General features: G+C 37.9%; 5 protein-coding genes across 8 annotated transcripts; 2 read left to right on the forward strand and 3 right to left on the reverse strand.

Annotated features, from left to right (window-relative positions):
* Positions 1–829: 829 nt before the first annotated feature.
* RB195_012936 (uncharacterized protein) lies at positions 830–10,140 on the reverse strand (the record flags this gene model as incomplete). Of its 2 annotated transcripts, XM_064202542.1 has the most annotated exons (17): positions 830–917; positions 995–1,072; positions 1,360–1,434; positions 1,502–1,586; positions 1,649–1,750; positions 1,844–1,921; positions 1,977–2,094; positions 2,795–2,921; positions 3,994–4,115; positions 4,171–4,255; positions 5,169–5,237; positions 5,296–5,426; positions 5,481–5,601; positions 7,160–7,288; positions 7,360–7,515; positions 8,811–8,883; positions 10,032–10,140. In XM_064202542.1, the coding sequence occupies 17 exons, from the start codon at positions 10,138–10,140 to the stop codon at positions 830–832; spliced, it is 1,746 nt and encodes a 581-aa protein (XP_064058423.1). The 2 variants fall into 2 exon arrangements, with proteins under 2 accessions (XP_064058423.1, XP_013297749.2); XM_013442295.2 differs by lacking the exon at positions 7,160–7,288.
* A 2,128-nt stretch (positions 10,141–12,268) lies between these two features.
* Positions 12,269–18,579, forward strand: RB195_012937 (uncharacterized protein; the record flags this gene model as incomplete). The annotated part of the gene is made up of 14 exons (XM_064202543.1): positions 12,269–12,343; positions 12,412–12,506; positions 13,727–13,814; positions 13,891–14,037; positions 14,090–14,163; positions 14,989–15,142; positions 15,219–15,313; positions 15,684–15,768; positions 16,063–16,139; positions 17,279–17,383; positions 17,490–17,641; positions 17,711–17,884; positions 17,958–18,024; positions 18,420–18,579. The coding sequence occupies 14 exons, from the start codon at positions 12,269–12,271 to the stop codon at positions 18,577–18,579; spliced, it is 1,548 nt and encodes a 515-aa protein (XP_064058424.1).
* A 6,129-nt stretch (positions 18,580–24,708) lies between these two features.
* On the forward strand, positions 24,709–41,676 carry RB195_012938 (uncharacterized protein; the record flags this gene model as incomplete). Its single annotated transcript, XM_064202544.1, has 16 exons — positions 24,709–24,793; positions 29,245–29,372; positions 30,662–30,828; positions 31,148–31,272; positions 31,626–31,735; positions 31,976–32,062; positions 33,355–33,468; positions 33,524–33,625; positions 35,083–35,166; positions 35,229–35,324; positions 35,436–35,566; positions 36,859–36,979; positions 38,017–38,095; positions 39,718–39,862; positions 41,384–41,488; positions 41,556–41,676. The coding sequence occupies 16 exons, from the start codon at positions 24,709–24,711 to the stop codon at positions 41,674–41,676; spliced, it is 1,800 nt and encodes a 599-aa protein (XP_064058425.1).
* A 635-nt stretch (positions 41,677–42,311) lies between these two features.
* On the reverse strand, positions 42,312–52,838 carry RB195_012939 (uncharacterized protein; the record flags this gene model as incomplete). Its single annotated transcript, XM_064202545.1, has 23 exons — positions 42,312–42,317; positions 43,175–43,242; positions 43,669–44,149; positions 44,776–44,843; positions 44,940–45,042; positions 45,096–45,236; positions 45,592–45,779; positions 45,861–45,962; positions 46,044–46,179; positions 47,803–47,871; positions 47,971–48,058; positions 48,135–48,224; positions 48,289–48,434; positions 48,706–48,783; positions 48,863–48,915; positions 48,971–49,094; positions 49,171–49,222; positions 49,846–50,011; positions 50,626–50,773; positions 51,370–51,492; positions 51,585–51,697; positions 52,647–52,698; positions 52,782–52,838. 23 exons carry the CDS (start codon positions 52,836–52,838, stop codon positions 42,312–42,314), a joined length of 2,652 nt encoding a protein of 883 aa, XP_064058426.1.
* A 1,340-nt stretch (positions 52,839–54,178) lies between these two features.
* RB195_012940 (uncharacterized protein) lies at positions 54,179–58,269 on the reverse strand (the record flags this gene model as incomplete). Of its 3 annotated transcripts, none has more annotated exons than XM_064202546.1 (9): positions 54,179–54,307; positions 54,394–54,514; positions 54,584–54,672; positions 55,384–55,533; positions 55,596–55,679; positions 56,456–56,536; positions 56,726–56,893; positions 56,949–57,077; positions 58,210–58,269. In XM_064202546.1, the coding sequence occupies 9 exons, from the start codon at positions 58,267–58,269 to the stop codon at positions 54,179–54,181; spliced, it is 1,011 nt and encodes a 336-aa protein (XP_064058427.1). The 3 variants fall into 3 exon arrangements, with proteins under 3 accessions (XP_064058427.1, XP_064058428.1, XP_064058429.1); XM_064202548.1 differs by lacking the exon at positions 58,210–58,269 and adding an exon at positions 58,027–58,029 and having other exon boundaries at positions 56,726–56,884; XM_064202547.1 differs by lacking the exon at positions 58,210–58,269 and adding an exon at positions 58,027–58,029.
* Positions 58,270–59,320: the final 1,051 nt, after the last annotated feature.

A 59,320-nucleotide genomic window follows, 5' to 3' on the forward strand; every position in this document is an offset into this window, starting at 1 on the left:
TCCAAAATGAAGGAGGTCCTTTATCCAACTGTTCAAAAGTGAAGGGAGTCGGAGAACAAGTTCCGACTATCGAATCTATGGATGCAGCGAAGATGTAGAAAAGATCAAGAACATCCGGCTCACCTATTCAACACCGTTCTTCCCGCTTTGACCCCATGGGAAAATAGGTAAGAGAGATTCGAAGTTCAATTCTACGCCAATGAAACCTTTGTATTCCTGATAGATTTAGGTTACTTCCTGTGACTAGTGGAAAGTTCGTCCATTTCGGATAGTGTTAAGGTTAGGAAGAAACATTGATCGTCACAATAAATCATTGGTAGGCGTGCCAAAATAAATGGATGTGATGCAATATTCAAAATGTCATTGTAATTGTCCGTCTAACTCTTAAGCGAAATGTAGATCGCCTTAATCCTAACCATTATCTAAGGCAGTGATAACATTGATACATTCGCACTGCAAGAAGCAGTCATCACAGATATTTCACACAAAACTGGAGCAACTGCACGGTTGCGTCTGCATTAATTCCCCATGAATTGTCTTGAATTGTCATTTGTTAAAATCTGCTATTATCGACAGACTAGCCAAGATGGATGTGATATTTTGTTGTTCAAATCGCAAGCACAACAACACATCCAGACTTGCGAAGAAGATACTGATGCCGAAATAGGGGCCAAAAGGCATAAATTTCTCACCGTAACAATCTGTAAAGCAGAGGTTGTTCTTGCTATTATACAAACGATCTCCATATTCAAGAACCGTAGAATGTGGATGTTACGAATCACAATATTTTTTTTTGTGCACGAAATTCCTTAGGGCAGTAATTATGTCGTCACTTCCACAAGCAAACCATTTTTTGCCTGTCGCAACTAAGAAGTCCAACACCAGAGGGATTCCAACTTACTGACAGCACCGAATGCCTAAACAGAGAAAAATAGACTATTCATTGTTACTTTTGCGTCAAACATTTCAGCAAGTAAACGTGAATAAATCTCACTCATGTCCTCCTTTATGCAGAACTTTTTCAAGTTTTGTTGACTGAATGTTCCATACAAATACGCTACCGTCTGATGCTCTTAAAACAGTACCGAATTGTACATCATCGCAATTAAACATTTAGAAATAGTTGATACAGCTGGGTCAAATAAACATGAATCGTGGTGTAACATTGCGTAAGCGGCAGCGCTCGGGATAGTTGCTACAATCAAAGCCACAGGCATAGTAGACGGTAGCGCTAAGTATGCGATCTGCACCGGAGGCATTTACACCGCCCAACGCAGAACGGACGATAACGGAACGACGCACTGAGATCAAGGATTTTTGACCCGACTGTAACACCATTTGTAATGTGACTTGACAAACCCAGCAGCGCAATATTCCATTCCTGGCGAAAGAACACAACGTGACAGGTCACTTGAGGTACGATACTGCTCCGCGCTGGAAAAATGCTACTCACTCTTAATCTGAGGAAAAAAACCGGAAAGTTAGTATCATTTGAGCGCACCTATATATGTGTACTGTTTGATATTTTCGAACATCCATCAGCGACAGGGTATCATCTCTGGTGGAACAGAGAACGTACATGCCGTCTCAAAAAAAAAAAACGAATTAGCAACTCGAACTACTAGGTACAAAAATCGAGTGCACGCACCTGACGACACATCCAAAGAAGTCACTTTTCCCGCCATCTCTATAACATGAATAGGTTCTTGAGATCTCGAATCCCAAAATCGTAACTTCCTGTCGAAATGACCTATAACTCTTTTTTTTCTAAAAAGTTACAAAACGTCGTTGTGCAAAGCATTTCATTGTTCACAAAAAGAATAGAAAAAAAGGACGATCAAACCTGAAATAAATGAGGCAGATGCTCTATCAATACCAACCAGATCGAGAATTGTAGACCCAGGAAAGACGGATCGTAAACCTGAGTATTTGACCGTCACCAGCGTCGGATAGATGTAAAAAATGAGAAACATTACATCGTTGGCTCCTCACATCCCATAACTTGATAAGGCGATCATTAGAACCAGAAACAACTTGAAGTGAAGACAAAAATCGAGCCGACGATACTTTGTCCGCATGGCCCATGAATGAACACTAAAACAGAGAACTTTCACGGTCTAGCATTTAATATATACTAATCCGATCTTCTTCCAGATTCTAAGCAGGAATAAATAGGAGCATATGTCCTATGATTGAAAGCATAGTAAATACCTCGCCAAAATTACATGCGTTTTCGAAAAAAAATGGAAGGTTGCCATTATTTCATTGTACTCCCGGCTGTCATATAAAGAAAGAAGAAAAGAAGGAAAAAAGGATATCTGGCTTTAATCAATCTGCTTGGGACGCTCCACCGCGTTCATATCAATTCAGAATCGTTTGATGGTTAAGACCGCGTGAGTCGCCTGCAGAATGACTCGTGGGGGCTAGCCTATGTAGGTGGCGAGCGGAGAAGAATCAATGAGACTTCTACAGTCAAGTGAAACCAATGAAAATGTTGTTGAGAAAACCGGAAAATGGAGGTAGGGCGTTCTAACGTGCCTCGTAAAAACTAAAGTGTTCTCACGCCATTTTTCAGGACGATTAAGGGGAATTGAGCGGGACCACGTTCATACCTCGTAATCTACACCCCATACTCTATGTTTTCCATCAGGTTTCCACACTACGTCAATGTCATACGCTGCCTTTAAAGCAATTTTCTTTTGATTAAAAAAACCAGACAGTGTAAAATACTGAAACATAATTAGATAAACATAGTAAAGGAATAAAACCATAAGAGCGAAAACATTGTGATTACCATAAGTCGTTGATTATCCACATTCCACAATCTAACACCATGATCATTACTAGCACCAAGAAGAAGACGCGATTCGGGATCAAAATCAAGACGGGTTACTGCATTATTGCAGCCAACAAGAGTGCTCCTAAACAGAAAACTAATGAAGGCTGGTTTAAAACTGAACCCCCAACGCCACGAGCAGATTATGTAAACTCAAAGATGTAAATGTGTTAAGTAGCTTTACGCACACGTTTCCACCATCATGTTTCACTCAATTCAATGGTCATTATATCCACAAACACGTCAGGATCATGAAATTTTCGTTCAAAATCCAGACAAACAAGAGTCTGTTTCTTGGGATTAATCGTTTTCAAATCTTCGTCACACCAATTGCCTTCGACATGGCTTCCTGGGATTATAAGCGTAAAGGGGAAACTATTTCGTGAGTAAAAATGAGTTTTATCTATTCTCTTGAGAAAAACTTCCTGCACTAAATAACGTTGCGGTAAGAATTTTTCAACTTCTAAATACTGATATTTGTTGAAGGTAATGGTAATAAAATCTTTACTTTCGAGACTAATTATAAGGGAAAGATTTGGTGAGGGAAAAAAAAACCCTTTTGTCTCTCCAACACGGATTCTGTCTCAGTACCCCGCACACTGGGCTTTGTCGCCTCTGACGCAGAACGTCACAGTAATGGGTGAGAGGCAATCAAACCGCAGGTTGTGTTGGGTATCTTTGATTTTGGGCTGATTTTGGATTCTTGACACGACTTTTGGATTAAAATGGCAAGATGATTAATAAGACACAGCTCGTCAAGAGAACTTTTTCAGACCTTCGCGCCTCTTTGGGATCCATTAGGTAGTTTTCCATGGTGGAGAGTTATTTAGAGTGTTTTAGAGAGAAAAAAGTGATTCAAATAGTAAATATGACCAAGATGAATTTATTGTAGCACCCATTCCTGCAGATTTCTGATAGAGATTTCAAAAGAAAAAGAAAAAAACTAGGCACATTCGTATCCAGAAAGCGTACCATCAGGATAGGAAAAAAAAACACTACAGAAAATGTTACAACGTCAGAGTTCTCTGCGGAAATATTAGAACCCATTTATTTTAGTTTATTATTATGAAAGATAACATCCTGACGGAGCAGAAAATGAATTGTGCCCCGCATTTTTAAAAGATTACGTTGGGGATAACAGTGAGTGAAGAACATACATTTTTGACGGTCTCATTCTTTGATCCACCTTCCACAATCGCACCCTTTTATCACTTCCGCCGCTGGCATACATATCAATTGAAAGCCATAGAACATCGTAGACTTCACCGTCATTCACTTCCTGAGAATAAACAATGCGCACAGTATTAACATTGCAAAATAAATCACAAACTTACAGCTTTGAACAAAACTTCGTGAGGAACAGCATCACCTAATGCGATATCGCTTGTTGTCAGATGAGATAGTTGCAAAGCTGCAGCTCTAAAAAAAGAGTTTCAGTGGAAAAAGCAGCGATTCACAGCCATCCGAAATTGATCTGCAAAAAAATGCGCTACGTAGATGATGTTCTCTGAAACTAAGACTAACTCAGCTCAGCCCAGAAGCATTAGCCAGAATAAAAAAACAATAACAATCTTGGTTCTGCTCAAGAAAAGTAATATAGTATTTATCTCAGCATAATGAACGGCTCATTCGATGAAACCGTTGAAAATAAACCAGAAATGTATTGAAGGAAAACGGACATAACTTGAGAAAGACTGGATATCTTGAAAAGTTAGCCTATATTTACACAGGAAGGGATTCGAAGCAGAACACTCCTAACAAATCAGTCCTTGTACCTATGAAAAGGGATAATCGAAGACATCATCGAGAAGGCGGAGAAACTGGGGAAGACCCGAATTTTAGCCAAAAAGTAGGAAAAGAGAGTTTGAGGATAAACAGTTGTCAAGAGGAAACAGATTTAATAAACAGAGCATACATTTGTGTACGTTAGTTTAAAAAGTAACCTTTCATGACGCGTAGCCTTGTTTCAAGTAAGAACAAAGGAAATGTTTGGCGTCGAGCAGTCTGCTAGGAATGCTCCAATGCCTCGATTGAAGCATCAGTTCAGTTGCTGAGGCCATAAACATCCAATACATATGGTCAGCCAATACATATCAAGACAGTTTCCTCACTTTCGCAAACAATTCTACTACCAAGATATGGATTCCGGAGGGATAGGAGACCTAGTTGGGTTAGGGGCATTTCGAAACATTGAGAGTTGAGAGAATTCGAAATATCGGATTCGAAACCATAAGACGGTTGCCCTGTTTCAACATGCGCATCTCCAATCCAACTCAAGAGCATTCGTACACCATCACAATTACAACCGAGGTCGACAATTAAAATAGCTTACACTTTCTCGTCTTTAGAAGTATCCTCGCAAGCCTTTGCAATTTCTTCGCGTATTTTGCGTTGCCGTCGTCTTGAAAAAATATAAATACACGACAAAGACATCTAACTAGAGCAGTCATTACACTTACTCTTGCTGTTGGTCCACTTCAGTGTTGAATAGGTTCGCATGTTGCTCGTTAAGATCCCGAATTTTATTGATGAGCACTAGCCGTTCCTGCTGTAGTTGCATTAGTTCGTTAGTTTTCGTCTCAAGCAGGGCCTAAAAGAAATAGGGAGAGAATAACCCCTACTAACTGGATCTGAGATTCCGCACTGATAGAGCAATCCATTCGTCGAAGAGAGATTGCCTGTCATCTGTAGATTTCTTGAGGCTACATTCCAATTCACTGATTCGTGCGTATAATTTCTTGTTTTCCAATGCCAAGCTGTCTCTTCTGAAGAAAAAATAATTTCTACTAAGAAAAAAAAGAGGAAAAAAGAATTTCTATAGAATACGGTTGAATTTCGCACTTATCGTACCACTAAATGGGAATTATTTTGCATCCGAATTACGTCGCAATCTCAGACATTTTTTTTACTGTGCAGTGTGCAGAACAACGCCACATAACTGTGCAATTTCTAAATTTTTTAAATTTTTAGTTTTGTAGTTTCGTAGCGGTTGCAGGGAGAGATAGAACTACAGGGTCGTGTCCCGCAATTGCTAGCTTCACCGCGCCACTAGCACAGCTACCTACACAAATGCATCAGTTCGATTTGACCCGACTGTTAAAAAATTCGACTTACAATGAACCTCGGCACAGTAAGATGTCGTATTGATTTTTAATAAGCAGTACAATTGAGGTTGTTAAATAATTTTACTGTCTAACTTGTCGGCAAAATCGCCTTCTTCAGAGCTTAAACCCTGAATCGGAGACGCCTAGCATGGATCACCGACTGATCGATCACAAGAGCGAATGATTCGAACGTCTCATTAGGATCAGAGGACCCATCCGAGATCTGGTGTGAGTTTCACCGTTATCGAGAGACGCGCCTTTGCGGTTCATTTTAGAGTTTTTGGATTAAATTCAAAATGCCTCCAGAACTTTTCAAGCCAACGTTTACGATTCGTGCAACTAAAATTTGAATTTCAACGTTTTGAACTGTAATTTTTTTTCTAGATTTGTAACTTAAAACGTCAGCCAGTTCAGAATCGCTTGCGCGATGGTTTCGACAAATTGGTACCAAGCTTGTCTGGGAGGATAAAAATACTGACTTGCCACATCGGCTAGCCTCTTTCTTCAATCTAATAAGCAAGAACAAGATTTTTTCGCCATTAGGGGCACGTCGTAAATATATGTTCAAGCCATGGTTGTTACATAACGATTTGAATAAAATTAAATAAATTGCATAAGTTCACATAACAGGCGCGGAGAAATGTTGACAGAAGGTTTCACAGTCTACAGGTGGCATCAAGTTTTGTTCATGAAAAGCTTTAAATTACCACGTAGATCACATTATGAAGAAGAATTAGGTTGAAAAATCTATCAAAAAATAAATCTAAAACTTTTTGTTGAAGTTGAAGACATAAGTCTCTTTGTAGGTGCTCGCCGAGCTTAGAAGTAAGGAAAAGGATGCCAAAGTGTTGTCGAATCTAGCCCATATGACAACTTATTCAGTCTGATGCAGTTATTCACATCTGTTGCATCGTGACAATTTCAACTCAAATTCCTTATCCAAATCAGTGAAAATCGGTACTACCACTACCATAAACGTAACTGGTACCATACAACTACTATAAAATATTTATAGCCGGCCACCATTCCGCAAATGTGTTCAATTTCAAATATAAAAGTGTGTCGCGGATGAGCCTTCATTAAGAAAACTCCTGCACTTCATAAGCAGTGCAGTCTACGATAGACCACGACTATACTACGACTTATCCACGACTGTTGCTCCATTCATCCAGCAGAGATGTATCGTCTTAGCAAATAGGAAAAACTCGCTCGCTTTTACCCGTGCTGTCGTTGATCTTCAGCCCACAGGTTTCGCACTCGACAATCTGAGTCGCTGAGGAGCAAAATCTCGATGTAATACACATTCTTTTGCGTTACCAATGAGATCGAGCTCCAGCCGAGATAGTAACTTTAAGTATCTCGCTGAGTTAATGCCTTACTATGAAAGAAAATAGTTTCTAAAATATTAATAAAACATACTCCTTTGTTACGGCGTTGAGAATTGCATCATGCTCATCCAATCTCCTGTTAGCTTCGATAAGTGACTGGTCGTTACGACTTTTCTGTTTATAGACTTCTGCAAGCTCTTCCCGCAATTGTTTCAATTCCAAGGCTGACGTTTCCACTCCAGAAAAACTGAAAAGAAGTTTAGAAACAAAAATGATTATATTATATTATATACGTGTACAAATATCCGATTATATAATGGAATGATTTGCGGAGCAACGCTTGCAAGAAACTGCTATGTTTTCATTAATTTTTTCGCATAACGGTGCATGAATACGTTCGTTTAAGGTTTCGACCCAGCTAAACTCTTTTAGTCCTTTCTCACTTTGTAATTCGCCAATAAGTGCAATTCAACAAATCATTTCCTTCTACCTTTTTTTTACTACAGTTCCAATACTTACAGAAACTGAAAGAGGTAAGAAGGAAGAGAGAAAAAAGGACGCGAGTGAAAATGACCGGGCAGAGAGGAAAAGCGTAGAATAGGGGGACTTGGACGATCCGGCATAACTCAGGCTGAGGTAGAACATGCTCCTAATACTGAACAGCAACAGAGATCTTTGAAGCTAGTAAAAGAGTTGAGTAAGGCCCCTGCTAATGTCCAGAGAAAAGACGAATGCCCATGCACATATGACTCCAAACAGCCATCATTCTCCAATCAAAAAAAAACCTAGGTAAAATGTCGTTGGAGGGGGAGGGGGGAGCACTCAGTGGCGCCTTTATTTCTCAAAGTAAATAATTGAACATCGGGTCTTTAAAACCAAAGCATTAGTCTTAGAGTATCTATGACATGTAAGCTGAAGTTACTAAGAGAAAAAAGTGAGTTAGAGCGTCGAGAAACAAGAGTACAACTGGGTGCTCCTCCCAACTATATTTTTCCCAAATCCTCTTGGTTCTATCACGTGTTAGTGTCAAAGGAAGAGATGGAGGGTACAGATACAGAATCTCCGAGGTAGTTTTCCAGACCAATCGACCAGACTCAACTAGAGCAAAGGAGATAGCAATGTCTGTGTGGTTGGGTCAGTATGGCATGAAGCACTGAGTTGTTGCGTAAGCTGTTGCGTTAAAAGCGGCGTAGTGAAAATATAAGAAGAAACAAGAAACCGGTCAGAAAAATGATTGATCGAAGTATTGTGGAAAGCGTATTAGTTTTACTTGCTTCTTCCTTCCAACAGCAACCAAATCAGGGGCCTATCACTATTTTATAAGAAGCTGAAAAGGAAGCAACGCAAAAAAAATGCAAATTCTTTCTTAATCCCCACAATTTATAACTCAGTCCGAAAAAGCAAGGGTGTAGATGTTCATGTTTCATTTCAGCCGCAATGAACAGAAATGAGAGAAAAAAGTGCAAAACAGAAGTAGCAAGGGCGAGTTCCACTAGAGCTTCTCATTTGCAACAAAAGGATATTGAAAGATTTGAAGCTTACTCTACGCCATCCACTCTTTCACGATGACCAAATCGTCTTCTCAATCTCGTCAGGTCATCCGACATGAGACTGTCTGCAAAAAAAAACCTTCTTTAAATTTACTTATGATTAATATTTACATATGATTAAAATAAATTTCTGTCTGTGACAAGTATTTCTAAATGGCAACACGATCGGCGTAGAATGAGCCGCATATGTATGACATTCGCGTCCTCGAGGAAGGCACATAGGTACTGCAGCAAATTCCTCGCTGCCCTTTTCTCCCTCTCCTCGCAGTTTTTCGTTATTCTTCGGTAGTACAACGCATAAATAGGATAACGTCGTCTTGCCAAAGTCCTTTCCCATTAGTTCTAATGTTTATTTTCCTGCGATGGTGCCTCTACGATCTTAGTTTGTACGGAACTAACATACGCCCACTTTTTTGTGTAACTGTGCATTGTTAGCGTTCTTACAATCGTGGAAATTTACTGCAATTGCAAAAAATGTCTAACCATGCACAGTTACACAATGAAATGGAGGAGAAACTCAATGCCGGCGGATTAAAATCTTTGAGGCGCCTTAAGAGCAAAAAAAAAGGAAAAAAACGATAAATCCAATGGAAAGGAACTTTGCTAAGACTACGTCAACCTTTTCAAACACTATCAGAAGGAAAATTTCAAAAAAAAAAAATGAAAAAAAGAAGAAAAGAGCTCCTAGAAGTTTTTCACGCTTTGCAGGTGTGGATCTTAGCACGCATTAAATGAGTACGCAACGCGTCGATCGGACACAACACGTTTTACGCAACCTGGATGTTGGAAAAAACTTATAAAGGGTGCAAAGCATTTCTTATTATGTCTAAATGGTGCGGAATGTGTCCGACTATGTTAGCCCGATAAGTGAAGCACACAAACTAAAAAACTTCTCACCAATGTATTTGAAAGCTTCATCGATGTGTATAGAACATAAACAGGTCTTGAAGGAAAAAAAAAAACCCCTAAAGGGTGGGACCTTAGTCATGTTCTGCAGTTCGAGTGGAGCTCACTTTGGTCTAACCCCGATCGCAACCGCTGGTTCTACCGCGTCGCTCCAAGCGCAACCGCTTACGCAATTGCACCATGGTTCAGATCGTTTCAACTAGTAAATATGGACCTATACAAGATAGAAGTGCTTATTGTTGAAACTTCAACTGCAAATTATAAAAGAAAGTGAATCCGCTTAATAAGGACATTAAATAAGTCTTACAATTTTTGAAGATTGATGCCCATGGTCGAATTGCACTGTTTCTTGCTTCAAGCCTCGATAAAATCTCCTCTCTAAAACTAGCTCCCGACGTAGAAGGACGGTGTTCCATTGAAACTAAAGACGTAAATATGACAACCGCTTCTGAATTCACCGGACTAAGTTGAGCAAAAGCACAATACTCAGAACGCTTCAAAATAAATGGATGAGCAATGTTTAAGTAGATTAAGTAGTTTAATTAGATCCTGGATATGTCAATAGAGTTTGTCAAAGAATTGCTTCACGTAAAAACAAGAGGTTCAATTTTGGAGACTGCTCACTCATATTTGTTACCACCTAGATTTTCTACGACTATTTTTCGTCTAAAATAAATGTAACTGCATTCAATAGATCAAAAATGTAAGCATGAGAAAAAACCAGACAATAGAAGTGAGTACGAAGACCTTCATCACGACCATCCAAACCACAAACTAGTAAACATTTAAACCAAAGAAATCACAAGGAAGAAAAGTATCTGACATGTGATGAAAGACGAAAAACACGCAGGAAACAAAGTCAGGAAATATTATTTCAGAATGTCGTTAGCGCTTGCGTTGTGTGTGTAGACCACAGCCACAGCAAGCTATGCGACGCCCAACTTCTGGAAAATCTTAGCGGGTGCAAATTCCTTTCTCTCTAAGTAACTTTGACCAAAGGTGAAAAGATGTTAGCAAAATTTCTGGAAAAAAAGGACATTAAATAGACGCGAAGTGTAGGATTCTACAATGAAGCTCTGTCGCGTAAATGGGAAGGCACTACACACAAGCTCACACACCACAACCAAATTCACGAAGAAGAATCTCTGGAACTATCATCAAATTCGTGGTTCTGGTATTATATGTTGTCTCATACCATTGGACTGTTATTGATTGACATCATTAGCAATGAGTCGTGACTGCTTGTATTCTTTCATTCAAATAGTTCGTTTGCAGTATTATCAGATGTTAAATACAACAATCCTGTGGGAAAAGTAGGTTCTCATCTTGTAGATTGGTATCCTAAGAAATCTTTTCCTCGTAGCTGAGAAAGTGCAATGGCTATCCCCGTGTACTGTCAAGGAACAGAGCTGTTGTTTGTCTGTGCTTATCTTTGATGTCTTCCTTGGAATATGCTAGGTCTTTGGTACTTCCTTACGGCAGCTGTCAATTTCTAATCACCCATTACCTTCAGAGAAGGGACCCATTCTGACAGTCTTGTTCCAATCCCAAAGTTTGAAAGAAGGAGAACCGGTCGATGTGTTGGTTTTGTGAATATAAATGAGTGACGGGAGAAACGTAGCTGACAGGGAAAGGAAAGGAGCACATTTAATCATAATCCTTAATTTTTTAAATAATTTCTAACCACATCCTTTTCCTAGGGTAGGCGGGGGCTAATTATTCCCATAGGTGACATTGAAATGTACTTAACAGCATGCTCTCTAACCAGTGATTACTTATTCTGATTATGTATAAAAAATATAGTCGGGTCGAAAGATCTAAGTTGCGTAAGTTGCTGCGGTCAAAGCGGCGCACTGAAGCGAGCAGCTGTGATTGAGATGGGACCTCCGCTAGCTTCACTCTTTTCTGCACTCTGAATGGGGCAGCGATGTCCTCATGGCGTTCCAAGTATCCTAGTTCGAAAAGCAGTCTAGATGTCTTTATGGTCTGCAATGTTACCTAATTCTCACACATTTTTTTTAATATTTAAAATAGTAACACAATAGTTATGGAAATACACGAACCTAATCAACGAGATGATTGCCTCTCGAGATTTCGCTCCATAGTAAGTAAAGTTCCGATTTTGTTTTGTTGTATATTGCTATTTCCAAACTGATTTCAAGAAGATCACCCCACAGTGCTCCTTTTAGTATGTTCTTCTTTTTAACTGTTCGATTGATTATGAGATTATGTACTTTTAATCCTCTGTGTGTGAACATCGTACGGATCGGTTACATTTTGTGTGTAACATTGCGCACCTACCGTAATCCGACTGTGCCACATTGAAGCAATGCCCTCAACTGAGACCACCTCGACCGCAACTGCTGGTTCCTTCGCGCAGCTTCGAGCGCAACCGCTTACGCAATTGCACCGAACTTCAGGGCGTTTCGATCCGGCCATATATGATTAATGATCTGTGCACGGACACTTTTTGTCTATTGTCTTTTGGAAGTTTTTTTTCAGGTATAACTCAGTAAGTAATAACACCATACTAGGGGTCTAACCATGAGCGTCACAGTGCTTTGCCCAAATGCTAGGAGATGCCCTGTAAAAGTGACTCCTGGTACGCTTTTGAAACAGGTACATGTGTTTCTGCAGTTTTTATTTTTCCCATTTCGGGGGAGTTTTAACAAGTTGTATCTCCTCAGGTGTTGGAAGAAGCATGCTTGAAACACGGATTCGATGTGGAAGCATATCAACTTGTTGGTCAGAAGGGTCGAGTGGATCTTTCACTGCCATTCAGGTATAATGTAAATTCATTGCTGTCCAATTCTTACTAGTTCGTTTTGTTATCAAAGTGGGGTGTCAGTTCCCCGCTATAATGCACGCATGTTCGGGTCTACTGCGATGATCTGACTACGGTGACAGATGACTGCACATCAAATCGATTTCTAAATTCAGGTCACAGTCCGGCGAAAACATCCTTTTTTTTTACAATGGTAGTGGCGTAGTTAGCTGCCCTCGGAGTAACACATTTTTCAACCTTTCGATGGTGACTTGTCACTGCAGCGCATATGGTTAATGGCTTGCAGCTCCGGTGCTAAAGTCCCCCTCCATCTCACTGGGCACATGTCTATCATATATTCGCAAAGGCACGATGGAAAAACTCCTCCATAAGCTACCGCTGAGTTACAACGCATTGAAGTAGCTCGTTTGAGCATTACTCTTACGGGATTTTCCTGTTCTTTTCGTGACTTCAGTACGGCAAAAGTACACCATCATTGTGTGGCAGAGACGGGTCCAAATGAGCTGAAGTTTGGTTGTAGATGCGTTGGAACCGGTGCTGTGGAGCGTGCGATTGGAATCTAGATGGGACCCTCGCTCGCTCCACCGTGCAGCTCCCTGCGCAAGTGCACTAAGCTTCAGGTCATGATGACCCGAGTTCAAATATGATCTGTGTGCGTGGGAATCCTAACGGACGAACGGAGAAATCGTTGCTTTGTAGAAAATAGGGCATCATTGCGTTTCAGCCTACGCTGTTGGTGGCATATGTGGAAAAACTGACTTATCGATACTCGACGAAAGACGGCTGCCGCTGCATGCTTAAAGGCATCACGAATCTGAGGTGGCACGGATTTCAGGTGGAGTACTCGTAAACAGGATAGTAGATTATGGAGAGAAGGGTGGTTCCGTACATTTCTTTTTAATTGTCATAAAAAACGACCCGGAAGATACGGCTTCGGGGCACTATTTTCTACAAAGAGTTCGATTGGAGCGCGCCAGCCTTGCGCATGCGCCGCATCTTTCGTACCGTTTTTTACAGCAATCAGGAAGAAATGGACGGAAGCACCCCCCTCTCCATAGTCTACTATCCGGTATACGAATACTCCACCTGAAATCCGTACCGCCTCAGATTCGTGGGGCGATGTCTTCAACTAGTCCTGATCATAGGCATTTAATACTTTGCGAAATGTGTCAAACTTTGTCATAGTCAAAATTACTTGGTATAATCTCATAATTCAGGCTTAGCGGACTACCAAATAATGCAACTCTTGAAATGGTCCCATCTTCCTCAATCACTTCAGAAGCGGTAGCTACAATTGCCTTGGAGGTTGTAAATTTATTGTATTAATCGGACGTTTACTATAAAATCCATTATTGAGCGCAATTTCGAACCAAAGTTGCAGGTTCCAGAACGCACAAGAATGGAACTTAAATTTCCAGCGACTGCATCTCTGTTATTGATATTGGAGAGGTTTTCCCCGCTCTATGGAGAAGATCTGACAAGGTTACAAAATGACTTTGTTCCATGTTGTATTTACATGAATCGGCAGGTATAGGTTGCTTTTCGTTTTCCTGTATCGACATTACGATGCTAAATTGCAGTACATAGGCCAAAAAGAACTGGAACGAACTACACTTTCTTCCATCGGTATCACATCTGGGCGGTACTTGATCAGGTAGAGTTCTAGTTTCTTAGACCAAGAAAAAAAAATACTAAGCTTCCGTTTTTCATTTGACTTTCCATGAGCTGCTCTTTTCATTTTATTTCGATATGACGGCGTGATTACTCTTTTGTCTCCATGTCTGTCTACGTTATCATCACTCCAACCGGCTTGCTGGGTTCGCGCGCGGATAATCAGTCTATGTGCAAATATACCAACTTCTTAATTACTGGGTATAGTTCGAGGTTTGATAGTTTTTGAAAGAAGTCAACAAGTCGTCACCGAACTACCGAATTCCAACACTGCCCCTCTGAAGTTTTGATAGAGAACAGCAAAAATGTTGGCATAATAAAATTCTAGATTTTGTAAATTTCAAAATATCGAAGTAACTAGTAAATCTCGTCACTTTCTGATTTTTGACGGCGTCCTAAAGAACTATTTATCAATGTTGGAAGCTTTCCGAAACCTTTTATTATATAACTGGGAGCATTTTTGTCATAAACACGTATCCTAAAGTTGTTAAAGTTTTCCTTTCGTTCGCGAATAAGTTTTAGACGATGACAAGACAGTAGTTCCAAGAACAGCAAAAAACATGACCGGTCTAAGTCCACACAAGACAACTATCCTATTCCTATATTAATTCCATTTACTCTTTTCTTTCTTATTTGTATGTGATAGAGCACATACCGACAAAACACAGTATACAAACTGGAACAAAACGTATCCGTAAGGAAATATTACCGTAGTCACATGTGCTTGGCACTTCAATTCACTTGAAAACTGGAATCAAAACACTCTAAAATAAGGAAAACTGTTTTTTAATTAGTTGCTACCTTTCAGATACCAGCGTCTACCTCTTACAGAGGAGCTAAAAGCGAAGATCAGTATAAGACTGGCTGACGATACTGCGAGAAAAGACGCACTGCTTCTGACTTACAGCCAGAAAATTGCAGAAAACGAGAATAGAGCGACGTTTGAATATAGTGGCGCCCCGGTAAGGTCAAAGCCAAATTTACATTTCACTAAAATTAGGTTATGGTTATGGTTATTGTATCACTTTTCTCTTATAGCAATTCAAGAAAGATCTAAGATTTCAATCCGAGAGCGAAGAAAGAGAGCCGAGAGCCACTAAGGAAATTCCTCAGACGCAGAATGTAGCGACAAGGTAGTGCGCACATTATTTATTTTCTTTGTGTCGAAGCAAAAACAGCTTTTTTCAAAGAATCTAGTTCAAAGTTCCTTTTCTTCAAGGTTTTTAGAGCAGTAAGTTCCGCATTCTTTAGTATCTAGATGTTCACTGTTTTCGGTTCAGATGTGTTATCATTTGTATGTTAAATGAGACCTTTTCTTCACATATTTTTTGATGCCAGGTCACGAAATTTAAGAAAAAAAAAGCCCTGTCTAGTAACCTCTAAAATATAATGTCCGTTTAGGATTTGGAGTAATCCCTTCCGGTACTGGTAAATGCTAATGTTTGCGACTTTATTTCACTTCTTTACTCCGAGGATTTATTCTCTATGAGCTTCATTTTTTAGGTCTTTCGATGCTCCTTCGTTCTCTTTGCCGAATCAGCGGGTTGACGGTGGTGGTCAGCCCAGTTTGAGCCGACATCCTCAACAGGTTTAGTTATATTTGCTAGGTGCACGACATGTACCACATTCCTCATTCATTTTTACGTGTGTGGTTTTTTCGCATATGTGCCAGCACGTTTTTTTTTTGTGTTTGTTTGGCTCATAATCAAAGATATGCTGCTTCAGTGAAGGTAAAAACTTCACAAGGGCTATACTCGGATCAAAACGATCTGACGCTCGGACCAGTTGCATGTAACTGTGACAAACGTTTCTTTCCTCTATTTCTGCAAATGTTTTTGACATGAGAGAAAGCACATATGCTCACAATTTATATACTGTTAAGGGCTCTTCGACGACTGCACTGCTAACCAATCCACTTGTTGTTCCATCTGATCGTCAGACAGTGATATTTCGTCGGCAGTAGGTTTTAATTTTCAGTTTTTTGTTTTCAATTTTGCTGTTGATTTCTTTTTTTCTCCTAGGTAAATCTTCCAGGAAGAATTCCCATGTAAATTTTTGCTCTAGAATGTAAACATCTCAACTTTTGCATTGTAAACATGAGTGCGCACCGAGTCGTATGGTTTTATGTGTTGCAACATATGCAGAAGGGTTATGAGCGCAGATAATGTTGCGCAGCCCCTGTCAGCATAGTTATTGCCACTATAGCCTCCTCTCTGTCTTTGCGAAGTTTCTACCGGACGTCCTGCACTGTTCGCTCATTGTCTTATGTTATTCTGTTTGAAGCAGACAATTGGCAAGTGCCAGAGTCTTGATAGTGGATCATTCACCTCCAAATTTTGTGAATTCTGTAGGTGGTAAGGAAGTGTCATGGAATTGTGGATAAGATCGTCTTTTTTCTGCGTCTTATTGCTTATTGTTTGCATTTTTCAGAAAACGTATAACAAAAAATCAAACTAGTAGTGATAATTTAAAATATAGATTACTGAAAAAGAAACTTTTCGTTAGTTGTTCTTTTTTTGTTGGTCTCGCTATTTGAATGTTCTTTTGTTGTTCGTGCAGTCTACAGGTAGCAACCTAGATCTAACATGAACGTGGAAATTCAACCAAGACTACCATCTGTGCCCGATTTTAATTTTAGGAAAAAAATTTATCACTCTTTGTAGCAGTCCTCAAAGCATTTAAATTAGCAATTTTTTTACAAAAAAAAAGAGTGGGTTGGAAGTTCCTAAAGTGCTCTTTCAACGAAGTTATAAATGTTTTTTCCTTAGATTTGACGAGATTCGCAGTATTTGAGCAATATTGGCTGTTAATTTCAAACATTAAATGTGTATTGTTGGAAAGAAGACTACTGCATTAATTACATGTTATGAACAAATCCCAATTGTATTTTCAATTTTGCAAAAATTTCGGTTCCAGCAGCTGTCGAGCCATATATTGTCGCTGCCGCATAAATTCCATGTGCATGAATTATTGCTATGACGTCATCCACCATATCAGCTATTCTCTTCCTAGCTTATTCTTTTAGCCAATTGTTTATAATATAAAGAAAAAAAAAAGTGACGCAATATCGTTGAAATGACTGAATATCAATTGTTGAGGTCTTCTACGGAATCTAGTGCACTTGAGTCAGAATTAAGTGATGAATTCTTCGAGATCGGATTAGATGACTTAAAAAGTCTACAAAAAGAACTACACGAAGAAGTGTGAGTTTCTTTTAATCAACATATTTCAAATTTTTGCTTTATTTTGTGCTTATGCAAAGTTTGCCGTCTATTTTTCTCTATTTCGAATCCCTATTTGTTTGTTCAGCCAAGTACACACCCAACGAGCACTTCTTCCAAAGAAATACGTCATCGAAAAAAATCGGGAGAACAAATTGAAAGCTTACTGCCATACAGTTATTCGAGTTCCTGTCGGAACAGAGCAAATAATCCAAGCGCAGTTCCTTAGCGCAGAGCCAGGTAACTGGGTTTTTAGATCCTATTGTTTGTTCCCCGTGCACAACACTGACATCACTACTGTTCTTTCAGTTTCGCACCTCTATGACTGGGTTCGCAGTATTTCGTCACGGAATGTTGTCTGCTCGCTCCACCTCGCCCCTAATGAAAAGATTGAGGAATCAGAGTCAAAGAATTTTGTTGATGTAGGGATAGCACCAAAATCCACCGTATTTGTAAAGTGTAAAGGCAGTAACACTAATTTTGGTAAGGAATTCTGCCTTTAATAAATAAATAAATTTGTTTGATTTTTTGTTAATTACTAATGCAAATTTTCCAGAATCCTTGATTTGTAGCGACCTGATGAAGTGCACTAAGGAAGAGGCGGACAAATTGAGTGCCGATTGGTTCGTTATTGTTTTTGTCGCTAAAACTTGTATGCTTGCTGACAGATCGCATGAGCAATTGGGGGAATGTTTCCTAAACATTTTCAATAGGAGAGGAAAGAATATGTGTTTTTCGATGGCCAGAGATCGTTTGCAGTGTACACTGGTACAGATCCTCTTCATTTTCTTATCTTCTCCCTTTCCTATATTCATGTAGTACTCATTTCTAAAATTAGTTAATCTATGATCATTACTGAAAATTACGACTAAATAAGAATTCGCGAAGTATTTCAGATAAACCGTTCGCGATGTTTTTTATTAGGTGTTTCGAAAATGAGAATGGTTGGTCACTGAAGATATTACAGTTCTCTTTTGAACACGTTTCTTAAAGTAAATGTGTGATAGTTTGTCTTCAGGTTATCTCATAATTCGAAGTTCGTTCCGTTTTTGGGAGTACTTGCTGAAAACGATCGCAATGGGAAAAGACCTGCGAGCAGTTTGAATCCCATGTCCCCTGAACCTGCACATCCACCACAGAAGACAGGCACAGCCCCGAAATGGTTTAAGAAAAAATGAAATTGTTGCACATTTTATTTTATCCATCCATATTTGCGTGTACCTTAAGCATATGTACCTTAACACTTAACACTATGAGTATTAAAGTTATTGAATAAATTATTATTTTCCTGAAGGCTATGCATCTTATTCGATATTTATTTGACAATTCATGTTTTGGAAGCGCAATTAGTTCCAATATGTGCAAATGGAAAACTGTAATAGTGCTAAAGATACACTTAAAGGGTTGGACTAGATTTGAGAGAGAGTCTCTGGAAGTTCCGGAAGTCCTTCGTCTCCTATAGGGTTAGTAGTAACGAATAAATAAGTTTGTCAACGGCCAGCACAAAAAAAAAAACAGGACCGTTGCAACAACTCGTACGTACTGTTCCACACTTTGATATCCTTCCTCTTGACATTTTTTTTAAAGACATCGTTTCTAATATTCTTGGTTGCGTCACCCTGTCTTCAATACAAGGCTCCATTGCTATCACGTGTTTTGAATGTTCCACAGAAACACAAAATGACCTCCTTAGCTGCCTGGGTTCATGAGAATAGACGAATCGGTGGATAAATTCAGTTTATCAGTTTTGTTGTGAAGAGTTTTGGTTGTTTAAAGCATCACCCCACGAATCTGGGGTGGTACGGATTTCAGGTGAAGTGTTCGTATACGGGATGGTAGATTATGAAGAGGGGGTGATTCCGTCCATTTCTTCCTAATTGCCGTAAAAAACGGCTCGGAAGATGCGGCGCGTGCACACGGCTGGCGTGCTCCAGTCGAACTCCCTGTAGAAAACAGTGTGCCAGAACGCCTGAAGCCGCATCTTCCGGGCCGTTTTTTGGGCAATTAGGAGGAAAGGGAGGAAACCCCCCCCCCTCCCCCCTCCCCCCCCCCCCCAAAAAAAAAACCCCCCACCAAACCCCCCCCCCCTTTTTTTGGGGGGGGGAAAAATTTAAAAAAAAAAAAAAAAAAAAAAAAAAAAAAAAAAAATTTTTTTTTTTTTTGGGTTTTAAAAATTACACACAATATCCTATAAAGGACCTACCTTGCTGTATAAAAGTAAGGTAAAATTGGGCTTTTTTTCTTGTTTCTGTTTTATGACACACCTGCGGATGTTTTCAAATAAACAAAAAAAAATAAATGTTGCTCCGTACTCTTCTTCAAATGCTGACTTGTAATTGTAGTCGAATACCCTGGGGGGAAAAAATTGTCGAGACGTGAAGCAGCGGTCCTAATGCGATCAATCCGAGTGCGTTTTGCTGCTTATGTAACCATAATGAAACAGGAAATACACCACTAACATATATTTTTCGAAGAAAAAAAATATTTCCAAATTTTGAGTCAGGAATTCCTCTGATTGTTCATAGCGCTTCATTCATTTGTTTATAGTTTATTGATGTTTTCTTTTCAAACAAATGTATGTTCCAAGTTGAAATGAGAATTTGATAGTTTCATAGAATTTCATACAATTCGAATTTTACCAGCTTTTTTTTATACTACATGGTGAAAAAACATGGCGAAAAATTCTGCACTGCATACTGTAAATTAATGGAAAAGGAAAAAACTCATAGAAATAATCGCATGCTGAGAACGGAACTGGATACTGGATCAACCGTTCACTGATCTTCTGTGACTTCGAATCGATTGCGAACTTACACGAATTTTCGTCCCTCAACTTCTCTCCTTCGCGATTTTCTCGAATATTCGTGGTAGTTTTTCTTCTAAAGTGGGATTTTTTTAAATGGTTTTGTAAGGACTACAGTAAAAAGATTCCTTTATATATTTCTGTCATAAATTATCCTTATGGATTCAGTGCTTTTCGCCAATAGATTATTTCTGGCTCATGATTTTTAGCCGTGCATTTTCTTTCGGCGGACCTATACCATATATTTTCTGTTCATTTATGTTGCTCATCAATTTATTTATTATTTATTTATTATATCGAACTTATTCTCGATTGGTTTTACTGGTGTCGCATGCGGTAGACGCATGTTCCCCCTAATGACCTCCTCAAGTTGGGTACTTAACGACAAAACCAGTCGTTTTATGGATTTTTTCCCCCTTGTAGCGTTATTGCAACGATTCCGTTGAAGCGTGAATGTGATTGTGATTGAACTACGGGTCGTCCCTCTTTGTTCTAGGACACCTCCTATGAGATCTGCAAACTTTTATGTCGAAAACATTGCTAATTCCTGTAGGTCATGCGCGGTCCCACTCACTACGCAATTGATTCGCTTACCCCCTTTTCACTCGAATCTGTCAACAGTTTGGTAGTGGTAGCCATGAATTGAGCGCTAATTAATAATAATTTGTGAATTTTATTTTGTTTCGTTACTTTTTATTCACTTTTTATTTTAGTTTGTAATTTTATTAAGTTATTTTTTATTTTATTCATCATTTTTTTAAATCTATTTTTACTTTTGTTTTATTTTGTGATTTTATGAAGTTATAGAAATGGATATTGTTTGGATGTTGTGTTGTTAGTTGTTTAATAACTTTTTTTTTATTTTTCATTTTTCCTACAGTACCTGACAAACAGTTTAGTTGCAAGTCAACTGCTGTTGCATGCATAGGACCTGTTTGAAACCTTATCTTATTTTGCACTTGAGAAAAAAAAAGAGGAAATTTCACAAACAACATCAGACCAACTCTTGGATTCTTTTATTCTTAAAATACAGGTTCAAGATAGTCTTGGACAACTTCTTGGAAGATTTTTCCCCTTCAGATATCGTTTCGGAACAATCATTTCGATTATACTTTGATTTTTTTTTCTCTGGGAAAACAAGTTGATACCTCTATCATAAACATCTGAACTTGATTTTCCTTGGATTTTTTTTTCAGATCTCTTCCATCTATAATACATATATTCCCATCACTTTTCTTTTTCCTGTTGTTTTCTGATGGCAATGAACTCACCACGTTATTCTAACGTTCTCGTGTCTTGGAACCACGGCACACTCCTGCTTACGTTTTCTGTTAGTGTGTCTACAAGATTTTTTTTAAGATGGGACTCTGATTAGCGTGACGTTTCGATTTTTTACCCGTCTTCAGAATTCGAAATTAAGACGTTGTGAAGTCAAAGAAAAGATTGGAAGCAGAAAAGGAAAATTGAAATAGTAAAAAAAATCGTAGAAATAGAAATTTAAAAAATATTGATAAATTAATATAAAAATAGCAAAATATAGATAAGTAGTTAATAGATATAAAAATTCAAAAAAATATCAAATGTAGGCACACTAATAGATACGTATATCATGTTAGATTTACCTGATTATGTGTGTACCTGTACATATTTTTCAGTTGGCGACCATTCAGGATATTTTTCCACTGCTTTAATCTAAGTTTTCAAATTTATCACTAGCTACTACAGTGTAGTAGATCGAGAAGACCAACAAGATGATAACAAGAACCACGTAAACAAATTCTGACCCCTTTCACTCCGTTCGTACACAGTATGACACCGCATCCTTTTTGATAAGCGATACATTCTTGCGCGCTTGTACTTTGGATGCTGATTTGTTCTTTGTTCAACCAGTCTCTACCACTTCTTCTTTATTTAAAAAAAAAACTATTCTTATACTCCATGTGCGACTTTCGATAAACCTCGGCATGTTGATGTTTCAAAAATTGTTTTCTTTAAAGGTATCACCCCACGAATCTGAGGTGGTGCAGATTTCAGGTGGAGTATTCATATACGGGATGGGAGACTACGGAGAGGGAGGTGATTCCGTCCATTTCTTGCTAATTGCCGTAAAAAATGGCCCTGAAGATGCGGCGCCGCACAAGACTGGCGCGCTCCAGTCGAACTCCTAGAAAGTAGTGCGCCAAAACGAATGAAGCCGTATCTTCCGGGCCGTTTTTTACGGCAATTAGGAAGAAATGGACGGAATCACCCCCCTCTCCGTAGTCTCCCATCCTATATACGAATACTCCACCTGAAATCTGCACCACCTCAGATTCGTGGGCTGATGCCTTTAATTGAGCCGAACACGAGGTTGTTACAATCCTTTATTCGTGGATAACGTTTCGGCAATATCGCCTTCTTCAGAGTCTGAAAGGGTGAAATCGAACGTGATTAATCCGATCAAACGCCTTATCCGCCCAACAAAGAAACTTCTATGTTTAGGACTCGGATCGGACTCGGATCTGATCGGATTAATCAAATTTTTAAACAAAGATTTGCAAAAAAAAAACTGCCAGCATTCTGGTACTGATCGCTTGTTACGTTCGACTTCAACCTTTCAGGCTCTGAAGAAGGCGATATTGCTGAAATGTTAGCCACGAATAAAGGATTGTAACTACCTCGTGTCTGGTTCAATTAAAGAAAACAATTATTCTTATACTTTCATCCGTGTAAGGCATACATTTCACATGAGTATGGATGAAAGTGGAAGAAAGTTCTCCTACGAATTTTTCATTTCTACAAAAGAAAAGAATGAAACGCAATAACTTGTGTTCATAGCCTAAAGGTGGCATCTTCTTCCAGTTTTAGTAGATCCAAGAAAATCCACTTGATTCGATCCGCAAAACGCTGCTTAAATTTAGATGTTCCGCTTTAAAATGGTAGCAAAAAAACCTACATTCAAGTAGATCCGAAGTCCATCGTGGTTTTTGACGATAGATTGAACTACCGAAATATTTGATTGAGGAATAGAAGTAATGAGGGTTTTGCAAACCAAGATTTGCAAAAATAAATAAATAAATAAATAAAAAGTACCAGCATATTGGTATTGATCCCTTGTTAGAGAATTTTATTGTTTTATGCGACACGACACTGTACAGCTGAGTTTTTTTTTCTAATTTTTGCAAATTTATCCTTTTTATCACTATAATTAGGTGTCAAATGAACAAAAACAAACATTCATTTGTTTTCTAAATTCTATATCGAGGCGATAAAGCCACTACACCTGTGACTTGTGTAGTATATGCAGAAGCGAGAGGGAATTTTCCTAAAAGACGTATCAACCAGCCCATAGGTTATATCTTAAGGAAAAATCCATTCTTTTTCAGCTATTTTTAGAACGGACAACTTACAATAAATTTGTCCTTAATATTCTCTTCATTATTATTCCTACCTTCGATCAGCAATTTTTTCAACACCTCATTTTAGCTTTTTCCTTTTGTTTTCCGTTTGTTTGTTTTTGTGTTTTCGAAATTTTTTTTGGTTTTTTATTTAAATTTTAATGCCTCTTTCGAAACCTTCTACATACGCGACCTCTCACGAGTACCCACCTAAGCTCGACGAAATCAAAAACGTGCCACAAACGCTCCATTTTTTCCATTCTTTTCTCTACTTTATTTTTTACTATATTATTTATTATATTATATTATTTATAATATATTGTTTATTTACTTTATACTTTATTTTTTATTACTTATTTTATTATTTACTTTTTATTTTAATGTTCTGAGAGAAAAAAAGAATCAGCACATGTTTTTAAGTTTTTTTTTGTTTTTAAGTGCATTTTTAGTCTAAAAACCTCTCACGACTTATTTACCAACTCAATAATTAGGGTTTATTGTAATGCGTCTGTTCGCGCCAGCATTTTGTGCTTGAATTTTGTGGTGAAGGTGTAGTAGATGGATTTCGACGTGACATAAATGCGTGTTTGCGTTGGGTTTCTCTTTTTTTTTTATTAATTACTCTATAATATTTTCCAGTATTCATAGCAAATAAATGAATTTTTCGATATGATATTTCGATATTTCGATTTTTCTTGACTGAAACAGACTTTTCATCGCCGTTTCTCATTGTTCACAGGAGATGTGCTCCAAAATACCCAAAGACACGCATCCGCATCTGTCGCTTTTTTTTCCTCTGTCAAAGAATTATTGTATTGCTGTATACCAAATGATATTACTGTATATCCAAAGAAGAGAATTTCACTTGCAAATTCCACGATCTATTCATTTGCATGGATAAAGGCTTCGGAAAAATCTTGGAAAAAGAGAAATGTTTCCTAAAATTCACATCGTGTTTTCAATAATTTGTAAACGGTGTTATACTTAGCGATACTCTTCTCTTCAAAACCAACAATAAGTACCCAGAGGCGAAAAACCTTCACATACATATGCAATTGCAATATGCTGTGCTCATATTTTCATCTTTTATCCGAATTTTCCAACTTTTACCAATTTTTCTTTCAAGTATGGCCACGTTTTCGAAACAGGACGAACTTCCCAGTTTACCTGTTCCGAATCTCAATGAAACACTCGACAAATACCTACGATCAGGCAAGTTACACTAAAGTTTTTTTCGAAATTTTCCGCTTAAGTGTTCTCTGTACAGTCTGTATTGTCTGGATGATGAGAACTTCATTTATCTGATTCTGCACCGAGTGCTTCGTTATAAAAATAACGCGTAGTTGAGGTAGTAGACGTAGAAAATTATTACTTGTTATCTTTGAGAATTGTGGAAATTTTGGAGAAACACTGGGCTGTGGGACGTGATTGGGGTAGCTAGAATCAAATTTTTTTTATAGTGAAAGATATGTTCTATGGATCTTTCTCTCAGCCATAAACCTAAAATCAAACTAGCAATTTTCTTATAGATCTCGAGAAACATAGTGGATAACCAAAATTAGAATAAATTATAACAATATAATAATAACAATAAAAATTCCGACATTAGGATAGGATTAATACAACACATAGTTTTTTCTCTGTAGCTTGTTCTCGAGAGCATGAAAGTGGATACTTCTGACTTCTGGCGTTTTTTTTTTCAAAATTACAACTACTTCAGACTTTTCATACAATATCCGTACTTTTTCGTTTGTTTTTCTTTTCTGTTTTCTTTTTGGAGTTCTTCCGTTGTGTACCTAGGATGATATCGAAGCTTAGCAAGGAGAGATGGGGAGTTTAATGGATCGTAATGTAGAGCATCCGAGACCTTGGACCATTTTCAGGCTTTTGGTAAAAACGAGATTTTGGAAACGTCAGGCCAGTTATAAAGTTTCACCAAAACCTCGTTGATATAACAAGAAAACATAAATACAGTATCTAATGCCGAAGCTTCAAGAAAAAAGAACTTGGACATTGTCAATATCATAATTCTTCAAATTTTTGAAAACAAAAAATAAATAGCCAACTTTTTTACTGACACTATAGAGGAATTCTTGAGATTTCCCGTTGTTCAAGCTAATGTGAAAACATTGTAAAAAATAAGTTCCTACATTTTTTTTATCGCTGCGTTATTTGACCTAAGGATGTGATAACTAACTTCAGGAAATTAGTTATCAGTTAGAGCAGGAAATTTTCTGAACAAATCCTGAGACGTTTTTCTGGTTTTCTTCATTCAAGTTCTCATTTCATTCGTTTTTCGCGCTCTTTCGCAAAATTTCCACCAGAAATGTGCCGTAAACAGTGGAGAATATCGTAGGAAACAGAGTTTATGGTCGGTGTTTTTAATATTCGTGTTCTTATCACTTTGTCATGTAGTGATTGTTGAATTCGATACGGTTTGTACCGTACGATGTAAATTCTTTGTTTGAAGACAACATCAAATATTGTCACGTTCATTTGATCGATAACTTGATCCAATTGCGCATCCTTGAACTTGGGTAATTAAACCAATGTGGGAATTAGGCGGCGTTAAAGGCATCACCCCACGAATCTGAGGTGGTACTGATTTCAGGTGGAGCATTCTTATACGGGATCGTAAATTATGGAGAGGGGGAGATTCCGTCCACTTCTTCCTAATTTCTGCAAAAAACGGCCCGGAAGATACGGCGCGTGCACACGGCTGGCACGCTCCAATCGAACTCCAATTGTAGAAAATAGCTCGCCGGATCGTATCGTCCGAGTCGTTTTTTACGGCAACTAGGAAGAAATGGATGGAATCACCCTCCTCTCCATAATCTATGATCCCGTATACGAATACTCCACTTCAGATCCGTACCACCTCAGATATTTGGGGTGATTTCTTTAAAAGGAACGAAATTACGCATTCACTACGACAAAGGATAAATTGACCGTTCAGCGTGCTGAGGCGCTTAAATCTGCCTTGCTGGGATTTACTGCACGGTGGCATTTCTTAAAAAAAAAGCTCCGTGGTTCACTTTTACTTGTTCTCCAGTTGACACAATAATTTCATCTAAAATTATAATAATAATTCTACCTAAAATATATAGCAATAATTTTAATAACAATAATAATAATTTTAGTAGCCTAATAATTTTACAAATAAAATTCTTGTAATCAAACGCACAATCGATAAAATTTCAATAATTTCAGTAGATTAATATAATGCGACATGAGCATGTGAACAAATGAACGCGAAACATGCGCGACTATGACTGAGAAAATGGGAAAAAAAGAAAAAAGTAGGATGTGAAAACCATCAGATTTACCGTCAAATCTACCGTTTATATCCGTGTTATTATTCTCTCACGTACAGGACCAAATAAAGTGCTAAGTTGAATTATGTTCCATCTCCTGTGGGCTGCCATGGAATAGCTTGGTCATCGCGAGCAAGTTACGATATTTCTCATGTTAAAGGCATCACCCCATGAATCTGAGGTGGTACGGATTTCAGGTGGAGTATTAGTATAGGGGATAGTAGATTAAGCAGAGAAGGATGATTCCGTTCATTTCTTCCTAATTGCCGTAAAAAAAAGGGCCCGGAAGATACGGCTTCGAGCGTTCCGGTGCACTATTTTCTACAACGAGTTCGATTGGAGCGCCAGTCATGTGCGCACGCCGCATCTTCCAGGCGGTTTTTTTTTTACGGAAATTAGGAAGAAATGGATGGAATCACTCTCCTCTCCATAATCTACCATCCCGTATACGAATACTCCACCTGAAATCTGCACCTCCTCAGATTCGTGGGGTGATGCTTTTAATGTGAAAGGAAAGAGAAATGAATAACTATCCCCGGGCGATCCTTGAGTTGCAGGAATGACTAAATTCACATTACCAGCTGTGAGAATTGCAAACTACAGTTGTAATATGTCTATAGTATTATTTTGATTATACTTGATTACATTTACACTGTTTGAATTCAAAATCAATCCATCCAGTGATCATATTCTTATTTGATTTTTTAGATGTTGGATTGTCTTTGACGATTTTTACAGTATGTCATATTTTTAAAATCATCCAGAAAAATCCGTCCAATAGTTGAGGGGTCAGCCATCCACGTGTGGACCTGACAACACTCTAGCTGGTCTCGAAGTCCATAGTTCACATATCATAAATCGAATCAATCAAATCGATTATAGCAGAAAATTGCGCAGCGCTCAGAACATTTCATGCATTTCCAGGGAAAAAAGAAGTTGAGATTTTTATTTAGTTGATCCTTCACAGCCCATTGTCGCCATACATGTGCGACATTCGAAATAATATATGTAGTTTATTAAACATTAAACTTATTAACTTAACTTAACTTTATTTATTAAATATGTACTTTAAATCCACTGTCGCCTTGGCGATGACACGCTTTTTTAGCTTATTTCAGCATTTCTAGATAAAAATAAAATAAAATTTGTTCGTTTCTGCAGTTTTCTGCACTGAATTTTTACTTTTTTACTTCTTTTTCACTTCACTTATTAGGAAATAGAAAAAAAAAGAGACTTTGTCGCACGTTCAAGCAGACAGGAAAAGGAAAGAACGACGGAACACCTGAGAATTTTGTGATAGTTGTCCTGGGATGCCTCGAATGTGTATGGATGATTGCTTCCAAAGATAGCATTATTTTGAAAAACTTTCGAAAAAATATAAACAATTCATTTTGTTACTATTTTATTAACTAAAATTAGCTAGTAATGGTGTTTACAACAAATAGATAATATTGCAATAACTGTATTTTCTGCTTTTCTAAAATATGTGAGTTAGGATTAAGATAGAATTTGTAGCGAAAAAATGCTGTACTTATCGGTCTTCCATGTGCCTGTCTACATAGATTGGAGTACAAAATGTTAAATTCTTTCATGCTTAGTCCAACATCTCCAAAAAATTAGATTTTTTACATTTTCCTTGAGTTTTCCTTCTTCACAGCGGTGCTTATTTATTCCTGATGAATTTATTAGGTACGTTTGGAGAAAAAAAGCAATTAAAACATTGCAGAGATTTCAGTTCAGTAGAAAACGCAGCGCAAGGATGTTGGGCCCTGACGGTATTGTGGGAAATACATGGAGTTTTTCACTTCTTTTTCTAATTTTGTTCTTTTGTTGCGTTTTATAAGCGTTTTTAGGGAGATCTTTTCTTTTTCTTGTGAACACATTTAAAAAAAAAACTTTTCAAATGCTTATGAAGTTACAAACGCGTCCGTCCGAATACCACGGTCCACGAGAAGAAGTTAAAGTTATTAATAATTACTCTCTTGGAAGTACACTTGACACTTTTTTATAAAAGATTTCATTTGAAAATGTAATTAAATACATGAAACCAATAAATTATTAAGTTCACAACTTCCTAAAAATATTTTATTTGATGTGTAATATAATAATAGCAATATAAATAATATGTAACAATAATGTACAATAATTTGCTTTGATTTTTCACGGATAGCACGGGCTCTAACAAGAAAAAAATGGATTAATATTTAAATGAGTAACGAATGGTCGACATTTAAAACTTCTACTCTGATGTTGATTGCGGGCAAAGTAAATAATTGTTGATTTTGGATTTAGAAATACGCTATTGACATATTTTACTTTTTGTTTTGTTGTTTGAGATGTTTTTTTAAGCTACCGTACTGCTCGATGAGAAACAAAAACAAAGGACAAGCGAAGCAGTGGAGTCATTCCGAAAGAGCACATTAGCGAAACAACTACAAGATGCTCTTGTGAATCGAAGCAAGGAGAAGAGGAACTGGGTGAGATATAAGGTTCAGATAGTTTTTTATATAGTACAGTATCACGGGGGAATTAAAAGGCTACTTTTAGATTGGATTACATAGATATTTGGTGGGTTAACGGGAGATTAAAGGTGTCACCCCACGAATCTGGGGTGGTGCGGATATCAGGTGGAGTATTCGTATACGGGTTCGTAGATTATGGAGAGGTGGATGATTCCGCCCATTTCTTCCTAATTGCCGTAAAAAACGGCCCGGAAGATGCGGCGCCGCACAAGGCTGGCACGCTCCAATCGAACTCCTTGTGGAAAATAGTGCACCGGAACGCTCGAAGCCGTATCTTTCGGGCCATTTTTTACGGGAATTAGGAAGAAATGGACGGAATCACCTCCCTCTCCTTAATCTACGATCCCGTACACGAATACTCCACCGGAAATCCGTACCACCCCAGATACGTGGAGTGATGCCTTTAAGGGGTCTTCAAGTGAAACTTGTTGTTCAGTTCTTATTTAAGACTTTACTGTCTGAAATGTAGTATCTGACTGCTTCTGATTCGTTATTGGGAGTATTTTTAAGTGAAGAAAAAATAGTAATGACAGTTGCTTCCAGCCGATAGGAGATCCTCATCTCATAACGTGATTAAGCTCGCTAAAATTCATTACTTTTTCATTTCGATATCATAAAATTAGAAAACTATATTTCTTAGGTTTTTAATTCTTTAATATGGATATAAAAGAAAGAACTGAACTCATTTCTTGCTATGTTTGCTTCTTCTTCATTTTTCTTTACTCGTTATCTGCTAAAATGATTTTATCATGATGCTTACACCTCGTACTCAGATTCGTTCTCACCATAACTTGCGAATTTTCACTTGAAAGAAAAATAATGATGAGAATACGTAACTATACGAACTACATCGTGAACTTTTTACTACGTAGCCACTTTTAAAATTGTTGTCATATTTTTCTATACTTTGGATAATAAGCAAATTATCACTGGGATTCGTTATTTGTTGTAGAATTATTTTTTTCAACAAGAAGGATAGTTGAAAACCCCTATTCAGTGTTCTATTGTTTTGTTCATTTTGATTTTAATTTTAATTTTTCTATTATTTCTTATTATTATTTTTTGTTTTCTTGTGCTTTGATGTATCTTTCTGGATTTTTGAAAATTTTTTTTAGAAGCTTAGGAAATACTACCAACGTTTATTAGGTAACATTAGCAAAGTCATGTGTCTGGATTTAAGGAATTTGTTCATACATTTCCAAAAATTTCAAGAAATTTCCTGAAATATGAGTGACGTGTTTAAGCTCGAAGACTGGTGGTACGATGCGTATAACGAAGTACGAGAACCTCTCATTCCTTATCTCTCTCTGGCTTCAAGCAACTCGATGTGGACACCGCTAGAAGGTTCACAAATTTGTCGTGCAGCTGACGATATTTATTATTTGATGCAATTTTGGGAGAGAATTAGAAAGTAAGCAACGTTCTCGAAGATTTTATTAAATGTGTTCATGGAACACATAGAGGTATAATCGAGTTAAAATGACATGGAACTCGGCACAGCTCCGCAAGCGGTTGCGCTCGAAACGATGAGGTTTGGATCGAGGTGGGACCATCGCGTACTGCAGCCATGGGTAGTGCAAGCAAGGGTCCCCCTTGATCCTATCCGCTACGCTCCACTGCACCGCCCACGAGCGCAGCCGCCCACGCAGTGTATGTACCGTACCGAGCTTCAAATAGCTTGACTCGAAAATATGAGGTTTGGGACTTCACGCATCTTTTTTTCAATTTAGGGACACACTTCCAGTGACCAAAAGTCGAGGAGTAACATGGGACATGTACCAATACCATTGTCTCTTCAATAGCTGTCGTGTTCCAGAGATACCTAAGGATAGGATATATCGGTACTTTAAGACAGGTTTGAAAAGCTTCAATTTTGCTTCGCATGGCTTTTTTTCTTTTTTTTCAATTTTTTTTTTCGCATAACTTCTAAAGTGTGAGTAAAGTAAAGTGTCTGGCGTTGATTAATCCGCTTGGGATTCACTACCCCGTTCACTTCAATTCAGAATAGTTTGGAGTTTAAAAACCCGTATCTAGGCTATACAGTAACCTGCGGCATGCTAGCAAATGTGTCAATTCAGTGTTTTTATCCTCCCAGGCAAGTCGGGTACCAATTTGTGGACCCGAACGGATGAAAAATCTAGTTACAGAGCTAGTAGAATATATAGCAGCGTAAGTGTACAGGAATAATCTTTTTCATTTCTAATTTAGAGTCTGAAGGTGACTGTCCATCGCATATTACGGTATTGTGCCGTGGGAAGATATGGAGGGTAGAGATGTTGAAAGAAGGACAGCTAAAAACCCCGGATGAACTTCATCGTGTGAGATTTCCTTTTTTTAGGTTTTCATGGCTTTTTTAAAAATACCGAAATATCTAACTGAATAATAAGGCTGTCAGACTGAACAGAGATTTTTTTTTGGTTTTTTTTTGCGATATTTTTAAAAATTTCATGTATAATCCACTCCTCATGAGCTGAGCTCTGTTCCATCTTGTTCTTTTTTTGTTTTATGGCACACCTGCAGGTGTTTTCAATAAATAAATAAATAAATATTAATTCCAGACTCTTTCCTACATCGATGAACATTCCACCAATGATCCACGCTCGGTTGCTACCCTAACTACGCATAATAGGGATACGTGGGCCAAGGTGAATTTTGTGAATATTTTGAGGAGAAAAAAAATTAAAAAAAGGACCTAAAGTAGGACTGCTAGAACTGTAGCAAACAGTTATTCTTTGTGGCAAAATCCTGTCTATGTCATCTGAGAGAATAAAACATAAGCTGATCTCTAGAAAAATTAATTGAAAGTTGGAAAATTTTAATTTGGACGACTTATTTTTGAATTTAAATAGGTTATTATCTCCACAGAAACAGACCTATCCATTAGTAACTACATATGTAAACGATAAAGTTAAAATTATCCGAAATCCGAAAAAAAAGTGTTTTCTTCCAAATTCTATGCCTAATTTCTAATTTGATTTATAATCCAAATTTATTTAATTATTATTGATTTATTTAATTATTAATTATTTATTTTATTTTGTTTATAGTCTAAAATTGCTGCGCTAAAAACATTAACCTCTATCTTTGAATCTAAATAAATCCCAGAAACACTCGCTGGATTTTTGGAAGCACCGTTAAAGCTCGCATAGGCCGACATAACAGTGGAAGACTATCGTTATTTCGTCCCAAACGATCTGGATCGTGAACAACTTCAGAAAGCGCCTTCGCAAATATGAATAATATAGATACCAGTGGAGGCATTTTTCTAATATTGTTATTTACGTTATTTTGTCGTGTTTCTGATGGGATTTTCGTTTTCAAAAATAAACCAGAACAAAAAATGCGCTGGGCACAAATTGGGTCGTTCTGGGGAGGTTTTTTCTTTTCGTTATGCTGTTAAGGTGTTATTAAAACTGTGTCCTAAAACTAAAACGGTGTCCCAGTGTCACCTGTTTGGTTTCTAAAGACCGTTTCGTATTTTATGGATTTTTAGACGGAACTTTTCGTGTACCCCTTATAAAATAAACGTTAAATATGTGCAGCACCTACACTTCTTTCTTTTTCTCTCTTTCTTTCTCTCTCTCCTCTCTCTCTCTTCTAGGAATTCTTCATTCCGAGACAATTTCTTCCCAATTTTTCTTCCCGATGAAAAAGTGGTAAGAGGGGATTGTTTGCAATCCAATGAGAGGTTCTAGTCCGGATATGGTCCAGGTCATAAAAATATAATAATATAAAAAAATAAATAAATATAGAATAAAAAATATCAATAATATAATAAATATTAAATATAAAATAAAGATAAAAATACATTTTAAAAAACGCTTTTCCTACTGGATATTCCATTCTAGTGGAATATCCGTTAGATATGGTGATAATCATTCTGTTTATGAAGAATATTACACTGTTTATTTGTTAACGACGATATTTCAATTTACAGATGCGGGCGTCACTCATCTCAAACTCACCGAAGAACAAATATAACATCAAAAGCATCGAGGAGTCATGCTTTTGTCTTACGCTAACCGATAACGTATATGAGACGACATCGAAGGTGAGTTGCCCCCGTCTGGACATCATTTGTGGATTCATGAAATCAATTTGATTAGCATCTTCATGCTTCATTAATGGGAGAAAGTCGAATGCAATGGGCTGATAAGTGCATGAACGTCATTGCATGCAAGGATGGGAGGATTCTCCTACAGGCCGATGTAAGGAACTTTTTGAATTTTTTTAAAAATTAATACAACTTTTGATAGCATTGCATGTCCTGATTTTTACTTTGATCACCTTCATTCCCGATGTTTTTCGAATTGATAAAACGTTGGCGTTGGGAATTCTCGCATTTGTCCGGATCGTTGCACAAGCATTTCCCGGTGGTTTCCTTGGAAAAGTAACTCAAGTTTTTCTTTTTCTTTTAAGAAAGGTGCGCTAAAAATATGACTATTGAGTTGGCGGTCAGACTTGGCCGACTTTCTACTGTATGTTTGAATTCCTGAAAGAAAATGGTCAGGAAATGGTAAAGTAGTCACAGCAATTCCAAGAACAGGACTGCTGGTCAAACCAAAAAAGGGTTCCTCGTGGTTAAGAAAGCGGTACCGTAGCGTAAGAAAGCGTAGTGTAACGCAGTTGGTAAGATGATCGACTGGAGCTGCACGATCGAAAAGAATTCGTACTGGGACTAAATGACATTTTAATGCTAAACCAAATAAATAAACAAAAGCAGAGACAAATAATTCACAATTCAATTCAGGCTCCTACCTTGATTGTGGTCTTCAACGTCCTCAAAAATACGCTCAAAATAAAAAAAATAAGATTAAAAAAATCTGCAATTGTTCAACATTTGATGGACGAGTGTAGCGCAATTGGTAGGAGGTTCTGCTATGACTGCACAATCAGCCGATGGTTCAAAACCGCCGTATTGCCAACCAAGCCTTTCAATTTCTTCAAGGTCCAAGGCAGATTGGTACGCGACTTGTTTGAGATGATAAAGACACTGACTTGACACATCGGTTCGCCCACGCAAATCACTACTGTACTGTAAGGCTGCACACGCGTTCATGAACCTCAAGCGAAGTTCTTGGCGCGATTTGTGTGCAACAAATAAGCAACAAAAAATAAATAAGCAATGAAATAATAAACAATAAAACATATTTAAATTTTCCCCTCTATGTTAAAAGAGAGAAAGAGAATAGAACTGGAAATTATCATAGCTCTATCCTTTTTGAACATCCTTTCTCATTTTGGGAAATAAATTTGGGTCCCAATGAAGCGTAGAGCAGCATCGCATGCTATTAAGTGGTATTTTATCATATAATAATTTTATTTATCATTATCATTCAAATTTATTATCATTGTTGTTATTATTTTATTACATTCGTAACATTTATATTTTATAACTTTTAATTTATTTAATTTATTATTTATTTATTTAAAAACAAATAATAAATTTAATTCACCTAATTCATTACTTTTATTTATTTATTTATTTAATTTCACTTAAATTGCTTATATTTTACTTATTTATTTATTTGATTTATTTTATTTTAATTATTTATATCTTTATTTTTTTATTTTATCTTATTTAATTTATTTGTATTTTTATTTAATATATGAAAGGTGTGTTATTGGCGGTCGGATCAAAACTCCATCAAATTCCTGATTCCAGCACAGTAACGTGGATGCGATCGTAGTAATGCTGGCTGCCGATGATGCTACATCGCGAACCAGAAAAACCGTATGGAAACCGCAGGTGAAGTGGTTTTTATGGATTCAGCAAACGGCAGAAAGATCAATAAATGTTCTTCTCTTCAGGATATTCCTTTCGAGGTTCCAGAACTGCTCAATTTTGATTTATCGTCAAATGATATTGCAAGCATAGTGGACGCTGAAAAGAACTTTTGCAAATTGGTATTTTAATTCCATCTTTATGTTAAACCTAGTGATTCACAGCTGATTTATTGTTACCTATTAATTATTGATAACCTATTGATTGATTATTGATTCAATGATGTTTTTCAGGGGAAAACAATAAGAGTGAAAAGTGTCATCTTCGAAAAATATGGCAATAATTTAGTGAAGCAATCAAAATTGTACACAGACACAGTTGTACAGATTGCTCTCCAACTTGCTTTCCTCAAAACTCATGGCAGGTAATTGAACATCACTTAATACATGGAATGTATTGTTGAATGTATTTCACATGTAAAATATAATTCTTAAAAAAATAATTAATAAACAAATGACAGTTATATTAATAAGTATAATTACTGATACTAATAATGAATTGATTCAATTCTTAAAAATTAAAAAAAAAGAAAAATAGCGTAAAGAGACTTAGAATTTTGCTGGTGAAACCGCAATCTACCGTATTCTACGTCAATTTAGTCATCTCTGTAACATTTTCAGTGAGAGGAAAAATAGGAGAATTTTAATAATTTCATTTTAATAATTTTCACGTCCACGTTCGACTTTCCATGCATGTAGCCGTCTTGGATTCATAGCTTCGTTAATTTTTGAAAAAAAATCTGAAATTTTATTATTAATCGGAATGAGAATAGGTACAGTCGATTTTCGCTCTCGCGCTTTTTCAAAGGAGACAGTATTCAACGCGAATTCTGTGATTGAATTATTCTCGTTAGGAAAAGAGGAAAAATCCATTTTATACGTATTTCTTAAAAAAAAGGTAACAACAAAAACTTCAAACAACTTGAAGTACAAATCTCAGGAGCCTCATGTTGCCCGGAAAAAAGAGTTTTTTATATCTATAGGATTATAATTTAATTAATGGTGATAATTAAATGGATAAGAAGGCTTTTGTAAATTCACTGTAAAGACGTGTATAAAAAACATAGGAACGGTAATTCACTACTCTCCTTTCTTCACTAACGCTGATTAACTGAAACAGCATAAAGTGGTGAATTTACTCGGGAAAGCAACTTTTTACATGCACACGATAAAATCCACTCTACATAGTTTCATTTCGTCGATAAACTGTTGCACAATTTGATGGATTGATGTATCAATCGATCGAGGTTTGTGGTTCCTTGATTTGTGAAGTGAGAAGCAAGGAGATGGTGGAGGACCGTGTTTTTGCTGTTATACACACAGACCACGTCCCGCGCCATTAATTACCCAAAAACTACCCTATTATTTATTTATTTTCTTTATTTATGTCTTATTTATTCATCTAAAGGAACCCCTTTATTCTAATTACTCTAATTTATTACTCTTGGGGATCCAAGAGCAAAAATTTCTTCTAGAGCTTCTTTTCTACCTTGGTTCATCGCTTAATTTTTACTTTAAGTGAAATATAATATTAAAAAGTCACTTGAGACTGTCATTTAAGCTATTTCATGTCTAAGAAATAAATAATTGGACTTAGAAAATTTTTGTCTAAACTTTTCTAACTAAAACACCTTAGAACTATTATTATGGATTTCAGTTTTGCCCCTATTTACGAAACGGCCTCAACAAGAAAATTTTATCATGGGAGAACGGAAACGGTCAGAGGATGTACGCACGAAATGGTCGCTTTCGGTTGTTCCGTGATCGAAGGGAAAAGTGTGAGTTTAATTAGTTTCATTCAAATTCTACTCTAACTGCGGGTTAGGATCAGAATATGTTTAAAGAAATTGAAAAATAAACTATGGAAAAAATAAAACAAGTTTGTATTTATTTAAGGAACCTGTGCATTTAATAAAGCTGGAGGTGTAATCACATCCGTCAGATATTGATTGAATACTGGCCCAGTTGTTCAGCCTTAACTATAGACTAATACATAGGTTTCATGGGTAGTAGTAACCGTGTTTAATTTAAGAGGACAACGTATCACAAAATTGACGTAGTTGGGAAATCTGGGGTAAAAATATAGAATTCAAGGTGAAGATTACGAGCACGGGAGTGGCCCCACTCAATTCCCCCTGATCATCCTGAAAAATCGGCGTGGGATCCAATGTAGTACCTACGGTAGAATGCGCGCTACAAGTGGACGCAGCCCGTGCACAAAGGTGGAGCGTTTTCTTGTACCTCGTAGGAACAAATCCCATTTCTCAGAAAGTTTTTCAGGTTTTCAGAACAATTAAAGAAAATTGAGAGGCACACACTGTTATTCGTAAGGAATCACCCTCTTCCCAATAATCTACGACCCCGTATAGGCATAGCCCACCTGAAACCCGCACTACCCCAGATTCGTGGGGCGATACCTTCAAAAAGGCATTTTCTTGTACAGGCTCTGTTCCCCTCAGCAACTTATTCATTGGTTTTACTTGAATTGCCTGATGGGGTAACCTCATTGATGTCTCCAAGCTGTTTTTAAAGACGATAAGAAGGAATTGAGTGAGATCACACTCATCCCCGTAATCTACACCCTTCGAACTCCACATTTTTTCCCACAAGTTTCCCAGCTACGTAATTTTGTCTGATACGCTGTCTTTAAATCAAATCACGGTCACAACTCCCTACCAAACTTATATATTAGCCGATAGCTAAAGCCCAACTACTCGAACTTTCACATGCCCCAATTTGCCAAACGAAAAAACCTTTCATGTATTAATTCCACACAATCTTACTTATAGCACAAAACATAAAAGATCTTTTCAAGATTGATGAGAAACGGCAGTTGTTCCTCGCAGCTTATGAGGCGCACAACAAACTGATGGAGGACTGTATGAATGGCAGAGGTAGTAAATGTTATTGTGATTTTTTCATGGTTGGGTCCCATTTATTATATAAAAAAATTGTTACCATTCACTTGAAAGTTTTGTTTATCAAACTAATTGCTGGAACTAATTGAGAGTGAAGAGGAAGAAAAGGAAGTGTTAGCGTACCCGCTGAACTTGTACATGCTTTAATAAACCTTAGACTATAAACTTTTTACTTTATCCTCTGATTACGATGAGGAAAATGTTAAAGCTTTCAAGGGAAACAACGCGAAAAAACGAGTCCAGCAGTTGTCAACAACTCTGTCCCGAACACAATCAGTTAAAGAAATCTCTAAGCAGTCTGATATTTTTAACGACATCGAAGGATAGGCAAGCCATCCATCACTCGAGTAGCTTCACATTCCGCTAACGGTCTCAAGATACTGAATTCAAATATGCATATCATCCCTCTCAAGTTCCAAATCACCATTAATTTGACTCTATGAGTAAGCAGGTAGCGAGTAAGCGCTCGCGCATTGGAAGCGGCTTTCAATCCATGGATCTGATAGTAGTCGTCTTTGTCTGTGCTTCGCCGCCATCGAGAGTCTGTGGAACGAGGTCGGCGTAGTTCTCCCAGCGTCAACTGCGCAGTACCATGCATCCTTGAGCAGGGTCTTTTCTGGGAGTTTCTGGAGATTGCTCCCCTTCCGCAAAGAAACATTATGGTGTTGATCGGCTAGTGTGTGAAATTCATCGTTTACTGGTGGATCCATGATAATCTCCTGAGCTCTTCATTGTATGAAAGGAGCAAATCTTTTTATCCACAAAAAGGCGAACTACGAAGAAATGTCGAATGACCATGCCTGACCATGAATATGACTGGAAGTTCCGCAGTTTCGGAAGAAACCTAAATTCATATACATTATCCAATCCACGCTACAAATAGAAGAAAGATGGATGGAAGCCTCTCAAACGAGGAGCGTCTAGCAAAAGCAGCGCAAGAAAGGACCAGTGCAAAGAGACGAAGCAAAAAAGGACCAGTCTACAGAAATATCGATGTTATAGTCGGAGCAAAACAACCTGGAGCTAGGTGAAGTTGCGTAGGAAGCGAAGCAGCAGAGCGAGCAGGTGTAATCGAGGTGGGACCCCCGCTAACTCTACTCATCGCTGCACAGCGGGTGAAACTAGCCATGAGCCCACCTTCATCACAACCACTCACTCTGCTCCGCAGCTTCCAGAGTTGTTTCCCACCCAACTGCGACGAGACTCCGCTCGTTTTGATCCGACTATACTTCCGGGAGAGCACTATTCCGCTAAAAGCTTTGACAAATACCCAATTCGACATCTTTTCCTGTAATGAGATTAAAACAGTTCCCGAAAGGTTTTAGTCGAACCTTTTCACGTGCCTCTGCTCCTATGACGAGCTTGAACTTCCCCACTGCTGGAGTAGCACCGTGGAACTGTTCCTTCTAAACTGTGTGTCGTGATCATGACCTGAAATTTTGCATATAGTCTCATCCACCCACGTTTGTACATGCAAATGGGACCCTTCTGCTACGACCCACGCTCTTTCTTTGTCTGATAGTCATTCTTTAACCTGTATCCTCACCCAATAAAAGATTACAGTATTTATTTACATCAATAAGATCTACTCCTTTTAGGTTTTGATCGGCATTTATACGGACTTCGAAAGGTTTTGGAAACGTTTCGTAGTGGTTGTTCACCCAAAATAGAACTGCCAGAAATGTTCACCGATGAAGGTTGGAAAATATCCGGAGGAGACGGGAATTTTCTACTGTCCACAAGGTTTATCTTCATACATGAATTTATGTAAATGGTCACTCACAAATTTTGTCAGTGGTTCAGGAAGCAAATGTGGAAGTAGGAAGATTATGAACTATGAAAAATAAAAAAAAAAACTAAAAAAAATTTTAAATTTTTTTTTTTTTTAAAAATCCGAAAAATTTTTTTATTTTTTTTTTTTTTGTGGGGGGGGGGGGGTTTTAGGGGGGGTTTTTTTTAAAAAAAATTTTGGTTTTTTTTGTTTTTTAAAAAAAAAAAAAAAAGAAAAGAGGGAAAAAAAAAAAAAAAAAAGCCACACTATCCTGGGTAGGTTTCATAATCGTTAGGGTAGTCAAAACAGAACCCCATCTACATGAAATGTTACACGTGTTCACCGGATCTGCGCGGAGCAAGCGCACTCAGCGCTCCAGCGAATGAGTATTGCTGCGGTGGAGATCACCAGCGCAAAGAGAGAAAACGAATATCGGAATCGGTACAGGTGGGACCAGTGGCTAATAATTAAGAATCCAGAAGAGTTGCCGTATTTTGTTTCGTGAGCAGCGAATAGTTTCCTTGTGGGCTTTTTCTTTGGGTTATAATTTTTCATGGTATCCTGCTACAACGATCCCCAACTTCGCTACCGGTCTCCCTAATGTAAGTTGTTGAAAACAATTTTTTTTACCGCTCCACTTGTGGCAGCGCCGCGAAGGACCCCTTTGATGCGTCAAATAGTCCGTTTTTTGTTTGCATGTCGGATATTTACCAAGACACGTTAACTATCGGAGGATTATCTGCGCTGAACAGCGGCACTGACACTGTCAGAGAAAAAAGGAAAAAAAAAAAAATTTTTTTGAACAATGTTTAAAGTGCGGGTTGTTCGGTAATGGGGCTTTTTGGTTTAAACCTTTTTTGATTCGATGATAATACCTATTAGTAATAATAATACCAACAATATACAGGAGGTAATTCAATAGGGAAATCTATGGAAAATCTTCTTCTAGTAGTGCAACGTTCATTTCGGTCCTTCCAATGAGCACAACTTTATCGCAACATAAAGCGATTAAGTTGACGAGTCGTGTATCGCACCTTTGAGCAGGATCTGATCGTCATCATGACAACTAATCCAGAAAATAGAGTCTAACACATCAAAATCAGGAAAATAATACTCTTTGAATGAGATTTTGATGATGTTATAAAAAAAACAGTTGCGTAAGAGCCGTTGCTCTCGAAGCGACGCTCTGGACACGACGGCTGAAACCGAGGTGAGACCATCGTGAACTGCAACTATGGGTGCTGTTAGCAAGGATCCCACCACGATCCTAACCGCTACGCTCCACCACTTTGCCACAGCCGCTTACGCAACTGCAGTATGTATTATTTCGTTCTCACCTTATTATACTTGTACATTACGTCCTGTGCACTACCTATAGAGGTCCGGTTGCGGTGAACCACTTGCACTAAGTGAAATGACCAAACTGCAGCTTGTGACACTAATCATATGGTTATTGTTTTAGTTTTTATGGCTATTGTTGTAATTTTTTCTAGCTTTATCGGGTACATGACAGAAAACGATGAGATCGGAGGATATGGTTACGTCTCTGCTATGCGACCGGATGGGTATGGAACATTCTACAGAATAGGAAAAAATAGGTGACTTCAAATTTCATGCTCCAAAAATCACCTATATAATTTCATTATTTTCACTTCCTCTTTTCAGAATACAATTTACAATTACTGACTGGCAACCGTCTAAATCTAATTTGGATGCTTATGGCGAGAATATAGAATGGTCTCTTCTACAATTGTCCCAATTATTCGATAATCGTTCGAAACTGTAACTATCGCGAACCAGGAATGAACGTACATTAAAAACATATGTGAAATTATACGTATACTCAGAAGAAATATTCATGACATTCGAGCAATGCGGACGACAATCGTAAAATGACCTATGAAAAAGAAAATATACCATATCATACATGCAATTTGTTTGAAATCATGACAGTCATAAAGTCATAAATCATAAAATCATAATCATAGTTTCGAAAATCACAAGATGTTCTTGAATGTTCAAATAACACAGAATTTAAGGGCTACTTACAACATATAACGTAGGCACAGATGACACAACTAGCCCTTAGTGTAGACTGTTTTACCGAGTACTCTAACGAATGAACAACAAAGCAAACAAAAAAAAATCTCAGATGATCTGAATCATACCGTCGATGACGGCTACAATAAGAACTGAAAAGCAAATTCTACATTTTGTCCTGAAGAAAACGCCATATGTGATCCAACAAATCCTTTGAAAATGAAAGCGAAAGTAATATGTGACACTAGAGTAAGGAAAAGTAGAGGAATTCTCTTTGAGATCAGTGCTACCAGTTATCAGAAAAATAGTTAAACATACCTATCTTTAACATATCAATCGCAGGCGTTGCAATTCCAGGAACACGCACATACATGGATGATTCTACTCCTAGAAATATTACTTTCAAGAATTTTATTCAGCAACGCCAATGCAGAGAAAAGAGCATCACTTGTCGAGGTTTAGCGGTAAAAAAGGGTTATTGAAAAACAATCACTTTAAAATGATCAATAAATCAATGTGTCAGGTGAATTCCTCTCAAATTGTTAAGAAAGTAATCATTATCACGAGTTCGGTCGCACTTAATGTGCAATAATCTAATTAATATTTCATATTAATCGCAATAATTTAAAAGTAATCGCTATGCCTACAAGATGGGACAATCTGAGGATGTTCTGTTTCTTATCATTAGTCAGGCTGCGTTGAAACAGCACGAAATTGACGATGTCATGATTTCTCACCAGAATGATGGGTTAGGAATGTGGATCGCGAGTATGAGGGCGACCATGCTCAATTCCCCCTATTTTTTTTTGAAATTAAAAAAAAATGGCGTGGGAGACAGCATGTCGCACCGGATTCCCCTGACTGACCCAACAACGTGTCACCTATGCGAGATCAGGCATACGCGCTAAGTTGACAAGGTTTCAGGACAATCAGGGTTGAGCGTAACCACGCTCATCCTCGTGATGCACATCCCTAATCTCATATTTTCGTAGAGAGATCCCAATTTTGTCATATGCAGCCTTCGCCTAACTTCTCAAGGGTCTAAAAGAAGGTGTCTGAAGAGTCCAGAATGGCTATCCTCATCGGAACCTAAGACAGCACCGACGAAGAAAATAGCCTGTATTCCAAGAAGAGTGACCTCCATAACTATGGATCAAGAGTGTTGACGTGCTGTAGACCTTTGGTTACGGTAGATAGACCTCTTGAGCCATCCAAAAGGAAATTAATATGGGAAATCAACTCACCTCCTGCATAAAGTCTTCTGGCATGCTGTTAGAAGCTGATGAGCTCCCATTCAATGTAGGATAACGACCTTAGAAAATCATTTCTTATTTTAAATCTTTTAACTCCACAATGTAAATGATTTTCCTTTCATAAAATGATCAGTCGACTGAGATAAGAGCAAATAATATGAATTCAAGTCTAAGAACATTAACTATCGCCTAAACAAGGATCCGTTTTCCTAGAAAAATTTTCCACAAGAAAAAAAAGGCAGCAATGAAACAAGGAAAAAAAATAAGGAAGGCGAAAAAACAGAAGCGACCAGAATGAAGTGATGAAGACCAAATTTCAAACACGAAACGAATGATGACTACAGATATAGTGAAAAGAATACTTCATAAGTGAATGTATTTTAGTATTCATGGCGAAAGCTTGGGGAACATCATTTGGAACTGTGAAAAAAGCTGTTCAAATGAAATATAGAAATTCCAAGAATTAAATATTCATAAAAACTCACCAGTATCTTTGCTGCTTCCTTTCGCTTGATATGAGCCGACTTCATCTTTTAAATTCGAGATCGAAGAAAACTGTGATTTCAAATACATTATAACCTCTTCGTCCGTCATGTTGTTTGCGTTGAAGTAATGAACGACTTGCTCTCCATCGTCTCCTTTTACAAACTCTACTATCTTTTGCCCGTTATCGTCTTCTACGTACTGAGCGAAACCACCACAAGACATGTATCCGTTGTTCAAGTAATGATGCATTTGTTGTCCTCTATTGTCCACAATTCGCACCAATTGTCTTTCTCCTTCTTCAACCGTACCATCAATTTCATACTCCACAAGGTGGCTGTCCTGATAATCGACTTCATTGTTCTCCTCATTAACGCATTCCCGTAGCTCATCTTCTTCGATAAAGTCAATATATTCTCCTCGATTATCGTCATTTTGATATGAGAAGTTTTGCTCGTTTCCAATATTCTTGTCTTCTTTTATCTAAAAATATAAAATAGAGATTTCCCTTTTTCAAGAACCTAACATATTTCATATTTGACTACTAAATTCTCTCTAACAGTTTAAAACGAGTTCACAAATTCCTTTTCATGGGAGGACTTTTAATTTCAAAAGTAACACATGTGATAATGTATGTTCTTGGGCACAGTACTACTGTATTATACACGTATTTCAACATATTATAAAATAAATCTAATTAAAGCAGTGCAGTTGGTTATAAAGTTGACCCCGCCTCAATCTCAAATCAGTCCTGATTACAGCTCATGGTCTTGATTCTTCAAAATGGCTTTCGTAATGGGATCTGAGTTTCCAGAAAGCAGAAGAACAAGACCACCTAACGGATTAATGCAGTGAGACCAAAACTGATGGCAGCAAATACTAACTTATAATCTTGAAAATGAAACAGTTCCAGAACCTGATGAGGTCCCTCTTAAAGTATAATCTATATATACTATTGCCTTCGTTCAGCTAGTCCACGCATGTCAGAGAAGAGGATTTTTGACCACTACCAAAAATGATTACCTTAATATTTCGCTCCCGGAAAGTGTTAAAATGATAGAGGAATTTATAAAATAAAAATCAAGATCCTTAACATTTGTTGTACTTACAGTTGTCCTTCGAGATGGAATTTCATTTGTTTGTTGGCGATCATGACTCTCTTTCCTCGTCGTTTCTTCTAAAGAAAAATTGATTCAACAGGAAACGGAGGTATTCGCTATGAAACTGAGTGGAGTATCTAAAAGATAATGTAGAAGTAATTGCAGTAAATAACCTTGAGCTTTCACTGCTACGGATTTAGGAGATTTGTTAGTCCTTTCTAGAACTATTTGACGTCCATGTCGAGTACCAACAGCAACACGATACTCGACCTCCTCCTAAACACCAACTTTTTAACAGACGAACCGAACTGAATACCTCAAGTACGAACACCGCAGCTTGTCGTTAATACAAGATCTCCAAGCGCAAGTTCTCCGGAATAAAGCATGATGTCCATCTCTGACAGCTGATCCGCATCGAAATCCGTGATCTCGTCCCCATTTACATCAATGCAGCGAGTTGGAGTTGGTACCTTAAGACACGGAAATCTCAAAAATGTTGTAATTAAGCATCAACCCACGTTTCGAAATGGACCACGACAGAGATTCGCTTAGAGCCAAGTTACAAGTCTCACCGTGATTGTATTCATTTTCTTCGAACAATGTTACTCTCTTATTATTCAGTTACATTTCCTGAGGAACCACATATTAAAGAAATAGTACATGCTTCTTTTTCTGTCGCTGAGAAGAGGTTAACACGGCAATAAATGGACGACTGTGACCACAATGTGGTGCGTACTCATGTCATGATTCCATTCAACATATTATTGAGGTGCAGCTCAATGGCCGAACTCCCTAAGATAGATAACACTAACGGGATGGACCTACCACTTCACCAGGAGTTTGCATCTCAAGAACTGGAGGAGCATCCACATCCTCTGTGGAATTCCGCACTTCATATGAATCTAGCTGTGCTGCATTTTTCCTTCTCATATCAAGAGTTGGATCTTTTTCGACTGAAGAAGACAGCGTTATAGTTGGCCCGTCGTCACTCGTATCGTGCGTCAAAACAGGTGCTAAAATTTGCAAGAAGCTGATATATTACTTTTCCATGCAAATGGTATCTTTGATGAAAACTTATGAAAGAATGAACTCACAAGTGGATTCCCTAGTGATTGCTTTATCAAGAAATTTTGGGCAGAGCAAATGAACGGTTCCTATGTGTTTATCTAAAGATTTTTGACCATAGAAGACGACATCTAGAACGCAAATTTATAAAACGAGTATTGTAAGATGTAATCCAAGAAGAAGATTACAGGTAAGAGTAAAAATCGACCAACCACAGACTGGGCACTTCTTTCCTTCCTCTAATCCACGCTTCGACTTCGCTTTTTCAGAATTCTTTCCAAGCGGTAGAATGTTTCTCGGTATAGCTTTTATAGAAGGTCGTCGTTTAATATTGACCAGTCGTGAGCTCTAAAGATGGACAACCTGGTTTTTAGAAAATGCATAAGCAAAGCAAGCGTGCTTATGGGAAACTCTTCTTCCGAGATCATAAGCAAGTAAAGTGCATATGAAGCTCCTCTCGAAACACGTCCGGAAGTATCTCTCAAAGTGCTTTTCTAACAAAGATATTAATTATCTTCTTAGCGTAACAATATCCACTCAATTAGAGCATTTTGAGCCACTAAATGTCATCAAATTCGAGCAATTTATTGAAAACTATGCAATGTTGAGTTATTACATCACCACTTTGGCTCGATTAGCGTAGTAAATTTACAAAAATATAGTATAAGCTGCACGGCGTTGATAAATTTATCCAAGTAAGGATGTCCCGACGACTTCAATTCAGAATCGTTCGAGGTTTGCGAACATTTGTGCAGACTCACAATCATAGGTGCGATAAGGAGGAGCCGGACCCTCCTCAGGTGAAGGGGTTCTAGCTCATGGGGTGCTGCTCAAGTGATGAGGACCCCTTAAGTAACAGTCCAAAAGTGAAAGGGTCCCTTCGCCAACCGTCCAAAAGTGAAGGGGTCAGAACACTGGCTCCGAATATCGCATCTATGCTTACAATTCCGCAGCTGCCCGATGCATAAAGTCAGTTTTTTTTTCCTTCTTAACAAATGTGATACCAGTTTATCGACCCCGGAAGGATAAAAAGCTTTGTTCGCCAAAGACGGTTTTGAACCAATTACTGTGCAGTCGCAGCCTCTTACCACCGCAGAAACTCTTACTAGTTGCATTACTGAATATGCAGTTCAACTTCGTGAGCGATGAGTGTCGACTACAAACACTTGCTTAGAGAGTTCAACGATAAACAAGCCTCACTACATCTTTTTTATATATCACCATCATAGCCGTTGCTCTACACCATGCAGAGGACAGGAACAGAACTCATGCACGAGTTCGAACGGTTGTGCGGCCACCTTGATTCCGGTTTAGAGGTCTCGAGGGGATAGAAATTTGTTTACACTTGTAAAGAAGCAGACGCCACTCGTAGACCGAAGCTGGATTCGACTATGAGGTTGACAATATGTTGAAGCTTCGTAGCGCTTTCTTCGGAGATAGCAACACTGCCGGGATACTCAAGATTGTCGATGAACGTCCTGATGGTGGTAAGTAGACAACATTAGGAAACTGATCGACTCTTGGTCGCATGATATCATAAATGGGGAAACTGAACAAGAGGAGATCTGTCTATTCTCTTTATCTTACTTCAATTACCGCTTCAAATGATAATGTAATCTACTTACAGTACGCTACGAATGTATTCCCGGAGCGTATGAGTAGATTTCACTGCATATAGTTGTAGCAAAAAAGCATAAAGCACGGTGCAGTTGCGGAAGTGGCTGCGCTTGAAGCGCCATGGTGGAGATGGCGGTTGCAATCGACGAGGAACAATCGCAAATGCAGAGACGGATTGTGCTAGTAAGGATCCTCCTTGAATCTTAACCACTATGCTCCACCCACGACACCATGCTTCATGTCGTTTTAACTCTAATATATATCTACAATATACGGGATCAATAATTAAACCGACGCTTTGACATAAATTGACAAAATTTGACATAAAAAAGAGTAAATTTTCGAAAAACTTACTCCCGGTCGCAATTCTGGATCCCTTTGTTTGATTTGAGCAACAAGCTTTCTCAGGGAAGCGGCATCCAGCTAAAAGTAGTCTCCAAATAAAAGGGACAAGATCCTTGGAGAGAGTCTAATTAAAAAAATAAGAAATAGGTAAAAATCTTCAAGTTATAATTTATTTACCAGTTTCCGGACGTCAGCACCCACCAACAACTTCGTATATGCACAGCTATGACGATAATGAAACAAGAGATTGTAGTCATATTTGAATCTAAAAAAGCATTAGCACAAGTTTAATATTAGAAAAGGATTTCAAAAACTTTAATCAAGTTATTCTGTATTGAAACCTGTGTCCGCATAGCAAGCACTTGAATGCACCATAATGAGAATGAAATCCAGAAATATGACGCTCCAGACGACCTGCGTTAGCGAATTGCCTGAAAAACTTACGTTTTCCAGAATGATAACGGTTAAAAGCCAGCGGTAGGAATAAGTACAAACCGGAAACAATCAGGGCATTCTAGCGGCTTCCCATCTTCAGAGATATTCCATTTCCCCCGATCCGCCGAAACTACATTGACAAGTTCTCCGTCAATATTAACCACTGTATCTACCGGACTAACGTAGTCATCCATGAATACCAGTGTCTTGAAAATAATTTATTAAGGCCGAGTTATCAGAAAAGAACCCTAAAAATCACCGACATTTCCCCTATGTGAAGAATATTAAGATCAAGGGACAACATCTCTGAACTTGCAATTCATAAATTTTGAAAGTCACATGAAAGCCGGAAGTTCTTTTTTCTTTTTTTACAATAAAGACAATCCCGAAAAGTGAGGAAGATGGTTTGGCTCACAGCTGTCCAATACAAGAAAGTGTGAAAATGTACGAATAAGAAATGTCTTTGTAATATCTCACGTTCTCGCTTCCATTTAAGATCGATGAACCTCTTTCTTTCATATCTGTGGGGATCCTACTGTTGAAATTCCGAGCTTCCTTGAAAATAAAGGAATCAAAAGCAAGCAACAATCAAATACAAATGAACATAATAAGCGAATGTATGTAAAAAAATAACCTCCGCAAGCGAAGGAGAATGAAGTGAATGATCCTCAGCCAAACTTCCCCTGTCTACAACAAAAAGTAGATTAGAATAAAGATTTAAAAATTGTTGTGAAATTCTCACTTGTACGAATAGGGCGAAGTGGTGATTGACGAAACATTCGCCTCAATCGCATCAGTAAATTTAAAACCATTGTTTTCAATTCCACATCACTGAGAAACAACTCTGATCCTGGCTCAATATTCGCCTAGAAAAATTACTAGATGACGTAAGCTATAGAATAAGCAGGAAGGGAACTAAAAAAAGACGGAATTCGCTCATACCATTATTTCCGGGCAACTGGATCTCCAATGACTGTACAAATTTTCTTTTCGCCTAAACAGGAAACGTGAGGTTGATAAAATAAATATTTCTCTGTGTCGCAAAGAGTTAGTGAGAGAAAAAAACGAAATAAATCCAGAAATATATCGGGCAAAGAAGCTACAACTGCAGGTTTCAGTGCATAATATGGAAATGAACACTGACAAGAACATTTGAACCAGGATTGCACAAAAGAGCTTTTCCAGCTTATGCAGCGTTCAACTAGCTACACTGAAAATACCTTACGACTTACGAGGAAATTACTTCCAACATTTTCAGTGACAGTACCGAGAACACTGACATAGAAACACAAATAATGAGAAACTATATATGAAAATAACTAAGGCTTAGCGATAGGATACAAACCCCTCAAAAACGACTATTACCGTCCATGAAGGAAAGGTTCGACACTCGCTGGAGCCGAAATTTTTTCAAGACAAACAAACCGCACAGAGCACCTCTCTTATCCTTTTCCGACTATTCACATGTAATTCACTTTCATTCTAAACTTCATTCATTTTCTCTCCTAATTCTATTCCTCACTGCAATGATAGAGGAATAAAACACTTTCCTACTTAATAACTATGCAATTGAAGCTATTCAAGACAAAAAAAGAGATACTTCAGAAACCACTTCACCTGAATGCTACACCGCATAAATCACAGTAATAGCCGCCACTCGGTGACTGCATATCCAATAGTTTCAATCCACTTTCAGTTGTAGAACCATGCAAAGCCTCGTGCTGAGGGAGATGATTTCTGTGTACCAGAATACCGCAGATCATGCATGCCCGAGCAAGTGGGCCTAAATGAAGAAAAATATACCAAACAACACAAACATAGACTATTTAACGTGTCTTCGCTGCTCTCAAAAGAACTATCATTATATTCCGTACTACATAGAGTGCAAATAGTTGCTTTACGAAAAGCCAGCGAAGATATGAATAAAAAAATCTCGCTAAACCTAGTAAAGAGAAGACTACAATGTAAATGTAGTGTATTCCAACATATAAACATATATGTTCTAGCAGAACAGGTGCGAACATCATTTCTGAGCTGAAGTACGAAGTAGCTTGATGAATGGCACTACATATTAGGACCAAAACAACACTACTTATATCCAAGACAAACACCTAAAGTTGCAGTCTTTTTCATGTGTGTTCTCTCATTACCAAATTAATTCCAAAGGGAAACTCCTTAATCTTTCTTCTGCTAACTCAATCTCTCCTTTCGACAGGTAATAAATCACTACAATGCTGTTAGTGCTCTTTTTAACTCATTCCCCCCTCATTTTCCCGTTCTTCACGCCCCATCTGCTGCCAACTATTTCTATTGGATGCGTCTATGAATAACCATAGTTTTTGTCCATCAAAAGCCAAAAACTGCTTATGTAGTAGCACGAAAAGCAAAAGAACAGACTTTGAGGATCGATGGGCATCTCCAGATCAACCGATGAACCTCCTTGGAAAAGGGCCTTAGATGATATCCCAATGTCGACTGGTTCCGTCTCCTTCCGTTTGACCACCACTTCTTCAACAAGAAGGCGCAGTGATTGGACATCCATATTCTGAAGCAAAAAAAGTTTGTTTAAACAAACCCGCTTTTACGAGAAAAAAAAACAGCGCAGAACAGTTGGACATTTGGTCAATTTTTCATTAATTTAAGGTCAAGTTATGTGGTAGCCCAAAACTTTCATTTGCTCTCACCGCGGTGGAATTCCGAGAGAACAACAAAGATTAACCATTACAGTGCTTGAAAAACTTCACTTGCAAAAGAAACGATGCAGAAGCGTACTTTCGATGATGAATTTCCTCAAACGTCAGGACAGGCGAAATCGTTAGAATGTCTGAGGTTCAAGTTTTCTTAACCCCCGTTCTCTATAAATGAGTTTCTGAAACAATGTCACAGAATTCTTGACAGTAGTCACGAAAATAGGGAAATAAGCGTGTAATAATATAATATAATAAGTGCACCCATAACAAGGAGCCATTTAGATAATCGCTAAACTAGGAAACTAGAACTCGGAAACAAATATTAAAAAAAGAAATCTCCTTCATAGATTAACTCTAAACAAAGTTCTGAATTCGTGAAGAAAAAAAACACTTATAATAAGACGTGAGACGTGAAAAAAGAAACATTAAAATAAGCTACATGTTGGCGTACCTTTCTTTGCTCAACTTTGAGCAGTTCGTTCAAATATTGACACGTTTTTCGCCAATGAAAGAACAGATTGTACTCGTATTTGTAAGTTTTTCCACAGAGAGGGCATAGATACGCGCCGAATACCTGTACGTAAGCAAAGGAAGTTTTCGGATAAAATGTTCAATAAAAAAAGAGGAATGCAGAAATAAACAAAGACAGAAAAAACAAATACCCACTTGGTGGACAGCCAGATGTCTCTCCAACCTCGCAGAATTAACAAAAGATTGCTTGCACTCAGGACAAACAGCATTACCATATTGGCGATTCTTGCTTTTGAACTGTTTGAAGGCTAAATAGTCACATTTATTTCTAATAAATACTTAAGAATTCTGATTTCAGGAATAAGAAGTAAATAGAAGAGGCACAAGTTGATCAAACGTTAAAAGGTGACGAAAAGAACGAATGGGAGACTCTAGAAATATCTTGAATGACGTGACACTCATTGCTTCATTGCACGAATGCGTTTTTTTAGCGGTTTTAACAAGAACAGCCCAAAGAAAATGAAATACCACTAATTAATAGATGAAAATCACCGACAGCCTTATTGAAAATGATCCTACTGTTATAATGCACTCATTGTACGTATATAATTCCGGATTGAATGGCCTGTGGTTGAAGAAGTGTTAACCACAAGAAACCAATAATTCCTCATTGTTTCGGAGTTATTCGAAAATTGAGCTTAGACTGTGTAAAAACTTTTATCAACTTTGGCTTAAAGGCAGAAGTATCTGGTTTGAATGAAGTTGCCAGAAGAATACTTTCTAGGGGAAAATGTCGTTGGGGGGAAGGGGGGCACTCAGTCGCGCTCCTATTTCCCAAACCTCTAACTTACTTCTTTCTCTTAGTAACTTAAATCTACATGTCAAAGATCCTCTAAGGCTAATACTCAGCCCTTGAAGCCCGGATTGATTAGATTATTTACTCCGAGAAATAAGGGCACCACTGAGTGCCTCCCCCCTCCAACGACAATTTACCCGTTTTCTAAACAAAATCAAGAAAAGAACTAAATATTTCAGGAAAATCTCCCACAATTATTAACACTTTGTTTGAGTTCGTTCTCTCACTTTCTCAGTTTTGCACTGAACAAAGGTGCTTGGAAGAAAACATCATTGCTTATAAGAGAAGTGAGATCTGCGATCCAGAAAATAGACAGAGGAGAGGGGCAGTCTAACCGACATGATGTCAGCACATTTCAATCCATATACAAGAACATAATATAATTGGTGATTTGCACAAACCTTGATGTGATGCGAAATCTCCACTTCTCTCCGCAAATAATAAATGCTCAGTCTAGAAATAAGATATGAGTGTTCTTTCAGAGAATTTGAACTGAATGACCTGAGAAATTTCTAGCAGTGACTAAGTGGTCTTACTTCGTCATGAATTTCTTCTCCATACGCTTCGTCCACCTCTTCTTCAGTTAGATCCATTGGAGATCACAGTAGAGCCGTCATAAAAACCCAGAAATGAAGCGACAACGCAAGCGGTGGTTTTCTAGGCGGCAAATCAAATGCTTTCCAATGAATACAGACAAACTCACTTTACAGACTTTTACCAGACTCTTGCCAGCAAAACGGTACGGGAAACTTCTCTACGGATGTAAATATGTGGAATATTAGCTACGTCGGCTTGTTTCACTAAAATCTCAGAATGACACTAATGTGAAGGACTGCCCCGAGAAGTATTTGTTTCAGTGTTTTGAAAAGTTTAACATAACATCATTTGCGAGCGTATAAATATGTAGTTCTTCTGCCTGACTTTCCGAGGAGTTTGTTTTAGTAAGTACAAGTCAATTTATTTTTATTTATCATAGACATGTTGCCAATGGTAAAGGAAGGTACATACCAGAAGATATGAATAGGAAGAAAAGGGAGGGTGAAGGCAATGGCACCCAGAAAACTCGTTTTCCACGTTCTCCGACGAGACGGAGACGTTGGATGCTAGGCATTTCTGTTGAAAAAAGAAGATAAAGCCTCGGGAAACTTTCACAGTTCTTCGTGAAACGGCAGTGGAACAAAACATCGCGAAAAGTCGTTCATCGTGAGTCGTTTCTCGAATAGGAAACAATGTCAGAACGTGACTTCAAATAAAAATATGAGTACATTGTTAAGGAGTGACAAATGAACGGAGGATCAGCGGATATAACTGAAGTGGAGCGCAAAAAGTTCCTTTTGAATAAGCATTCGTTTTCTTCAGTTATTCACAAAGATGAAACATAACCTTTGTTTTTCGACACTGAAAATTTCAAAAACCCAAAAGAAAAAAAAACAGCAACGGTGAGAAAAGAAGGAAAGATTGCACGAAAATACGTTTGTTGTACATTATCATCACACCCCTCTCTCCAGGATAGCGGAGATTCTGTACTGTCTGTCATGGTTTCAAAAAATTATGTAAGAATAACGATTGCAACTTTATTTTTGAGTATTAGAAGGAATACACTTGAAATAGAGTGAGTTGTTCCGCGGTGACGTTGGAGTTTGATAAACCTAAGAAGATAGCAATCAAATTTTCTTGGACTCACACAAAAAATTTATTTCATTCAATCACATCAAAAGGCATGGTTTTCGACCATAGTACTACCAGAGCACAATCAAGCGACACATTATCATCAACATCGAACTAACACCGGACTTCTTGATATCAATTGTATTCACCGAAATACTTACCTAATTAAATAATATTGAAATACCTAATTTACATCTATTAATTTCCTGAAATGAGTGAAACATCTATAGAGTAGACAAACTACTAGAAATACCACGTAATACTTCTAAAATTTATATGTATTATTTGGATCATATCCGAGTTTGTCGAGATTCGGAATGCAGGCAAAGTTAATCATTGGAGGAGGACCACAAAGAAATACTGCAGCATCGTCCGAGGGAGGTGACAGATGTTCCTGATTAACAACAGTTTAATTCTACTCTAATTTCATGTATCTTGGGAGTTTTAAGCGAAGTATAAAAGACTTGATTGGTTCCAAACCTTGATCATTTGATCATTCACGAATCCGTTTGAGAACGTCCAGTTGGCCGGTGCCCGATCTACTGTATACCATACTTTGAACCTGTTACTGTGCTTCGAAGCTAACTCGTCTAGTTCTTTTCTGTAACAAAAGAAAAGAGAATGTGAACATCATCATTATCGTAAATAATTCAGATTAGAGATTGATCACCTGCACAGGATGTCATCCTCGGACTGATTGGCGAAAAGAAGACTTATGTGGGTGTTGTCATCATCATTTTTTAGTACAGCTGCGATAATCTTCAAAAAAGAAGCAATACTGATCAGCACGAACGGCAGTAGTTTTTTTTTAAAGTGGATCCCCAAAAGTTGGAAGAAAATCCAGTAAGAAAGGTATTAATAAAACAGGAAGCTCAACGACCTTTATTAATTATCAAACAGTTTCGAAAAGGGCAGCACGTAAGAAAATTTAAAAAAGAAACCTAGTTCTACCATACCAGCATGAATTATATATATATATATATTTATTTATTCATTTATTTATTTATTTATTTATTTATATACAATACTTCATTCAGGAGACCGTGCATTGCACTACGTTCTCACAATCTTTTAAAGAATGTTGGGCTGTATTATCACTTAAGTTATACTCAAAGCAGGTTCGTCTATTTCGTTTCATCTGCGCTAGAAGCGGCGCTGTGGAGCGTAATAGCTGAGATCGAGGAGGGACCCATGGTAGCACCAACCATCGCTGCATTTCGCGATAGTCCCACGTCGATTACTAGCGGTGTGCTCCACCGCAACCTCTTACGTATCTGCACCGTGCTTCATAACCCTGCTATACAGTTCGTTCACAAAAGTTTGATTATTCCAGTGAAGAGATAAACAGGAATAAGGGAAGAAGAAAAATAAGAAAATCTAAAAAAATATAAAGGATGGAGTAATGAAAAAAAAAACATATAAGTGTCAGTATTCTTGAACAGCACGAGGCGAGAAAAGCTTTGAACAAACCTGTAACATAGGGGTGATTCCAGTTCCACCAGCGATCATCGAAATTTTATTAAAGGTGCGCATAGTCGGTGATGATTTTTTGTCTCGCCTCACTGCGAATTTCCCATTACCTTTGTAAACGATTAATCCTGATGGTCCGCGAAAGTCAATCTAAAAGATACCCATTTCTATTATACATCGAGAAGAAACACAGAAAGTGACAAGTAACAAACGGTTTCTCCAATTTTCATTTGTTCGAGGTGCTGACTCATCTTTCCACCATCGGGGAATTTGGGATTGACATTCCGGAAGTAAACCTGAAATGAGTTACGAATTATAATTCGAAAAGTGGCAGATAAAATAAAAATAAATAAGATGGCAGGAATCAATAAACCATGCAGTTTGATGGCAAATGGGAGCAACGTGACATGTTATATTACGTATGTATTGCCGAGTCAAAAAGAAATGAAGCACGATGCAGTTGCGTAAGCGGCTGCGCTCGAAGTGGCACGACGGACCATAATGGCCAGGATCGAGGAAGGGATCCATGCTAGCACGGCTCATCGTTCAAGTTCGTTGCCACATCGACCCAAACCACCATCTCCACTGCACCGCTGAGAGCGCAGCATTTTACGCAACTGCACTGTGCATCATGTCGTCTTTAATTTTGCATAACATTCATTTCTATTTGAAGAGCTAGTATATGTGAGAAAGTGCCCGAATTTTTTTTTATTTATTGGAGTTTCTTAACTGCCAATGGTTTGCTGAAATGAATAGATATCTCCAGTTTGGACAGATTATTCAACATTTCTTCATCTCACTCAAAGAACCGAGCACTCGCAGCAGAAATTCTTAATACTGCGCTACAGACGCCCTGAGATTACAGGTATACAGCAAACTATCCAAATGGGACAAATTTCGGCAAACCTCAAAAAAACCCAAATAAATAATCAGATTGGGACACATTTGGAAATAAAAATGAATGTAATTGGTGAAAGGTATGGAATGTCCACCCAATTTGGGAACCAATGCAGAGCAAGTACTGGTGGGAATCCTGGCGGGAAAGAAAACAATGTCGAACTCTGGAACCAACCTTTATCATAAGATCAACATAGCCCAAATCGTCGTCGCTTGAAACCGGCGTATAGGGACGAACGACAAGCTTTTCATCGATCTAGGACAAGACAATTTTATTTTCTTATAAATCACAACTACCGAAGAACAGAGAAACTCATTCATTTTGGTCAATACAAGAACAATTTCTGATCACACTTGCCTATTGGACTACTGTTTTGTCACGATGTAACACGGTTGAACCTCTTGTGAGGTTCCTCTCATTATGCCTTCAAAACTCCACAAATACCTTTGCGCTCAGATGAACATGTTGACCGACAGGGAGGCCTAAAACATGGTTCTCTGAAGGAAGACGGAAGCGGAACTTCCGCGTGTCGTGACTGACTTCTATTTTCTCTGCTAGCGGCAAAGCATATTTAGTTTCATCATCGACCAAAGTCACTGGATTCTGAAATAACTGCAAACATTATTTTTTTCAGTCTATGGACAGTACAGAAGAATAAGCAACGTACCTTGCACCATCTTGAGAGCACACAGGTCTTGTTTTTGAAGAAAAAGACCGCAACTATTGTTGAAATCAACAGAATACCACCAGTAACAACAATTGTTGAAGTGTCAAGAGCCATCTTCTCCTCAGAGGACTGTAAAAGGAGAGTTTTGATAAATTTAATTTTCTTGGAGGTAGAACGTCGTAGAAAAAAACATCTTCTGAAATCCAAGATGTTTTGTTGGATGGGGAGTGATGTTCAACTGTATTGTAACATAAACGCACATATTTAATAAAAGTTCGTCTATAAATAAAATGTTTCCACGTATCATCCGTCAAAATCTGAGAAATCAATCTTGAGAAGAAAAAAAAAGAAAAGAAAAACTTTTTCGTTCACAAACATGATTCGTACGCGCAATACTGCAACGTGCATACTAAAGCAATTAACGCGCAATTAACAAACAGAAGGATTTAAAAAGTATACTAGCCTTTTCACACTCTTTTATTTCTATCACATAGCTTCATGGTATCATCCTTTAAAATCTTTTATCGAAGTTCTTCTATTATTTGAAAACTACCATAATTGGGTGAAAACGATCTAGGCTTGGTTAAGTTGCTAACGAGGCTACGCTCCCAAAAAAGAAAAGAAAAGAAAAAGAAAAGCTCCCAGCACCCTTTAAATCGCTTTGACCCAACCATACCTACATCTTTCGTTTCTTATTAAAATATTACTGTACGCGTTCCAAGAAAAACAAACCAACTATTCATGCGAGAGGACACGTCTGCAAAATTTCTGAATAGTGAAATCTTGGTCAGAGAAAGAAAGAAATACAAGAAATATGATCCCATTACACAGAATTACATTCAACGCTAAGTCCTAACATCGCATGTCTTTTTATTTTTGTAGTTGTACTGGCTTCTTCTCTACATACGTAAACATCGTCGCCATTCAATTACACTCAACTTCTACCAATATCGACATCTTCAGGATACAAATATGAACACGATCACAGAAGCAGAAAAGAAATCAGCTTGTTACAAACATGGACCGTCACAACTACTAATCACAATAACTTTGACCGGCTTTATAACCTGCAACCCACCATTGAGGTTTACAAATGCAAGTTGGTGGCCGAACACGGTCGATGGGAAATGTAACAACTGCTGCACGCGTAACGCCCCCAAAGATAAGCGCCACTTATGACGGTTGCCACAGTGAGAACCGGAGTGCCCTCCAATTCATCGATATTACATCACGATGCGCGCAAAGCATTCTGGTACCGAACCTTTTGAGTAATGTAGCGAGAGAAAACATGAATGATAGAATGTTTATTTTTTTGACCCATTGCATGAACCAAACACGCGGATAATTTAGCAGAAAAGAACGAGGTTACGGGGAAATATGTAGAAGTGCACACCCTCGAGACATGGAGCGAAAAGAACGCATACCTTAAAGAACAGAGATAGTCACACAATATGTGACCGATAACAAAACATGGGATATTCTAAGAAGGAGCAACGATCACAACATGAGTTTAACCCAATCAACAAAAGAAAATATTCTCTGAACAATGATCGTCGATTCCCTCGACGACACCTTCTGACAGAACGAAGGATGCAACAATGAGGAGGATGATGTCACATGCACAAACGGGTATGGTGATGACAGTGGTGGCACGCTGTGGTGACGAGTAGAGGAGATCCCACCTCGAACTGAAAAAAAAGTACTTCAGATCATTTCTTGTACGCAATAAAGTTATATGTGATAATGATGGAAGTGTACGGGTTTCTGTCAAGGGGGATGATAGAAGGCAGTTAGGGACATCCGTTCCAATCTTCCTATATACTTAGTGACCGCATGCTCTGCAACAATAACCACAGTTGTAGCAGTCAGTAATAGCATTCAACGACTGAGAGAGGGTGAAATCAAATAAGCATGGAGAATCAACTGCCAACCAGAGCAAGGGACCAAGCATGAAGAAGCTTGCTTTTTTGCTTTTGATATGATAAGTTATTAAGTTCCAAGCAATTGAGGATTATGTGACAAAGTACGATTTTTTCAACAAATCACAGACTGGAAGCCGATGGAAAGATTGATTGAAAAGGTTCTTTAGCACATAGTTTCGACGTTCAAGACCTCTCTGAGCCAAAAGTAAAGGATTCATCTTTGAATCTGGTAAAAAAAGAGAAGATATTGGGTACGGATAAAGTTGAGTTTCATGCGACGCAAACGGCATATAACTAAGCTGTTTGCTATTGGTTTAAATCGGACACTATTCAATATAAGCTACTTCAATAGTTGATAGTATAAGCATCTAATGTCTGTCTAACGCAAAGTTACCTCTGGTGACAAATAGGGTTCGTAACGCAGTTTGCAAGCGTCAAAACGGAAACATT

The sequence above is a fragment of the Necator americanus genome, chromosome V, assembly GCF_031761385.1.
Source record: "Necator americanus strain Aroian chromosome V, whole genome shotgun sequence".
In the NCBI taxonomy this organism is placed as follows: domain Eukaryota; kingdom Metazoa; phylum Nematoda; class Chromadorea; order Rhabditida; family Ancylostomatidae; genus Necator; species Necator americanus.